The sequence below is a fragment of the Mus caroli genome, unplaced genomic scaffold (assembly GCF_978045245.1).
Source record: "Mus caroli unplaced genomic scaffold, Mus_caroli_1 scaffold_7, whole genome shotgun sequence".
NCBI classification, from domain to species: domain Eukaryota; kingdom Metazoa; phylum Chordata; class Mammalia; order Rodentia; family Muridae; genus Mus; species Mus caroli.
In genome coordinates, this window is record NW_028227262.1 from 25,638,539 (window position 1) to 25,707,975 (window position 69,437).

The following is a 69,437-nucleotide window of genomic DNA, read 5'->3' on the forward strand; positions in this document are numbered from 1 at the left end:
AGCCACCTTATGTAGGTAATGGGAACAAAACTCAGGTCCTCTGGAAGAGGAGCAAAGCAATTGCAACCACTGATCCATCTCCATAGCCCCCAATCTGGATAGATTTTCTCATGGTAAGTCACAATTCAACGACTAGTGGTACAAACATCATAATTGTAGGCTGTCAATTCAGTGACTTTCTTGCCAATAGTACAGCTCTTAAACATTAGAAAAAAATTATATAAATGAATTAAAATGTGATCTCACTGTCAATAAGACAAAAAGGCCACCAACAGATTGGGAAAGGATCTTTACCAATCCTAAATCTGATAGGGGACTAATATCCAATATATTCAAAGAACTCAAGAAGCTGGACTCTAGAAAAAAAACATTAAAAAATGGGGTACAGAGCTAAACAAAAAATCCTCAACTGAGGAATACGAAATGATTGAGAAGCACTTGAAAAAATGTTCAACATCCTTAATCATCAGGGAAATGCAAATCAAAAAACCCTGAGATTCCACCTCACATCAGTCAGAATGGCTAAGACCAAAAATTCAGGTGACAGCAGATGCTGGCGAGGAAGTGGTGAAAGAGGAACACTCCTCCATTGCTGGTGGGATTGCAAGCTTGTACAACCACTCTGGAAATCAGTCTGGTGGTTTCTCAGAAAATTGGACATAGTACTACCGGAGGATTCAGCAATACCTCTCCTGGGCATATATCCAGAAGATGTTCCAACTAGTAATAAAGACACATGCTCCACTATGTTCATAGCAGCCTTATTTATAATATCCAGAAGCTGGAAAGAGCCCAGATGTCCCTCAACATAGGAATGGATATAGAAAATGTGGTACATTTACACAATGGAGTACTACTCAGCTATTAAAAAGAATGAATTTATGAAATTCTTAGGCAAATGGACAGAGCTGGAGGATATCATCCTGAGTGAGATAATCCAAGCACAAAAGAACTCAAATGATATGCACTCTCTGATAAGTGGATATTAGCCCAGAAACTTAGAATACCCAAGATACAAGTTGCAAAACACATGAAACTCAAGAAGAACAAAGACCAAAGTGTGGATACTTGGTACCTCCTTATTATGGGGAACAAAGTACCCATGGAAGGAGTTATAGAGACAAAGTTTGGAGCTGAGACTAAAGGATGGACCATCCTGAGACTGCCCCACCCGGTAACCCATCCCATAAAGAGCCACCAACCTCAGACACTATTGCATATGCCAGCAAGATTTTGCTGACAAGACCCTGATATAGCTGTCTCTTATGAGGCTATGCCAGTGCCTGGAAAATATAGAAGTGGATGCTTACAATCATCTATTGGATGGTACACAGCGTCCCCAATGAAGAAGCTAGAGAAAGTACCCAAGGAGCTGAAGGGGTTTGCCACCCTATAGGTGGAACAACAATATGAACTAACCATTATCCCCAGAGCTCATGTCGCTAGCTGCATATGTAGCAGAAGATGACCTAGTTGGCCAGCATTGGGAGAAGAGGCCCTTGGTCTTATGAAGATTATATGCCCCATTACAGGAGAATACCAGGGCCAGGAAGTGGGAGTGGGTGGTTTGGGGAGCAGTGTGGGGCAAGGGTATAGGGGACTTTCAGAATAGCATTTGAATTGTAAATGAAGAAAATATCTAATAAAAAATGTTTCTGAAAAAAAATGTGGTCTCTTTATGATTCCAAATGAAAACACCAATAGAGTGGGACTAAGAAAATTGAGTCCTTAGCCAAGTAAAAAGGCCAGCTTATCTCTATTAACATTACTGTACATATAAAGGAAATAGGGTTCATCTCCAAAAAAAGGGTAGATGTGAGCCATGAACCAGCAATGAGAATAGGAGCTCTTTAGCTTCCTGAGACTTTGTTTTTCTCAGTTAAAGGGCGATTGAAATTTGCCCATTACAATTAAGTTAGGTCATCATGAGACCACTTGCTTTAACTCAACAGCTAGAATGGAGAAAGAAGAAAATTGTTAAAAGGTCTATAGTCTTCTTTTCTACTTGTACAATACCATCACTGAAGCCTATTTTACACTGTTTTCCTGGGAGATCTTTAGTAACTATTTAAAGGTAAAAATAAAATCTCAATTGATAGAATTGTTAAAATTTTAAACTGAGATTTAGGTTTAAATGGAACCCGATTTCTCCTACTGGGTTGCTTTGTCCAGTCTTGATATGAGGATTTGTGCCTAGCTTATTGTGACTTGTTATTCTGTATTCAGTAGACATCCCTGGGGGGCCTGGCCTATTCTGAAGGGAAATGGAGGAGGAGTCGATCTGAAACAGTGCTGGTAGAGAAGATTGGGGAAAGAAAAGAGAATCTGTGCTCACAATGTAATGTACCAGAGAAGAATAAAATATGATTTATTACTACCATTTTGTCTGCTCTAAGTTTTAATTTTAAGAGGCAAGAGAAAAATGACAAAGAGATTATATTATCTAATCCATTCATTAAATATATAACAAAAACATACCAACTGAAAAGTAAATTCTTTAAATACTCTCAAGGAAACAATGATTAAAAACTGAATCTCATAGGATGATGATCATTCTCTCTACCAAAACAGGACACAAAACCTCACTATCTTAAACATATGTGTGCATTAGCATGTGTGTGCATGCCAGTGTGTACCCACACACACACAGAGACAGAGAGAGTGAGAGAGCACAAACTATGCTATGTATATTGAATTAAATTTAAACAAAAATAATGAAAACCATCCTCATGGTTAACAGTGGTCTATGACCCAGTGTGTTCTTTATTTCTATGATGTGTGGACACTTCCCCTGGGTCTGATAGGTTCATCTTCTTCATCCTCATCATAAGGATCACTTCAAGGGCTTCCAATTGAATGTTATTCCAGGTAATTTGCAAATCCTTCTCACCTCAAAGTGACAAGGAAAGTCATTCCAGACCCATTTTTCATGGACATAAACAAGGACAACACAGTCTTCTTCCATAAAGTCACTGGGTTCCCCCTTTTGCCAGAATCTGAAAGAGAAGCAGAACTGTGAGATAGTATTTTATTCCAGAGCAATCCAGAGAAACAGAACAAATGGAGCACATGGACAAAACAGAGTTACAATCTGCACTGAAAAGAGTCACCATTCATGAGTGGCTATCGAATGTTTGAAGTGTGACTTCCTTAACACATAAAAATTAGAAGTCTTCCTATATACAATGACAGAACACACAAAGAAATCAGGAAGGCAATACTATACATAATAGCCCTCATTTCTTTAACCAAGAAACTGGAATAAGTCTAATGAAGCAAGTAAAAGACTCATACAATGAAAACTTAAAAACCCTAACAAGGAAATAAAGAAAATGCCAGAAGATGAAAAGGTCTCCCTTTCATATTGTGTAAGTGGTCATCCTTACAAAAGTGATCACCGACTCAACTCAAGCTCCATCAAAGTTCTAAGGCCATTCTTATAGAAATTGAAAAAAATCAAAGTTAAATAAACTTTAATTAAATTTAAAATTAAATTAAACATGGATGTCCCAGGGAAACCAAACAACCCTGAAGAGTTTTTAAAAACAATCTGGAGGTATCACCACCTCAGATTTCAAACTATACTACAGAGCTATTCTTTAAAACAAAACAAAAACAAAAATAAATCATCACAGTAATGGCATAAAAACAGACCTGCTGCCCATTGGAACAGAATCAAAGATGCATGTATACATCTACCTGATCTTCCACAGTGAGACCAACAGTGAATTTGGGTGAAAACACAGTATCTCCATCAAATGGTGCTAGCCAAACTAGATAGCCATGTACAAAAATAATGAAACAGAGTTCTCACCTCTCACTTGGCACAAGACACAACTCCAAATGAATCAAGTGCCTCAGATAAAACCTGATACCCTAAATTTGACAGAGGAAAAAGTAGGGAATATTCTTGAACTCATTGACACAGGGAAGAACATCCTGAACAATGGGAAAGGCACTAAGACCAATAACTAATAAATGGGACTTCATGGAAGTAGAAAAACTTCTATACACCATCATTCAAGGGAAGAGACGGCCTGCAGGTGGGGAGAGGACATTTTTCAGCTTATATGGCAGAGGATTAGTATCTAGAACATACAAAGAACTGAAGGGAAAAAAAGGTAAATATAGGGAAAACAAATGGGGATTGGAACTAAGCAGAGAGCTCTCAAAAGATGAAATACTGGAAGGAGTTACAGAGACAGTTTGGAGCTGAGATGAAAGGATGGACCATCCAGAGACTGCCACACCCGGGGATCCATCCCATAATCAGCCTCCAAATGCTTACACCATTGCATACACCAGCAAGATTTTGCTGAAGGGACCCTTATATAGCTGTCTCTTGTGAGGCTATGCCGGTGCCTGGCAAACACAGAAGTGGATACTCACAGTCAGCTATTGGATGGATCACAGGACCCCCAATGGAGGAGCTAGAGAAAGTACCCAAGGAGCTAAAGGGGTCTGCAACCCTATAGGTGGAACAACAATATGAACTAACCAGTACCCCTGGAGCTCGTGTCTCTAGCTACATATGTATCAGAAGATGGCCTAGTTGGCCATAATTGGGAAGAGAGGCCCCTTGGTCTTGCAAACTTTATATGCCTCAGTACAGGGGAACGCCAGGGCCAAGAAGTGGGAGTGAGTGAGTAGGGGAGTGGGGGAGGGAGGGTATGGGGGACTTTTGTGATAGCATTTGAAATGTAAATGAAGAAAATACCTAATATTTTAAAAAAGAGATGAAATACAAGTGGCAGAGAAAAATCTTTAAAATGCTCAATATTCTTTGCCATCAGGGCAATGCAGAATAAAACTACATTTAGATTATTTTTTATCTTGCCCCAGTAGAATGCCTAAGCTCTAAACAAACAAATGTTGCCAAGTGCTGGCATACATGTGGAGAAAAGAGAATACTTGTTTACTGCTGGTGGGAGTGCAAGCTGGTACAGCCACTATGGAAATCCATATGAAGCTTCCTCAAAAAGCTAGAACTATATACTACTATGATCCAGCTATACAGTTCTTTGGCATATATCTGAGAGACTACATTCTCCTGTAGATTGAGACTCTTCCTAATCCATGTTCATTGCTGCTCTACTCATAATAGTCAAGAAATAGAAATAGCCTAGATGTCCAACAGTTGAGGAACAGATACTGAAAAAGTGGTATATCTACAAAATGAAATATTATTCAGCTGTTAACAGAAATCAAATTATGAAACTTACAGGATGAAGCTGAGAAGAATTATTCTGAGTGAAAGAATCCATAAGGACAGACAGACAGATATAGATAGATGGATGGATGGATAGATAGATAGATAGATAGATAGATAGATAGATAGATAGATAGATAGATAGATGATAGATTTAAAATTAAGTCACCCTATAAGTTACTCCTTTTAAATACCCAAAGCTAACAAATTAAAATACTAGTGCCAAGAATGAGTTACCTCCTTTGGATGATTTGTCCAGCGAGGTTCAATAGACTCCTAAATATTACAACCTATTACCAACATTAGTGGTTACACTCCAGAGCTTGACAGTATGGCCAACAACATGCTTGAGTCACAGAAATAAAATTGGTACTGCTTGGAAGCTTTGTCCCTACTGACTAGATTTCATAGTGCTGGAAAGTGCTGTGAATGCTATCAGGGTAAGCCTTACTCAGCTGTAAGCCTGGCAAGCTATAATAACAACTGTCTGGCAAGACATCACAACTGGTACGGTAGTGACATGAACATTATAGGGGTAATGACTTATTGGATTTAAGTCCTGTACCACAAGATGAACCCATTACCTGACACCATTAACAGCTCAAGAATTTGTGGTATAGATCCCAAGTCCTAGGGGAGAACCTACATTATTAGTTTGTTAACTGTACACAGTACTAATCCAACTCCTAATGACTTAATATTATATACATAGATTGGCCCATCTCTTAATCTTCATCATGGAAGCTTCTGTTTGCAGCAAATAAAAATTAGCACAGAGATCCACAACTGACTAAGGTACAAAGGATAGACTAAAAAATGTTCAGCTTTACATGAGATATTTGTATCACATCCCTTACCCCAGAAATTCAGAATCTTAATGAAAAAAAGTGTTAGATCCAGAAGAGATGGATGACTAAAAGGAAAGAATGTCCTCCAGACACAGCATAGCAGCTGCACACACAAATTCAGTGACTGTAGCAGCATGCACTAATGTTGTGCAATCTCAAGGCAAATCAGATCCCAACACAGTGGAAGTGGGCACCAAGTCCCATCCCTAGCCATGGGAATTGACATCTTCTGGGAGGAAGAGAGTCAATGTTTAGAGTGTGGCTCAGATAGACCTTCTACCAAGGTCTTATACCCAAGAACATACAAATAACACAAACTGTTATCTGGGAAAATGAAGATGACACAATACTGGGTGGGAGAGGGGAAAAACACATTGTATGGAATTCTCAGAAGGGAAAAAAATTACTGATTTTAAAAGAGAAAGGAAGAAATGTGTTTTCTCCATACTGAGATATCCTTTGAGTGTTAAGTGCACATGGATTTACTGTGTTAAAACACTATTAATAATTGATAGTTAATGTATTATTACCATAAGTTTTGCCAGTTGTTCCTTTTTTTTTGTCTTTCTGGTGTGTGTGTGTGTGTGTGTGTGTGTGTGTGTGTGTGTGTGTGTGTGTGTTTTGCTGTTTTTCATTTAAAGCATTGTCTTGCTATGTACTGAAGTCCTCCCTAGAACTCACCATGTAGTCCAGGGTTGCCTCAAATTATCAACTCTCTCAATCCCAACTCATAAATACAAAGATTATGTATGTGAGCCTCCATATCTAACTTTTTTTTTTTTACTTTCTTCACATGACTTCTAGGAAATTCAACCTATATGTGTGGTATTATATTATTATATTACCATGGTTCAAAAAAGAAAATTAACAGGTTAAAACTCTTTCAAAATAATTTTAGCTCTTATACTATTGTTTATCTAAATAATAATCTTAAGAAGCCCTTGTTATATTACTCTCACCATGTCTGTTCTTTCATAAACACTGTGCTGAAGTCATAGGGTTATTCTGCAGTGGGATCACAGCATACAGAGACTGCTCAACGGCTGGTGATCCGCTGAGTAAGCACTTACATTGGTGTACCCTACTCTAAAACAAGTTCTCTTTGCCACCCTTCTCATGTTTGCTTATAACTGCCCCTTATCCCCAACCAATATACTCACACCGTGTGTGGGTTAAATGGCGTCTTGTCCACCCACTGCCATTGGCCTTCCACATTCTCATCAGCAAGTCCCAGGAAATAAGAAAACCGTTTATCCAAAAGCTGGGTCACAAAATTCTGCATACAAAATATACATCTTTTTAATTTTTTTATTTATTTATTTTTTTAGTAAATGCACTTTCAAGATGTCCATTAGGCTGATAAGGAGGAACGAGGGCAATGAGATCACAAGCTAAGCATCAACATCACAATATCAGACAAGCCTGTCTTCAAATCTGCTTAGTATGATCGGGGGAGCTTTAACCTCATCGAACCCTGAGTCTCCTGACAATTTCACTGCTACATAGGATCACGGTAAAAATGAGGTGCGATTGTATTTGCAAAGTTGTGTATGAGCACAGGTCCTACATGAGCTTACACTGAAGCACAAGGTCAGCATGGGCTTATGCCACTACTGCTGTGTATACATTATAACTATTAACTTAGTATTTTTATGAGACTCCTAGCTTTTGAGAATGAGCGGATTCTGACTCTTTTGCCTGCTCTTTTCTACCTCTTGGGTTGCCATGTCCAACTTCAATGGGATATGTTTTGCTTCATCTTATATTTTATTTTGTTGTAGTGGGTTGTCATCTCTTAGAAGCCTGTTCTATTCTAATAAAAGACCTAAATTGGATTTATCTGGAGGGGATGGGGGGCATAAAGGAGCTGATAGGAGTAGAGAAAGGGAAAATTGCAATCCGGATATATTATATGAAAAAAAATCTATTTTTGGTAAAAGAAAAACCCCTTTGATTGCATATTTTATTCGATTCTATATCATTTGAAGAGTTGGAAAACTTATTGATGGCAGTCAAGGAGACAGGATCCCTAAAGAAATTCCATTGACAACCAGTGGAAATCAGAAGCTTGGGAAGGGCACATGTAGAAAATATATCACACAAAGAGAACAATTTCAGCTCTTAAAAAGCTGAAGTTACTTTCAAATGCATTTATTTAGAATTAATATCACATGTTAAAAACTATTTTCCATATACAAGAAGCCATTTCAGCCCTAATTAATTACTCATGTAAGTATATAACCAGGAGTCCCACTCTGTGCCTGACTTTTCACAGACAATTGGAAATATAAGAGTAAGGAGAGTGTGGTCTGAGCCTTCCATCAAGTGGGAGTCATTGAAAGACCTGTAACTTACTAGAGTAAGTGTGGACACCCACTGTGCTCAAAGAGCCTTAGCAGAACCAATATAATACACTAGGGAGCACAGAGTAGGAATGATGGGTTTCTGGGAGAATTGGCATATCCTTAAAGTCTGGAAAGACCAAAAATTAGCCATATAGGGAGAAAACTGACCAATTTTCTATCATATAAAGTAACTTATATTTCTACTCATGTGCAGGGACTGCATGGGTCTGCACCAGGTCCTTCTTGTATATGTTATGGCTATTAGCTTGGTGTTCTTGTAAGAAAGGAGCTAGAGGTTTGGGAGGGAGGGAAAGCTGTAGTTATAATATATTGTATAAGAGAAGAACTTATTTTCAGTTTAAAAAGAAGAAAATGTGCATTTTACTATACAAAATCTCTCGGGTATGCAATATTACTAAAGAGAGGGTAAAGAACACTATAATATATACTGGACTTTGTATTAGGAAATGTGTAGTTGAAAAAAATCAATGAGTTGATTTGAAGGAAGAGGGGAAAGGAAAAGGAAAAGGAAAAGGAAAAGGAAAAGGAAAAGGAAAAGGAAAAGGAAAAAGTGGGAGAGGAAGAAAAGGCTTCCCAGGCTGATCAGAAAGATGAAGAAACAACATTAGAGAGCCAAGAAATTTCTTCTCTGTAAAGGGAATTAAAGCAACAGAATAACTGGTGGTCTTGACACAGCCTAGAATTATCTGAGAAGGTAATCTCAGTTGAGGGATATCTAAATCAGATTGGCTTTTGGGTGTCTGTGTGGGACTGTGTGTATTGTTAATAGATGTAGGAGGACCCAGCCTACTGTGGGCAGCATCATTCCTTAGGCAGGTGTCCTGGGCTGAAAAGAAACTAAGCTAAGTGTGAGTCTTTGAGTGGGTCCGAAAGTATTTTCCTCCTTGGTTTCTGTCTCAAGTTCCTGCATGAATCTCTGCCCTAAATTCCCTCAATGATGAACTCTTAAGTTGTGAGCTGAAATAAACTCTTCCCTCACCGAAGTTACTTTCGGTTGTAGTGTTTGTCACAGCAATAGAATAAAACGAGAACATCAGGATGGACTAAGCTAACGCATACCTGTTCTGCTTCGGTGTTGATGGTCACCAGATGACTGCTCATCCCTGAGCAGTTCCTCTCGCTCTCATGCCAGGTCTGGTTGTCATTAAGAGGAAAATAACAGTTAGACTGGAAGGCTCTCCAGCTAACAGGACAGCAGGTCCAAGTACCTCCTCAGGTGAGAATTGATATAGATGTTAGTTACCAAGGAACACTTAATTTGTGACAGGTTCACAGTCATATTATTTCAAGTATTACTTCAAATGATATTCAGTGTCTCTACATCTATTTTGCTTTTGTATTTAAAATATTTCCCAAGCTAGCAGTGTGACTCAATGGTAAGCACATTCCTAGAATGTGAAAAGTCCTGAGTTTGATATTCATCAAATAAAGAAAAGAATTGAGAGATGGGGTGGGGGTAAATTAAATTAAGCAAAAGGTTCCTACAGCAAAGACTTTTACAGGATATTCTATTTGTAAGAAAAGGAAAGACTGTGTAAAACGCAAGCGTTTAATTCTTTCGAACCTTATAAATTCCAGAATATAAATAAAGAAATAGGTATCTCAGGGAGAAGAAACTGTTCTCACAACATAGCTGAGTCAAGGAAAAATTAAATGAAGTTCTTTTTATATTTCAGATGTCAAAAATGCCCACAGTCTAGAAATAATAGCACTGACCTGATATCTAAGCTCTTAGGAGACAGAAGCAAGAATGTCCCTAGTTTCAGGCCAACCTGGACTACATAGTGAGACTGTGTCTCAAAAAACAAGTTCTGTTGATGTGCAGTAATTGCCTAGCATGTGCAAGTCCTGTTTGATCCCCAGCATAACCCCCCCCTCACACACACACACACACACACACACACACACACACACACACACACACACATTAATAATGTGTTACAGCAATTTATTACAGTCATGAGAAACTTCTCTGTCCTAGTTGACTGATATTCATTCTTGCAGCCAGTTCTCATTCTGACAGATGCTATCTAAAGGCTGGATGGAAGTAGATAAAGAGGTTTACTCTGCTACCTATAGCTCCGGGCTGTGGCTCCTCTCGGATGCACGTTAGTCTTGTGTGGTAGTCTGACAGTTTCACCACACTTCCTCTCGTCCAGCGTAAAAAGTAATGATGAGTCACTGTTATCAGGAAAAGCAGTTGATTTTCTTTTGCTGTGTAGCCATTAATTTAGAAAAGTGGGCTGGTCTCCCCACCTTTCTCCTTCACTCACAGTTAAAGTCCCCACACCCTCTTTCTTTCCTATGCCATTTCATGATCCCAGATAAATTCAATGAAAGCTAATATTTTATAATCATATTATCTATGATTTACATTGGAAATTTTGGAACCTTTTAAGTGCACAATGTTTTCAGTTTATTTCACCAAAATTTTCATAAGAGTGGGGATTGTGGTAAGCCCTGGGCTAATTCCACAAAGTTTTGTGAACTTCACAAGTTTAGTAATATTTTTACTTTGGAAAATAATCAAATATTGAAAAGTAAAAAAAGAAAACCATAAATGTACAGGTTAGTAAATTAGTGTAATGTGAATACTTCTAGCAAAGACTGCCAAGTTCAAAAAATAAGATACAGTCAACATTTCAGGTAGCCATAATATCCCAGCACAACCCATTCTTCCATTTTGTACCTTGTGTCTTACATCAATCATAGGTTCAGCTTAGACCACACAAATCAGAATGTCTTCTGTTAGACTTTGCTATGAATGGATTCAAATGTCCTGCTTCCACTGGTGCTGTCTTATGCCCAGCACTGTTTCTGAAGCAATATTGCTGCCTAAATAAAATTATATTCGTCCATTTTCATAACTGGACAGTAACCTATTGTCTCCGTGGAGTAAAACACCCTGATCTCTTTGGTTTCTAGCACTCTCATGACTTCCAGTATTAGGCTGTTGTGCACTATGTTACTCTGAGCATCTTTGACCTTGAATCTTAAGAAGAGTAGGTACACATTTCTGTACGGCATGTGTGCCTCAGAGTGGGGTGGCCAGTGCATGATAGATGGGATACATGGGAAAGCTTTCCAAACATGTCTCCTACTTTAAGCTCTCTCTCACCGTCAAGCATCAAAGATCCAAGTTTCCTGCCCCTTCGTCATCAGACACTGTGTCTTTTGAGTCACCACCATCCTGGTGTTTCTGCAATAGTGACTCACGGTGAATTGCAGTTTTACTTCCCTAACAACCAATTAGGTTGACACTGTGTGTGTACATGATAAGATGTCATTTATTAAATTGGTTTTATTTATTAAATATAATCAATGAAGCCTACAACGTTAATTCAACAAAACACACCTTTCCTGATAACTCTGCAATATTCCCCTCAATATTAGATTAGGAGTTACATATTCAGACTCTATGCTGCCACTGTTTATTCTTTCCTCCAGCCTGTTTGTTTAGGCCTACAACATACTAATTCAGTCATAACCTCATCTTATAGCTTGATATCAGAAAATACAAGATTTTCTATGACATTAAGGGTGGCAATGGCTTCATGGATGCATATTTGTTCCCAATCTTGATATGGACATATTTAATAGAGTTTTTAATATGTCCGTTATACCTCAGCAAAGTGATTATTTTGGAAGCAAGCAGAGCAGTCTCATACAAATTTTAAAAAAAATCAAATGTACAGCTCTGATAGTAAGCCTAAGATGGGGAATGTGTTGTGTGTGGATAAGCTGAGGAAAAGCGAGGCTTTGGGAGCACATGTTGGAAATTCTTTGGGAAGATAATTCAAAATGAGCTTCACTCTGGCTAGTAGCTTACCCAAACAAGTTGAAATAAAGCAAGCACTAAGGAATGAGATGGAAACAACAGCGAAGACCCAAGGGATCAGCTGGGGATGTCGGGCACCTTTTGCTGAAACAAAAGGGGATATAGGTTAGTCTCCTCTCTGCCATCAGATGAGGGAAGTCAAGATTATCAAGGAGCAGGCTAACTGTGATAGCATGTAAAGTATGTTAGGAGTTCAGGAGACTTAAATATTTCCTGTGACTAAACCAAATAATAACAAAGAAAAATGCAAACTTGTTTTTATAAAGAAACGTTTTTATGAGCAGAACATAAAAGTCATAAAAATCAAAGCTTCTATATAACATAGTGTGATACAGGTACACACACACAATCATGTGCATGAAGAAAGCTCTTGTAATATCATTATTGAAGACATGTAGTTTCTAAAATCAATTAAAATACTGTGTAAATTATGAGCAATAAGTTTTTTCAGTTTATTGCATAATTTATTTTTAGATTTCTTGTGATTTTTTTAAAAAGATTAATCATTCCTGTCATTTACATCTCAAATGATACCCCCCTTCATGGTTACTCCTCCACAGCCCTCCCATCCCATCTGCCCTCTCCCCCTTCCATTTTGCCTCCATGAGGGTGCTCCCTCACCTACCTACCCACTCCCACCTCACTACTACAGCATATTCCTACGCTGGGGCATCAAACCTCCACAGCACCAAGAGCCTCCCCTCTCATTGATGTCAGACAAGGCCATGGTATGCTACATATGTATCTGGATCTGGAGCCCTGGATCCCCACCCCCCACCCCCACCCCTTCCCCTGTACGCTCCTTGGTTGGTGCTCTATCCCCTGGGAGCACTGGGTGGTCCAACCAATAAGCAGCAAATTTAATCTATTGAAATTATAAGTGATCACCAAACAAAATGAAAGTATGCCCCATCCAGGAACTATGAACTAAAATAGTGTGGCAAGATTTTCATATCTATTCAAAAAGCATAATGAAAGAAAGCATGCAGTGTTGGCATGGCTGAGAGAAAGTACTCAAGGAGAGAGATTGCTGTATAGCTGAGAGTAGGAAGGAAAAGTAAACCTGGAGAAGCATCAATGAGCAGCATTTATTCGCTCTTAGCTATGTATGTTCCTCTGTGTGTGTGTGTGCATGTGTGTGTGTGTCTGTCTGTTTGTGTGTGTGTGTGTCTGTATGTCTGTCTGTGTGTGTGTCTGTGTCTGTGTGTGTGTGTCTGTATGTGTGTGTAAGTGTCTGTGTGTGTGTGTGTCTGTCTGTCTGTGTGTCTGTGTCTGTGTGTCTGTCTGTGTGTCTGTGTGTGTCTGTCTGTGTGTGTGTCTGTGTGTGTGTGTGTCTGTGTGTGTCTGTCTGTGTGTCTGTCTATGTGTGTGTGTCTGTGTGTCTGTGTTTGTGTGTGTGTCTGTGTATGTGTGCACGTGCGTGTGCACGTGTGTCCTGGTGCATGTGTGGAAGTCAGAAGACAACCTGTGGGAGTTTGTTCTGTCCCTGCACTGTGTGGGTCCTCAGGCTTGAGGCAGGTGCCTTCACCTACTGAGCCACCTTGCTGGCCCGGCATTTATACGTTTGTAAATGCACTACATTTGCTGTAACAACTTCAGTCTAGAACTCCATGACCCAGAAATAACTGAATTTATTTGTATAAAAAATTACTTCTTGCACTGTTTTTTCTGCCAGGTCTGGTGCAACAGGAATATAATGCCAACTACTCCGGAGGTGAGGTGAGAATTACTAATTCAAGAGCTACCTGGGTTATGAAAGGAGTTCAAATCTAGCCTAGGATACACAGTGATAGTCTGTGAAGAAATTAAAAATAAAGAAAGGGCTGGGTGTGTATAGCTCAGGGTGGAGCACTTACTTCTTTAGCACGTGGTAGACACTGCTTCCAGTCTCCAGCACAAAATAGTAACCAAAAACAAGCAAGCAGAACACACACACACAAACAAACAAACAAGAAACCAAAACAACCAGGTTTTTTGATAGAGAATGGTCCTGATGAAGTTAGCTCTAGTAGACTGATGAGATTAAGCAAGATTTAAATTGTAAGCATAATTTAACATTTTCCAATATATTTATTACTAGAACATCTTTTATTTATTACTTGGTAATTTCAAACATCTAGGCACTGTATCTTGATCTTATCCATCCTCAAGCCCCACCCCCATCTCACCCTCCTCCTCCCATCCACAGGAATCCCCTACATGTTCCCACTTCCCTTTTCACGTTCTCTCCTTTGCTGCCTTGTCTCTGTAATCCACTGAGTCCACTAAGTGCTGTCTAGTGGAATGTTGACTGATCTTGTTAGTTTAATCTTATGCCAAGTCTTATGCAGGTGACCATAGCTGCTAGGAGTTCATGGCTGTGATGGCCATGTCTTATCCAAAAGATGTATCAATAGCTTGCTTATAAGTAATATAATATAATTACTATAATAAAGCATTATTTCACAGTCTCACAGTGCAGATCCAGTAGCATCCTTTAAATCAATCAGGAAACCAGGGAGAGTCTCTGGCATACTATGAGCCTACATCTATGTGTTCTATGTGCTATTTTTCTTTCTTCTTGTCAAAGGAATCTTCCAAAGTATTTAATTCTCCTTTTCATTTTATCTCATTTCTTTTTAAAATATACTTTATCTCCCCTCTTGCTTCTATCTGATTTTAGGATCTCCTTTCCTTGGTCTTAGCATCTGTTACACAGTTTACCAGGAATCAGCCATGTCCTTTGTCTCCATCAAGGCCATCCTCATTGTGTTCTAATACCCCTCATCTTAAATCTTTACACTGCCATCAATTCACATTTTAAAATTATAGTCATGAATACTTACTCTAGTTAAATGTGAAAAGGGCTGAGCATGATCACACATCAACTAAAGATTCAGCCCTCAAAAGTTGGAAGAAAGGAGATCAAGTCTGAGGCAATCCCAGGCTACACATAAAATTCAAGACCAGCCTGTGCTACGTAACAAAACTTTATCTTGAAGAAGGAAGAGTTAAGGGAAAGAAGAAGAGAAAGACAAGGAGGAAGAGGAGGATCATGGGAAGAAAGGAAGGGGAGAAGAGAAAGAAAGTAGGAGGGGGAAGTGGATGGATGGATAAATGATAGATAGATAGATAGATAGATAGATAGATAGATAGATAGATAGATAGATAGATAGACAGACAGACAGACAGATAAAGAGAGAGACTCACATTTCATTTGGGATTCTTCCAGCCACATTATGTGTGTCAAGAGATTCCAGTCTGCTTTTTACTTCTTGCCCAGAGTGTATATTTCCATCACAAGTATCTCTTCAGAAACATTTAAGATTGGACATCAATACATCTGTCTTATTCTGGTAAGATCAGTAAGTGTTCAGTACAAGAGAGCCAAGTGAAAAACAATAAATCTTAAAAACAGAGTTTCCTCTAATGTACTAGAACAAAGGGAGCAAAGAGGAAAAGGAAATTGAGAAAGCAACCCCAAAATAGCCAGTAGAAACTTCCAGAAGTGTGTCACGTAAGATTTCTCAATGTGTTTTTGCTACTCATATGTCATGTTTTCAAAGGTAGTTTAAGGTAAAATGAGTCTTAGAAAGTTCTCTAGCTCAATGAGATATGTCCAAAATGACAACGAACAAAGCTTTTAACATAGATTTTGTGCACATGGTGCATGTAAAGACATGAAATCCTTTGCTTAGCCAGGCGTGGTGGCGCACGCCTTTAATCCCAGCACTCGGGAGGCAGAGGCAGAGGCAGGCGGATTTCTGAGTTCGAGGCCAGCCTGGTCTACAAAGTGAGTTCCAGGACAGCCAGGGCTACACAGAGAAACCCTGTCTCGAAAAACCAAAAAAAAAAAAAAAAAGAAATCCTTTGCTTTTGAACAGAGGGAGAAGTTGGTGAAGCCACTGATTAGATTTCCACATTTTCTCAGGTAAGTGAAAGTAGGCAAAGGAAGAAAAGGTTGTATGATAGACACCATTGTGATCTCTGGTTCCACCTACAGGATTATTAAAGAATGGAAATTTGTGTTCCTCCAAACTTTATTCGTTGAAGCCATAAACACTTCTGTTGATGTTTAAAGGTGGAACCCAGGGAGGTCACTAGAGGTAGCTAAGTTCATAAGGGAAGAGTTCTTATGATAAAACTACCATGCTTAGAACTCTGTCTCCTCTCACCCTCTTCTCATCTCTCTCCTCTTTCTTCTCTCTTCTCTCCTCTCTCCTCTCCCCTCTCCCTAGTCCCTTCTCTCCTCTTCCCTCTCCTTACTCCTTCTCCTTTCCCCAACCCCTTCTAGAATACTGGGACACAGCAAGAGAGCAGCCTCCTCCAAGCTTAGAAAAGGGATCCCACCGCAAAGGGACCTTGCACATATAGCCTCCATATATTCATGAGAATAAATATATACCATGCATCTATAGCACTGTTGTTGTGTCTGAACTCCATTATCATAAATCCCAGCAGCTTAGAAATGTTTCTTAAAGTCTATTGTACAGCATATAACACCTTTCCTGATTTTTTTTCTTTAGTGTCATGGGAGGCTTGGAGAAAGTAAGATCTTAGTTCTTATTGTGTATTATTCTTGTGTCAAAATTAGCAAAGTGATGGGCCTGTTGGCTAAATTCCTTACTTTTCCTAGATAACAGACAGCAAGTTTGTCAAGGGGGAAGCAGCAACAAAATCAGAGATAAAACTGAAAATCTGAGATTCTAAGCTAAGAAATCTTTACAAATGGTAAAAGGCAAAATGGACATCTTGATAGGGCTCCAGAAACAAATTTAACTTCAGTTAACAAAAATAAGTTATTTCATTATGACAATGAAATATTTGATTATTATATGAATGTATAAGGCTCTCTATGGGTTCACAATTATCCAGAGAGGAAATAATTTATATGTCATAAAACATAAATAAATGTTATAGATGTCATCCTTTTTCAATGGATCTCAGTCATCAAATAATTATGATTATGCACGTTAAAATATGTATTATTTTATTAAATGAAGACTACATACATATTTCCAGTATAGCTATATAGTGTTTTGTTTTTGTAAAATTAAATAACAGATACAAGAAATTATAAGGCAAGCGATTGTGGGCAGATGAGTCCATTCTGTACTCAGAACAGAAAAGGCCAACATGTGTAAGCCATTACACCTAATAACAGGAAGAGGAAAAAGCCAGGCACCCACACATAGTGAAGGTTCATAATGTAAAACAAAAGGGAGTCAAATACATTCATCAGAAGAGTCAACAATGCTGGCTTTCCTCCAGAAGATAAATCCCTAGTGTGGCCCTCTGGGTTGTGGCCTTGTGGTCTGGGAATTTGGCAATCAGTGACGCACATAACACTAGCCGATCATGCTATCATAAGCACATCGTTGTGGAAGAGACAAAAACTGCTAAGTCATCTAAGAAATATTTGGTTGTGTCATCACTACATTATTTGGTAAGCTATTGAGTAAATAGTGGTCCCAGGATCCAGGTAAGGTAGGTTTCTAGAGAGAGCTGGGAAAGGATACAGAGGGTGCTAGAGGTGGGACAGGTATAGCTGCTGACAGATTGGCACAGGTCGGCCTAGGTGAGAAGAGCATATTCAAGCAAGCTCTTTTTGTGGGTTTCATGGAGAGGAGCTTGATGGCAGTGGGAAGGTGGTGGTTTGTGTGTTAAACATTGTGGTGTAGAAGTTTCTCAACCATTGGCAGGCATAGCAAGCAAGCCAGTATGAGATATGCTGGTTGCTTCTCTGTCAAGTAAATAGAAGAAGTAAGTACATATGTTTGAAGTTAATTCAAAATTGTTTCACTCATGAGTTAAAATTGATCACGTGATGCTGGTACTTTATAACACGTTTATATGTAGTGTCCACTTGTGTAATTATTGAACTTGTGTCAGCTATTTATGTTAGTGTTTGGGGAGCTGCTGTTTCAGTCTGGTTTGATTGTTTGCTTTGGAAGTTTTGGGGGGTTTTTTGGTTTTGGGTTTTTTTTTTTTGTTTTGTTTTTTTGGTGTTTTTTTTTTTTTTTTTTTTGACACAGGGTCTCTTTGTGCCAGAGATAAAGCCCAAGCTGGTTTAATTGGTAATATGCCTGTCCCTACCTCCTGAGTGACTCTGGGATTATAGGTATGTCCCATCACACTCAGATCTTAAGTATATACAATTTTTAGTAAACTAAAGAGAACACTAGCAATAACTATAAACTACATACACACAATTTTACAGTTGAAATGTTATGTGGGAAGATTAACTTTATGAGAGAATGCACATGCACAATCCTCAACTCTTAGGCACTATTCAAGATACCAAGACCAGGCCACCAATTCCAGCCTACCTGGGAATCCAGTGATAAATTTAAAAGGATTTCTCGAAAGGCTGAAAGAGACGGCTCATAAGGATTTAGCTCAGATCCTCAGCACCACACATGAAATGTCACGCAGAGGGCCCCTGAACCTGGAGGAGTGCTGGAAAAGCACAGTGTTGGGGACAGGAGGATTGTGCTAGGACCTGCTGGCCACCAGCATAGCTACAAATGCCAAATTCAGAGCTCAACATTGTCTTAAGAGATACGTTGTCTTAAGAGACCAGAGGAGGGAGCCAGAGAGGAGGACTCTATGCACATGTGCATGGGTATACCATAAACACAATAAATAAGTAAGTGCATTTATTGGCTAATAAAACAATGTTTTAGTGAAAGTCAGGTGGAATGGTTTGCAAGAAGTGAGGCAGACAGCCTGTTTCAGTGCTCCTTTGAGAACATGCTGTGTTAAATGCACCAAATACGATCCCAAGAATCAGAGACAATATAATTGACCTGCAGCTCTTTCCTTCCAACAGAATGTCCTCATCTGCGGATTGTCACCTGCCTGTTTCACAGTAGCTGTGAGAGAGGATATTTGACACAAACAAGACAGTGCTAAGAAAGCTACTTTGACTTCCTTCTTGTACTGCTTTTTCAATAGCTGCAATAAGGCTGGATACCAAGCCCCTACAGTCAGACCTTCTAGCTTAAATATTACTCCCTACTACAGCTTTACTTGCTTTTTCTCCAGTGTGTTCTTTTCTTCCCTACAAAGGCACTAATGCCACTTCTTCATTTGCGAAAAAAGCCTCAATCCTATCTTGAAATCAGCAGGTGACATCCACTTGCTACAGTGATTCTAAAACTCCAGGGAGCTATGCCTCTTCTAAAAGGTACTATATTCATTGTTCTTAGACCAAAAACATATGATGATATTTGTAATTTTTATGCATTCCATAAAACCTTGAAGAACTCCATGACACTACAAAGTCTTTCTCCGTACTAACTTAACTAGAAAACGGTCTTTTTTTTTTCATTTATTTTTGTTTGTTTGTTTATTTATATTGATTCAGAATGACTCTAAGTGTGATGGCAAAATACATAAAGTGCAGGGACTGGAAAGATGGATCAACAGTTAAGAGCACTGGGCAGTGGTGGTATATGCCTTTGATCCCAGCACTTGGGAAGCAGAGGCAGGCAGATTTCTGGGTTCAAGGCCAGCCTGGATGACAAAGTGAGTTCCAGGACAGCCAAGGCTACACATAGAAACCCTGTCTCAAAAAAAAAAAAAAAAAAAAAAAAACAGGAAAAAATAGCAGTTAAGAGCATGGACTGCTTTTCTAGAGGACACTGGTTCATTCCTAGCTCTGACATGGCAGCTAAAAACCATGTGTAACTCCAGTTTCAGGAGGTCTGATGCCCTCTTCTGACTACAGTAGATACTGTACCATGTGCACAGACATGTGCAAGCAAAACACACACACACACATAAAGAAATGACAATAACTGAATTTCAAGAAAAAAACATAACTTTTAATTTTACCTAAAGTATTGAAAGAAGAAAATTACTGGACACCTGAACTCTTCAACTCAGAGTCCTCTTACCCCTCCCATCTAGAGACTGTTCCCGGAACACTCCTGAACTTTTTACCCCAGAGTACATTCCTGAACTCTTTACCCCAGAGTCCGACCCCCTCCCAATTAAAAACTGCTCCAAGAACATTTTTGAGATAAGGGCCTCCTGGTACTACCCCAGAATGTTCCAATAGATCGGGTACACTGCCAAAATATAGGACACGACCCCTTGGTTACGTAAAACACCTTGGCAAAACCCCTCAGTCACGCAAACTTGTACTCTTCCTACCCTGCTCCCCCCTTGGTTTTTTTTCTATATAAGCCTGAGAAAAGTTTGGGTCATCGCTGAATCTCCTCTGCACCATGCCTAGTGTATGAGTTTCGACCCCAGAGCTCTGGTTTATGTGCTTTTTATGTGCTTTCTTGTTGTTGCTTTATTAAATCTTACTCTCTACATCTTAAGTTCAGTCTCAGTGTCTTCTTGGGTACGCGGCTGTCCCGAGGCTTGAGTGAGGGTCTGCCCTCCGGGGGTCTTTCAATAGCAGAATCCACAACTTGAAGATTTTTTCATACCTGGGGCTGTGTCCTATAACGAGGTCCACAGTTCCTGATAAGAGGTTGCCCCTTATCTAGTTTTTTATCTTACCCACATCTTTGGTGAGCAGAGTCCCATCTTTATGGGACTTTGATTTACATTCATTCCTCCAAGGTTCTCTTCACCACAGCGTGGGCAGAGACCTGGAAGAAGGCCCTTCTTGTTTCCCGAGGGATTTTTACAATCCTTCCTCAGGTGTTTTGGTTTTTTACAACTGAAACATGCAGCTTAATTCCCCTGAGAATGATTTTCATTCTCACAGATGTTCTTAAAATTGTTTTAAGTTTCTGTTCTTGCATTATAACAGTGTAAGCCTTTTCTACGACTGGTGAGACATCTAAACATGTTTTCATGTCAGACTGCCCCATGGTAAAGCTTACTTGTCATCCTCAAACTGATGAGCCTTTATAAGTCAGCCTGCAGCACTAAGACAAGATCCTATCCTTGCCTGAGAAGTAAAGAATAAAAAGAGAAAAAAAAAAGTCTTACCTGTCCAGGAGTCCCTGTTCGGGCGCCATTCTGCCATGGACTGGCCTCAGTCAGACTTTCATCACTAATTGAAAAATGCTGTACAGCTGGATCTCATGGAGGCATTTCCTCACCTGAAGCTCCTTTCTCTGTGATAACTGTGCCAAGTTGACACAAAACTAGCCAGTACAGGATGTATTTACTAAGATAACTTAAAAAAAACAAAAAAAACAAAAACAAAAAAAAAAAAACAATACGAGCTGACATGGTGTCCATAAGACTGAGGTTGAAGGATATTAAGTTTAAGTTCCTCCAGACTAAATAATGTAACACAACCTCAAAAACAAGGAAAACAAAAACATTATACAAAAGAATAACAGAATTGCAAACCGTGACTCACAGGCTCAGAATATTTTAACAAATTAAGCATCAAGAAGAGACTCTGTTCTAGAAGGGAAAAAATGCAGATGTTGCCACACACACACAAAAAAAGACAGAAATGTGATGTTTGATTTGTCAACATAACTAGATATTAAAAGTTCATAAACTACAGCTTCATAGATTAGCATAGATAAATTATGTTCCTTCAAGAAAGATTTGTTTTGTAGAGACAAAAGTGTTTCTAAGAAATATCTCTATCTCTCCTTCACTTTCCATGAAATTAGGGTGCTTGAATAGAACAGAAGGGAAATACTTATCCTTAGCTCTCACCCCTCAAGTCACAAAGCAGCTTTAAGCTATATACTGGTGTAGACAGAGACAATTACAAAACACCACAACTGGTAAAAATGCAAAGGACTGATGTGATGTACCCATACCCAATAAATATATCTACAAGATGACTCCTGCACTTAAGGCTCAGGGAAACATCACAGTACTGGAAAACCTATAAGAGCTGGTAGACCAGACAACCTGCTGTGAGATCATCCTAGAATTACAGAGAAGTTGCTCCCACGGACCTCAATAATATAGCTTCCTAAACATGATCGAACAGTGGCAACACCAATGGACATCCTATCAAGTAGGTGCTAGTCTCCCACTCCTAGACAAAGAGCTAATGGCAACTAAACAACTGCTGTGAGAATTAGTTTCTCCCAGGGATGAGCCCTCAAATTGATTATCCAATTCCAAGTGATCATTTCTGAAATCACATACCTACAAGCAACACCATACAGACTCCACAAGCTGTACTTATATGTATATTTATATACATAATGTATTATGTATATATTCAAAGATATGTAATATATGTGTATATATATGTGCATGTATATATATGTAACATGGCTATATGTATATGATGTATACATATATATTAGCTGATAATGGCAAAAAAAAGAAGCCATGAACTTGTGAGAGGGAGAATACACGGAATGGGTAGAAGGAAGAGAAATGGAGGAGAGAAAATAAGTAGTTATATTTTAATTTTAAAATTAAATACATGCATTTAAATAAAACCATGAAAAACTTCTAATGATTCTTAGATTCACACTGTGAGTTTCTTACTTGCCCAGGGACCACTATAAGAGGCAGTTTTGTTGGTAAATTCCAGAGTGCTGTCTGAAGACATTCAGTGTGAAACAGTTTAGAACTCCAAGTGGAGCCGTAAGATTACATATGAGGGCTTCAGAACAGAGCTCAAGATGAACAGGAAGTCAGAAACAACAGGAAGCTTGACTGCTCATGGCAAGATGGTACTTTTTCAGCAAGATTGCACTTTAGGGCAGATTATGAAACACATTGTTAATTTTCCAGTATGACTTTGATGAGTCACCAGCAAAGAGGAAGGTGTCTAGAGAGATAGTGAGACATAAAGAACATAGGGCAGAAAGGTCAATGGTTCTCAAATCCTTGGACAAAATCCTCTCAGAGCTCAGCTCAGCTCTGTTATCCCACACTCCTTATGTGTTTGAAGGCAAAAGTCTACCATCATGGTGCTGACCAATTCAATGCCAACTTTCCCCAATGCCTCTCTCTATGTCTGTTCTCTGTACGTAAACACTGGAAAGAGAACTTTGCTATATCAGAGTTTGCTTGTGTTTGTTTATGGTATTTTTGTTTACATATGTTTTAATATCCATCACATTAAAATGTGAGCCACAGTCAAAGATCTATAAGTTGGATCTGTTTTTGACAGTACCAGAAAAATTAACAATTTCATTATATAATCTACACAGACACTGCTCTCTCTATTCCCCCCTATTGCCTTCTCTTCTAACCAACCCACTGTTCACTCCCCTTCCCCCCCCCCCAAGTATTCCATTTGTGTTTTCACCCCTTTTGAAAAGTCCAGCTTCTGATTATGAGAAAAATCATGGAATATTTATCTATCTGCAAATACCCTAAATTTATTCTTAGTAACTGATGAAATCTCAGAGTCATTTTGATTTGCATTTCCTTGGTGGATAAAGGATATATAAGTTCTTCTCAGACTTTAAAGATGTCTCTGTTGAGAATTCTCTGTTTAGCTCTGTACTCTATGTTTTTTATTGAATTATTTGGTTTGTTGGTGTCTAGTTTTTCTTTTTAATTATTTTATTAATTTACATTCCAAATGTTGCTCCCCTTCTTGGTCCCCCCTCAACAAGATCTTCACCCCATTCCCTCTCCCCTTTGCTTCTTAGAGGGTGCTCACCCACCCACCCATCCATTCCTACTTCATCCCACTAGCATTCCCCTTCCTTGACGCATTAAGTTGCTACAGGATTAAGCACATCCTTTCCTGCTGAGGCCAGACAAGACAGTCTTCTGCTATGTATGTAGTGGGGGCCATGGACCAGCCCATATATGCTTGTTGGTTGGTAGCTTAGTCTCTGAGAGCTCTGAGGGATCTGGTTGGTTGATATTGTTGTTCTTCCTATGGGGTTGCAATCCCCTTTAGCTCCTTAAGTCCTTCTCCTAACTCTTTCATAGGGGTCCCCAATCTCAGTCCAATGGGTGGCTATAAGTATCTGCTTCTGTCTTAGTCAGCTGCTGGTAGCGCCTCTCAGAGGACAGCCATACTAGGCTCCTGTCTATACGCACATCTTGGCATCAACAATAGTCACAGTCATCCATTGGACTGAGCATAGGGTCCCCAATGATGGAGCTAGAGAAAGGACCTAAGGAGCTGAATGGGTTAGCAGCCACATAGAAAGAACAAGAATATGAGCTATCTAGTACCCCCCAGAACTCCCAGGGACTAAACCACCAAACAAAGAGCACATATGGTGGTACTCAAGACTCCAGTTGCATATGCAGCAGGGGATGGCCTAGTCGGACATCAATGAGAGGAGAGGCCCTTTGTCCTATGAAGGCTCTAGGCCCCAATGTCGGGGAATGCTAGGGCCAAGAAGCAGATGTGGGTGGGTTGGTGAGCAAGGGGAGGGGGTAGGGGAAACCAGGAAAGGGGATAACATTTGAAATGTAAATAAAGAAAATATCCAATAAAAAAAGACCTTTTTTCAAAATCCAACTTCTCTTCATGATAAAATTCTTAAGAAAATAAACACAACAAAGAAAATCTCGACCTGGGTAGCTAGAGCGCAGGGTCGGCTGACACCCGCCAGCTACCCACGAACACAGGATTTTGAGACTGCTGGTGAGTGGAACACAGCTTCTGCTCCAATCTTTAAACAGTGACAACGACAACAACTAACCCCAGAGATTACCAGATGGTGAAAGGTAAACGTAATAATCTTACTAACAGAAACCAAGACCACTCACCATCATCAGAACCCAGCACTCCCACTTCGCCCAGTCCAGGGCACCCCAACACACCGGAAGAACTAGACACAGATCTAAAAGCATATCTCATGATGATGGTAGAGGACTTCAAGAAGGACTTTAATAACACACTTAAAGAAATACAAAGGAACACTGGTAAACAGGTAGAAGACAGTAAAGAGAAAGCACAAAAATCCCTTAAAGAATTGCAGGAGAACACTGCTAAAGAGTTACAAATCCTTAAAGAAAAACAGGATAACATAATCAAACAGGTAGAAGTCCTTAAAGAAAAACAGGAAAACACATCCAAACAGATGATGGAAATGAACAAAACCATACTAGACCTAAAAAGGGAAGTAGACACAATAAAGAAAACCCAAAATGAGGCAACACTGGAGATAGAAACCCTAGGAAAGAAATCTGGAACCATAGATACGAGCATCAGCAACAGAATACAAGAGATGGAAGAGAGAATCTCAGGTGCAGAAGATTCCATAGAGAACATCGGCACAACAATCAAGGAAAATGTAAAATGCAAAAAGATCCTAACTCAAAACATACAAGAAATACAGGACACAATGAGAAGACCAAACCTATGGATAATAGGAGTGGATGAGAATGAAGATTTTCAACTCAAAGGACCAGCAAACATCTTCAACAAAATTATAGAAGAAAACTTCCCAAATCTAAAGAAAGAGATGCCCATGAACATACAAGAAGCCTACAGAACTCCAAATAGACTGGACCAGAAAAGAAATACTTCCCGACACATAATAATCAAAACAACAAATGCTCTAAATAAAGACAGAATACTAAAAGCAGTAAGAGAAAAAGGCCAAGTAACATATAAAGGCAAGCCTATCAGAATTACACCAGATTTTTCACCAGAGACTATGAAAGCCAGAAGATCCTGGACGGATGTTATACAGACACTAAAAGAACACAAATTCCAGCCCAGGCTACTATACCCAGCCAAACTCTCAATTAACATAGATGGAGAAACCAAAGTATTCCACGACAAAACCAATTCAAACATTATCTCTCCAGGAATCCAGCCCTTCAAAGGATAATAACAGAAAAAAACCAATACAAGGACAGGAACCACGCCCTAGAAACAACAAGAAGGTAATCCCTCAACAAACCTAAAAGAAGACAGCCACAAGAACAGAATGCCAACTTTAACAACAAAAATAACAGGAAACAACAATTACTTTTCCTTAATATCTCTTAATATCAATGGACTCAACTCCCCGATAAAAAGATATAGACTAACAAACTGGCTACACAAACAAGACCCAACATTTTGCTGCTTACAGGAAACTCATCTCAGAGAAAAAGATAGACACTACCTCAGAATGAAAGGCTGGAAAAACAATTTTCCAAGCAAATGGTATGAAGAAACAAGCTGGAGTAGCCATTCTAATATCTGATAAGATTGACTTCCAACCCAAAGTCATTAAAAAAGACAGGGAGGGACACTTCATACTCATCAAAGGTAAAATCCTCCAAGAGGAACTATCAATCCTGAATATCTATGCTCCAAATACAAAGGCAGCCACATTCATTAAAGAAACTTTAGTAAATCTCAAAGCACATTGCACCTCATACAATAATAGTGGGAGACTTCAACACACCACTTTCACCAATGGACAGATCATGGAAACAGAAACTAAACAGGGACAGAGTGAAACTAAGAGAAATTATGAATCAAATGGATCTGGCAGATATCTACAGAACATTCTATCCTAAAACAAAAGGATATACCTTCTTCTCAGCACCTCATGGTACCTTCTCCAAAATTGACCACATAATTGGTCACAAAACAGGCCTCAACAGATACAAAAATATTGAAATTGTCCCATGCATCCTATCAGATCACCATGGACTAAGGCTGATCTTCAATAACAAAATAAATAATAGAAAGCCAACCTTCACGTGGAAACTGAACAACACTCTTCTCAATGATACCTTGGTCAAGGAAGGAATAAAGAAAGAAATTAAGGACTTTTTAGAGTTCAATGAAAATGAAGCCACAACATACCCAAACTTATGGGACGCAATGAAAGCATTTCTAAGAGGAAAACTCATAGCTCTGAGTGCCTCCAAAAGGAAACTAGAGAGAGCACACATTAGCAGCTTGACAACATACCTAAAAGCACTAGAACAAAAGGAAGCAAATTCACCCAAGAGGAGTAGACGGCAGGAAATAATCAAACTCAGGGGTGAAATCAAACAAGTGGAAACAAGAAGAACTATTCAAAGAATCAACCAATCAAGGAGCTGGTTCTTTGAGAAAATCAACAAGATAGATAAACCCTTAGCCAGACTCACTAGAGGGCACAGGGAAAGCATCCTAATTAACAAAATCAGAAATGAAAAAGGAGACATAACAACAGATCCTGAAGACATCCAAAACATAACATCAGATCCTTCTACCAAAGGCTATACTCAACAAAACTGGAGAACCTGGATGAAATGGAGAAGTTCCTAGACAGATACCAGGTACCAAAGTTGAATCAAGATCAGGTTAATGATCTAAACAGCCCTATATCCCCCAAAGAAATAGAAGCAGTCATTAATAGTCTCCCAACTAAAAAAAGCCCAGGACCAGATGGGTTTAGTGCAGAGTTCTATCAGACCTTCAAAGAAGATCTAATCCCAGTTCTTCACAAACTATTCCACAAAATAGAAACAGAAGGTACTCTACCCAACTCATTCTATGAAGCCACAATTACTCTGATACCTAAACCACAAAAAGACCCAACAAAGATAAAAAACTTCAGACCAATATCCCTTATGAATATTGATGCAAAAATCCTCAATAAAGTTCTTGCTAACCGAATCCAAGAACACATCAAAACAATCATCCATCCTGACCAAGTAGGTTTCATCCCAGGGATGCAGGGATGGTTCAACGTAATCAAGTATATAAACAAACTCAAAGACAAAAACCACATGGTCATCTCATTAGATGCAGAAAAAGCATTTGACAAGATCCAACACCCATTCATGATAAAAGTCTTGGAAAGATCAGGAATTCAAGGCCCATACCTAAACATGATAAAAGCAATCTACAGCAAACCAGTAGCCAACATCAAAGTAAATGGTGAGAAGCTTGAAGCAATCCCTCTAAAATCAGGGACTAGACAAGGCTGTCCACTTTCTCCATACCTATTCAACATTGTACTTGAAGTCCTAGCCAGAGCAATTCAACAACAAAAGGAGATCAAAGGGATACAAATTGGAAAAGATGAAGTCAAAATATCACTCTTTGCAGATGATATGATAGTATATATAAGTGACCCTAAAAATTCCACCACAGAACTCCTAAGCCTGATAAACAGCTTCGGTAAAGTAGCTGGATATAAAATTAACTCAAACAAATCAATGGCCTTTCTCTACACAAAGAATAAACAGGCTGAGAAAGAAATTAGGGAAACAACACCCTTCTCAATAGTCACAAATAATATAAAATATCTTGGCGTGACTCTAACTAAGGAAGTGAAAGATCTGTATAATAAAAACTTCAAGTCTCTGAAGAAAGAAATTATAGAAGATCTCAGAAGATGGAAAGATCTCCCATGCTCATGGATTGGCAGGATCAACATTGTAAAAATGGCTATCTTGCCAAAAGCAATCTACAGATTCAATGCAATCCCCATCAAAATTCCAAATCAATTCTTCAACGAATTAGAAAGTGCAATCTGCAAATTCATCTGGAATAACAAAAAAACCTAGGATAGCAAAAACTCTTCTCAAGGATAAAAGAACCTCTGGTGGAATCACCATGCCGGACCTAAAGCTTTACTACAGAGCAATTGTGATAAAAACTGCATGGTACTGGTATAGTGACAGACAAATAGACCAATGGAATAGAATTGAAGACCCAGAAATGAACCCACACACCTATGGTCACTTGATCTTCGACAACGGAGCTAAAAACATCCAGTGGAAGAAAGACAGCATTTTCAACAAATGGTGCTGGCACAACTGGTTGTTAACATGTAGAAGAATGCGAATCGATCCATTCCTATCTCCTTGTACTAAGGTCAAGTCTAAGTGGATCAAGGAACTTCACATAAAACCAGAGACACTGAAACTTATAGAGGAGAAAGTGGGGAAAAGCCTTGAAGATATGGGCACAGGGGAAAAATTCCTGAATAGAACAGTAATGGCTTGTGCTGTAAGATCGAGAATTGACAAGTGGGACCTCATGAAACTGCAAAGCTTCTGCAAGGCTAAAGACACCATCAATAAGACAAAAAAACCACCAACAGATTGGGAAAGGATCTTCACCTATCCTAAATCAGATAAGGGACTAATATCCAATATATATAAAGAACTCAAGAAGGTGGACTCCAGAAAGTCAAATAACCCCATTAAAAATGGGGCTCAGAACTGAACAAAGAATTCTCACCTGAGGAATACCGAATGGCAGAGAAGCACCTGAAAAAATGTTCAACATCCTTAATCATCAGGGAAATGCAAATCAAAACAACCCTGAGATTCCACCTCACACCAGTCAGAATGGCTAAGATCAAAAATTCAGGTGACAGGAGATGCTGGCAAGGATGTGGAGAAAGAGGAACACTCCTCCATTGTTGGTGGGATTGCAAGCTTGTGCAACCACTCTGGAAATCAGTCTGGTGGTTCCTCAGAAAATTGGACATAGTACTACCGGAGGATCCAGCAATACCTCTCCTGGGCATGTATCCAGAAGATGTCCCAACCGGTAAAAAGGACACATGCTCCACTATGTTCATAGCAGCCCTATTTATAATAGCCAGAAGCTGGAAAGAACCCAGATGTCCCTCAACAGAGGAATGGATACAGAAATTATGGTACATTTACACAATGGAGTACTACTCAGCTATTAAAAAGAATGAATTTATGAAATTCATAACCAAATGGATGGACCTGGAGGGCATCATCTTGAGTGAGGTAACACAATCACAAAAGAACTCACACAATATGTATTCACTGATAAGTGGATATTAGCCCAAAACTTAGGATACCCAAGATATAAGATACAATTTGCTAAACGCATGAAACTCAAGAAGAATGAAGACCAAAGTGTGGACACTGTGCCCCTTCTTAGAATTGGGAGCAAAACACCCAGGGAAGGAGTTACAGAGACAAAGTTCGTAGCTGTGATGAAAGGATGGACCATTTAGAGACTGCCGTATCCAGGGATCCATCCCATAATCAGCTTCTAAACGCTTACACCATTGCATACACTAGCAAGATTTTGCTGAAAGGACCCAAATATAGCTGTCTCTTGTGAGACGATGCCGGGGCCTAGCAAACACAGGAGTGGATGTTCACAGTCAGCTATTGGATGTATCACAGGGCTCCCAATGGAGAAGCTAGAGAAAGTACGAAGGAGCTAAAGGGATCTGCAACCCTATTGTTGGAACAACAGGATGTACTAACCAGAACCCCGGAGCTCTTGTCTCTAGCTGCATATGTATCGAAAGATGGCCTAGTCGGCCATCACTGGAAAGAGAGGCCCATTGGACTTGCAAACTTTATATGCCCCAATATAGGGGAATGCCAGGGCCAAAAGAATGGGAATGGGTGGGTAGGGAAGTGAGGGGCGCTATGGGGGACTTTTGGGATAGCATTGGAAATGTAATTGAGGAAAATATGTAATAAAAATATTAAAAATTAAAAAAAAATCTCAACATAATAAAGAGACTATATAACAAGCTTACAGACACTCAACAGAGAGAAACCTCCAATATTTCCACTGAAGAGTGATACTGGGATGCCCACTATCTCCACTTCTGTTTAACATGGGCTTGATCATGAGGAGACAATAAAGGGAATACAAGGTGGAAGGGAAGAAATCAAAGTCTACTTAGGTAAATTTTATGCCTATATGTATATATGTATATATATATATATATATATATATATATATATATATATATATATACATATATGTATGTATATTTGGCCCAAAGATTCAATCAGAAAACTATTACAGCCCATAAACATCAAAACAGAATGATACAAAACTGACACACAAAAAGCAGAAGTTTTTATATATTCCAATAATAAATATACTAAGAAAGAAATCAGGGAAACAATACCATTCTCCATAACTTCAAAAAATTGTGGACTAAATCTAACCAACAAGAGATTGGCATATAAGCTTCTTTTTTGTTGTCGTTGTTGTTGTAAAAAAAAATAATGTACAGTGAAAGCTTTAAGACACTGAAGAAACTGAAGAAGGAAAGACCCCCATCTCCATGCTCATGGATTGGTTGGCTTAATATTGTGAAAAGGGTCGTTCTATCAAAAGCAACCCAGAGGTTCAATGCAATCACTAGCTAAATTCCAGTGCAGTTCTTCACAGAAATTGGGAAAATAATCTTAAAGTTAATATGGAAACATAAAACAGGGCAGATAAAACAATCCTGAGTGACAATTTGGGAGAATCATCGTCCCTGATTTCTAGTTATATGACAGAGCTATAGCAATAAAACAACATGGTACGTGCATAAAAATAGATTCTTTGATCCATGGAGTAAAACTGAGTTGCCAGATATAAGTCCACACTCCTGAGTTTTTTCAAAGAGGCCAAAAATATACATTGGCAAAAAGGCAGCCATTTCAATAAACAGTGCTAGTTAAACTGGGTAGCTACATGTACAAAAATTGAAGTAAGGAGACAGAGGCTGGAGGATTTCTGAGATTTTAAGGTTAACCTGGACTGCATAGCGAGTTCCAGGACAGCCATAGATACATAGTGGGATAGCATACATAGTGAGACCTTCTCTTAAAAATAAAAAGAAGAGGAGAAGAAGAAGAAGAAGAAGAAGAAGAAGAAGAAGAAGAAGAAGAAGAAGAAGAAGAAGAAGAAGAAGAAGAAGAAGAAGAAGAAGAGGAAAAAGACAGACACAAACAAACAAACACACACACACAGAGCACTGAGGAAGGGAAGGAGGGGGAGAGGTAGGAAGGAGGGATAAGATGAGAAAGACAGAGAGACAGAGAGAGACAGAGAGAGACACTGCAGAATACTCAGTCCTAATTTAGATGCCTATACCACACTTCTTAAGCCCAAACTCAGAGATCATTATGAAAAATGGAATAGAAGGTTGTGAAAACCAGTAGTGGATGACTGCAGGGAACAAGCCATTGCACATATTAACTCACAGCAGTTGTTACTGCATACTCAAGACCTCTACAAGATCAAGCTTGGATTGGAAAGAGTTCACAAGGTATCAGTCCTTGCCTACAAGCTGCTGGCAGTGATAGCTGCTGGAAGAGAATAGCCCATTATTTTCAGAGATGTGGCTCCTGTGAGGCTACCCATGCTCCAGTAGATGGCTCCACACCCACGCACATACAGGTAGCAGTGTGGACTTGGAGGGGTAAGGAGGAAGTTGGGAAAGAAAAGTCATGCAAGTGATATGGGAGGAATTAGAAAAAAATAATTTCTATGGCCTCCCTTGAAGAAAGTTTATCATTGAATGGCTGTACAAACCTTTGTATTCTATATATATTACATACACATCATGAAATCTCACATGCAAATGATTTCCAATTCCTCATATACTATTCTTTTGACACTGTTTTATTTTATTTCATTTGACAATTGTTGCAAGAGTATCATGACCGTACAAAGAAATTGGATTTTTTTGTCATAGTCTTATGTGCTTCGACACCTTGCATATCCACTCTTCAATCCTAACATGACCATTACACAGAACTGCTCACCATGCTTTAATTTTTTTCTCTCTACCACATATATGACTAGTATTTGCCTCCTAAAAGGCCTCCCAAAACTTTAACAAGGAGCACCTTTAACTTTTGGTATACACACATTATAAACTTAGAGTTGACTGATGTTTACATAAGAAAAGGTCCATTCATAGATTTTCCTAAGCAGGTGAGCATGTTCTGATTTTGATGTGTAGTTCTCAATTTACAAGTGAAAGTGAACATTTCTATAAATTAATATTTGTTGAATGTATGTATTTATCCTTCTATGGCATGTCTGTCCAAATATTTTATTCATTTTTGTCTTTGTCTAATTCATTGTGACAGTTTATACATTCTTTGTAATAGTACTGTGTTATTAATTAGTGATTGGAACATTTTCCAGCAAAGAACTTTTAATTCTCTTCCCTCTTGTTATACCTATTTTGTTTCTTAAAAGGGGAGCTGGGATAACCAAGTTCCAAGAAGGTCCCCACACAGACTCTCGCTCTCTGTTATTGACACTTTGGGGATTTGTCTTCTTCAGTTGTGTGAAATAGAAGTTGGGTATGGATTCTGAAGCTGCCTCATGAAAACGATTTTTTAAATTTTTCTGTGTTTTTTGGGTTTTGGGGGGGTGGGGATAGTTTCTTTATTTACATTTCAAATACATTTCCCCGTATCCATGCCCCATCCAAACCCACGATCCCATCCCCTCTCCCCTTGCTTCTATGAGGGTGATCCCCCACTCATCCACTCACTCCTGCTTCCCCGTCCTTGCATTCACCTACTCTGGGGCATCAAGCATTCATAGGACCAAGGGCCTTTCCTCCCATTGATGCCTGACAAGGCCACCCTCTACTACATATGTAGCTGGAGCCATGGGTTGCTCCATGTATACTCTCTGCTTAGTGGTTTAGTCCCTGGGAGCTCTGGGGGTGGAGGCTGGTTGGTTGATTGATATTGTTGTTCTTCCTTTGGAGTTACAAACTCCTTCAGCTTCTCCAGTCCTTTCTCTTAACTCCTCCACTGGGGACCCAGTGCTCAGTCCAATAGCTGGCTGTGAGCATCTGCTTTAGATTTTTGGATCATTTTCTCAGATGGAAGGTGGCTCCTGTGTTTGGAGCACACATAAATCACCTTGTAGAGATTTCTACATGTGAGAGGCTAACTGATAATAATGAATGCCAAGGTGTCAGCCATGGGAGTAAGTCACCAAGAAAGCAGATTTGAGTTTTTGTCAGGTCCCTGGATGATCATGTTTCTAGCCATAGGCACAACCTTCACCAAGGGATTTTGCATTTTGAGAATGTAGTGGTTTTCAAAAAGTACTGTATTGTAAATCTTCTAAGAGCCCAACCTTACAATCTGGAAAAAGGAATGTTTGTAGAAGTATGAAACAAACCAGGCAGTGGTAGCGCACGCCTTTAATCCCAGCACTTGGGAGGCAGAGGCAGGCGGATTTCTGAGTTCGAGGCCAGCCTGGTCTACAGAGTGAGTTCCAGGAAAGCCAGGATTATACAGAGAAACCCTGTCTCAAAAAACAAAAAATTAGAAGAAGAAGAAGAAGTATGAAACAAAAAGAGAAAAAAGAAAAAGAATGATAAGTCAACAGAGCAAAGAGGTGGTCCTCGTTTGCTTCTTTGTTTTGAAAAAAAAAAAAAAAAAGACTGACCAGAAGAGCAACTTGGATGAAACTGTTTATTCATCTTATACTTTTAAGTAACAGCAGTTCATAGAAAGAAACCAGGGCAAGACCCTGGGGAAGAAACCTGAAGGCAGAGATGGATGGATGATGCTCCCTGGCTTGCTCTTCATGGGTTTTACAGCTTTGCTTACCACCTGGACCCTCTTACAACAATCATTAATCAAGAAAATGTCCCCAGACATGCTGACTGGTCAAGCTGACAGAGGCAATTCCTTAGCTGAAGATCCTACTCCCCAGGTGACTCTAGTTTGTGTCAAATTGACAAAACTCTAACCATCAGAAGGAGAAAGGGCTCATTCTGTTTTGAGTAAAGAGGAGTGGCTAGGAAAAGAACGGCCTCTGTCAGATGTACACGCCAAGAAGTTATGGCTTCTTGGTGGGTCTGAACTTTAAAGATATTAATGAATAATAGGCAGTCATAGGTAAATCTTCTTCATTTCACATATTGAATTGTGTTTACTATCACAGAAAACATCATTCCAGCCCCATTTCGAAGGATTCCAGTAAACTATTGAAACACACCGCTCTTCCGGAAGATTGGGTTCATGGGGGTGCCAGAACCTACAGGAGACAAAAGGCAAAAATAACTGCTGTCATGAGTTCATGGCCTTCACATGAAAGGTGGAATGTAATGTTGAATAGAACAAAGCTGAAGATGAGAGAACATTCCAGCATTTTCTCCCCTTTCTCCCACAAACAACTTCTATAATGCCAAATATGGGCAGTTTTGCATATTGTTTTCTGGTGTGGTGTATTTTGGCCTTTCCCCTTCAATCCAATATTTACTATCTCTTCTTCACAGATCCTTCATCATGATGTAAGTTGGTAAAAGTTTCTTTTCTTCTGTCATTTATAGAAGTTGCTTCTTTACATCAGCTTCCTAAGCCTGATTTTGACATATCTATCACCTCTGAAGAGACTAGTGGTCTAAAAAATAAATGTGTAACAATAAAATGATTCCTAATGCCATTCTGCCATCACCAGAGAGATGCAGATGGGAAGAGACCCACAACAAGACATTACACAGAAAGAAAGACCACACAGCTCTAAAGAAGATGTCTCTACCAAATTCCTCCTGTCAGCGCTCAGGGAACCCCATTGGAAAGAGAAGGCAAGAGGAGTAAAGGAGACAGAGGGACAAAGGACATCGTGAGAAAAAAACCCTCTAAATTAACGTGAGCAAAATTCATATGAGCTCACAGAGACTTAAGCAGCATGCACCAGGCATACACTGGTCTGCACTAAGTCCTCTGCCCATAACTATAGCTTTGAATTATACTCAGAATTATAGCTTTGAGTTATAGTAGTAGTTTATAGGATTTATTTATAAATGTATAACAAGTATGTCTCTTATTCTTGTGTCTTCTCTTGGGCTATTTTATTTTTCTGTTGGTTTGGATTGCCCAACTGCAAAGTGAGTTTTCTTTTTATCTTATTGTACTTTATTTTGTTGTTATCTGTTCTTTTCTAGTGAGAGTAAATAGATATATATATGGGGAAGGAAATATGGAAGAACTGAGGAAAGTAGAGGGAGGGGAAATTGTATTCAAATTATACTGTATGAGGAAAAAACTATGTTTAATGTAAGGAAAAAAGAAAAAAGAAAATTTAATAAAATACCTGTTTAACTTCTAATTAACTTTGACCCTGATTAAGAAATTTAATGTATTATTATTTTACATTTTTCATGTATAAAAAATGGAAATGATAATAAACTAGAAACAAATTTAGTAAAGGTTTCAATGTAACGCACTAGATTACATGAGGATAAAATAAGATAATAAATGTGCTTAAATAGCATAACATATTATTATGTAATTATTCTGATATATTTATCATAATTCTGATCCAGTTACTTTAAATGGTATTTATTAGAGATTAATAAATTAAATTAAGTCTCTACTTGTGTTTAAAGTCAGAAAAAATAATCTAATGGCTGAGAACACCATCTTTTTTGTTTGCTTTGTTTTGTATTGTTTTGTTTTGTTTTCGAGACAGGGTTTCTCTTTGTAGCCCTGGCTGTCCTGGAACTCACTCTGTAGACCAGGCTGGCCTCAAACTCAGAACTCTGCCTGCCTCTGCCTCCAAAGTTCTGGAATTAAAGGCATGTGCCACCACTACTCAGCTGAGAACACCATCTTTAGAGTCAGGTAGACACTGAGTAAATGAGCTTTCTCATCTTATTTGACCTATGAATCTTTTTTTTTTTTTTTTTTTAGATTTATTTATTATATGTAAGTACACTGTAGCTGTCTTCAGACATTCCAGAAGAGGGCGCCAGATCTCATTGCGGATGGTTGTGAGCCACCATGTGGTTGCTGGGATTTGAACTCTGGACCTTTGGAAGAGCAGTCGGGTGCTCTTACCCACTGAGCCATCTCACCAGCCCATGACCTATGAATCTTGAGGACGTTATTATTCAATATTTTATGTGTAAATTGAGTTTCTAAACAAGAAATTTTATAAAACTTTAGATTATGCATACATTTAGTGAGAACTTAATTAATTGCAGTCATTAATTATAATAGTTACAGCTGGCAAATTTGTCCTACAATTTCAATGTAAATAATCCCAGTGTTTCATTAATCTAGGACTGCACTCACCTGACATTTTGACTGAAAGGAGTATCATCGACCCATTGCCATTTGCCATTACCTTGTGGATCAGAAAGACCCAGGAAGTAAGAAAGTGACTCATTCAGCTGTTGGGTGATGAAATTCTGTATGGAGAAAAGGGAGTTAACAACTTGCAGTTTTCATATTGAACAGAATGAGCATTCGTCACAGCCTTCACGGCCATTGGAAAGCAGAAGTGAAAGGATAGGTCATTGGAACCCATAGCACAGGAATGAAAAATAACAATGTTGTCACAAAGGCAAAAGGCCCTAGCTCATACCTTCATCATTCATTCTCCACCAATTAAAAGTATCTCCAATTCCATGAAGTTATTCTTATACTTTTAACCTCTTTTAAAATGTGATGTGTTTAAATGTTAAGATATTATATTCTATGTCTCTTCTTGACCAAGAAATGCCCAGATTAAAAGAACATTTCTGAGTCTATCTGTAATGTGTTACCAGATATAAATGGCTAGAGTATCTGTGATCTCAGTAAGCCAGCTTGTCCTAACCAATGTGGGTAGACATTATCTAAACATTTAAGGTCCTAAACAGAACAAGGCAAAGGAAAGAGCGGTTCATCTTATCTTGCTTCCTGCCTTTGGTAGAGAGAGCCGTCTGATGTCCCTGCATTTCAGGCCTTTGACTGGAGATATACCAATGATTCTCAACAAGGTCACAGGATACAAAATCAACATACAAAAGATCAACACCATTTCTTCACACTAACAACAACAAAACAATCTGAAAAGCAAGTAAGAGGTTAACTCTTTACATAGCATCAAAAAGAATAAAATACCTAAGAGTAAGTTTAACCTGGAAGACAGGCAACACACTTAGGAAGCAAAACAATAAATTCCGAAAGCTCTAGGACAATAGTTAAGGAAATCAAAGAGCACATAGTAAGTGGAGAGACATTCTATTTTCCTGAAGATGTGTAAGTCAACCCATATATATAGCCAAATGATCTCTGATCAAGTACCAACAACCTGTGATAGAAAAAAGACAAACTCTTTAACAAATAAGCTGGGAATAAATGCTGTGGAAAAAGAATGAAGTTAGTCCCTTCCCTTATATTTCACACAAAAGTTAATTCAAAGTGCTTCAACGACCTAAATAAATGGGGCAAAATTATAAGCTCTTGGCAGAAAACACAAGATAAGAACTTTATTGCACTGGAATTAGCAATTTATTCTTGGACATGATACCAAAAAACAGACAACAAATAAAAATAGACAAAGGAATATATCAAACAAAAAAGCTTTTTCTCAGCTAAGGAAAATATCAACAACTAAAAAACAATATATAATGCATATATTGATAAAGGAGTAATATACAAAATTAATAAAGAATACCTATAAGCCAACAAGAGCAAAAGAAGTAGCACAATTAAAAGTGGGTGAGAAATGTTGAGCTGACATTTTTCCAGAGCAAATATACAAGTGCCCAACAAGAAAATTAAAAGATGTTCAACAGAAGATATAGGGGACAGGAAAGGATACAAACATTGCAAATATAATACACTCATATATTAGATAGCTTAAAGTGTTCATTATCATTATTCATTTGGGAAATGCATATTAAAACTAGTTTGTGATTCAGAATCAGCCCAATTAGAGTACCTTTCCCAAGAAGACAAATGACAACAAATACTGACAAGGATAGGGAAGAAAAATATTTATTCCTTTCTGTGGGAGAATAAACTGATGTGGCCACTATGGGAATGAATATGAAGGTTTCTCAGATCACTAAAACTAGAAATGCCACATGACTCAACTATGTCATTCCTGGGGGAATACCCAAAGCATTCTATTTCAGAGGTGTTTACTTATCCACCTTCATTGCTGCTCTATGCACAGTAGCTAAGAAATGGAATCATTCTAGATGTCCACCAATTAAAACTGGACAGTGAAAATGTGACCCATGTATACTATGGAATTGTAAAGAAAATGAAATTGTGAAATTTGAAGGTAAATTAATGCAGTGGGGGAAAGTTACTAGTTAACCCAGGCCCAGGAAGGCAAATGCCACATATTCTATCTCTATGTGAAACCTCTCTTGGAACTCCAGCTAAAAACCAAAAATACCTAAGTCTCTGCCTCCCCTCCCCAAAACATACCAAGAGCCACAGATGTGGGTTTTTATAATGCCCACGGGAGGAATCGGGTCAATGTCCACCCAAGTCAAGGTTAAAGGCCCACTCATCTACGGATGAGAAAATCATTTCATCACCTCAATTAAGCGTTGCCTATTTAAACTTAATTAATAGGGGAGAGAGAGGTTGGAGACCGTACTGTCGAAAGGGCAAGCCCTTCACTGCCTCCCACCCAAATAAAAAAGCCAACTGGCCTTGTACTAAAGAGCTGGTCTTACCCCTTCTCCCAGTCTCCCTGCCTGTCATCCAAAATTGCGGAGGAATATCAACTCAGTGTTATTCTAAATTTTTTCTGTCAAACTTAGCCAGGGTTCCAACGCCCTACTTAAAATGCAACCAGGTAGTTACCTATTCAGCACTAATTAGCATTATAAAGTCAGAGCCTACAGCCCAGCACTATTCTGTTGTTAGTGGTTTACTATGATAAGGACAGTCTTAGCCAGATACAGTTTACCATTAGAAAAGTTAGGGAATCCCACGGAAACAGGTTTTTTCTTTAGCCCTAAGAACTCAGGCAGAACTATTAAACATAGATAATTTTTCTGCCTCAGGCCAGCCTTTCTTTTTTTTTATTTTTTGTTAACTAATGGGAGGAGATGTGGTCTCCCTTCCCCCACCTGCTTGAACCTGCTTGCTCAAGGGTGGAGCTTCCTGCTCATTCGTCCTGCCACGCCTACTGCTGGACCCTGCCGCTTTGTTGCTTGGAGGCACACACGTGTTCGTCCTGCTACTGGACCCCAAGATTGTTTGGCGGGAAATCGGGTTCCCTCCCCCTTCCTTTATAACTGAGTGTCTGAAAATAGTAAAATTGAGCTTTGATCAGAATGTTGTCTTAGCTACATTCCTTTCTCTCGCCGCCTAGCCCCTCTTCTCTTCCAGGTTTCCAAAATGCCTTTCCAGGCTAGAACCCAGGCTGTGATCTGCTGGCCGGACACAACATTTAATGTAGAGTATCTGTAGAGTCCAGGAAACCAAAAAGGAGACATTGATGGAGAAGGGTGGGAATGCCTTAAAGGAGGAGGGATAGGAGAACCAAGGTGCTAGGAAAGTGGGTGGAGTGAATGTAAATGTGAATTTGTAAATGTTTAAGTGAAAGTGTAGTGGGTGATGAGGGAGATGAATGGATGGGGGAGGTTGAACCAAAACTAAGGATGGGTGAGAAAGTCATACTGAAGCCTACAGCTTTGTACACCAGTTTAAAATAAAAATTTAAAGATAGAGTTTGAAGGGAGTTAACCTCTATGAATATAGCTGCTCCAGCAGTTATTAAATAAAAAGAAGGGCTAGAGAAATTTCTCAGTGGTTAAGAGTACTAGCTGCTTTTCCAGAAGACCAGATTTCAATTCCCAGCACCCACATGGCAACTCACAACTGTCTGTATCTCCAGTTCCATGGAATCCGACAACCTCACACAGACATACATACAGGTAAAACACTAATATGCATAAAATAAATAGATAGATAGATAGATAGATAGATAGATAGATAGATAGATAGATAGATAGATAGATAAATCGTTAGAAAAAAATCCCAGTATTTTTTCTGAGATACTTCCTTATAAGATGTTGGTCAGGAAGGTCACAGAGGCTTCGGAAAAGCTTCTATTTACAGTAGCTGATGCTTTTGCAGAGACTCATAACAGGTTAATGTCCTTCAATGAAACAACTATGCCACTCTACCCCAAGCTCAGTGAGTATCACAGAGGAGAAAGGATGCAAGAGTTGAAACTCACAACAGCAATGGCTACCTGTAAAAGACATGCACAAGACTGGGAGCCTCAACAGCCCATCATGGATATGGGAGGGGATAGTAAGACCCCATCCTTCTCTGAGGGGCTATGGACAGTTAACAATTCCTGGTAGAGTTATATTTGTCAGAGGTTTGGCCACTGGGCATTGCCCTCACTCAAGTAAATAGCTGCACACCTATGCTCATAGGGTTATTGAAATATGAATCTCATTCACAAAAAGAAAGGATAGAGAGGGAAATTTGGAAAGAATAGAGGTTTAGCGGGAAAGGAAGGGGATAAGAGAAAATGATGAGGGAAACTGATCAAAGAGCATTATATATGAATAAAATTGTGAAATAATTTTATTAACAGTAAGACGCAAAGAAGAAATTTACACAACCACATTCACTGCACTAATCACAATGGCCACGGAATGGAAGCAATCTGGATGGAAGCCAGCCCTGAATGGAGAGAAGGTGGTAATTTAAGTGTTCTCATCATACACATACATGCACATTGTAATGGGTTTGAGCATTAATTTCACTGTGGTACTCAGTTCAAAATGTATTACAAATAATTACATTGTACACTGGAAATATGTACATCTTTTCTGTCAGTCACACCTTAAGATAACTAAAAAAAATCACATTAAACAAAGATAAAATATGAAATATGTATATAATGGAATATTCAGACTTTAAAAAGTCACATGGTACAACATGAATGAGTCTTGAGAACATCATGCTGAATAAAATCAGCTAGACAAACACACACATGTACAAGCATACACACACACATACACACAAAATAATAATACATGATTCCATTTATATTAAGAATCTAAAGTAATCAAACTCATTTTTTAAAAAGTAGAAAAGTAATTGCCAGAACCTTATGGGTTTGGAAGTGGGTAATCTGAGGAGCACAGAACCCCAATCTTGCTAGGTATAAAAATTCTAAGGGGCTTTTCTACAATGGGATGAACATACTCAAGCTACATTTTCCTACAATTAAAAGGCTAATGAAAAACAAGAAAGCACTACCTGCTCCGCTTCAGTATTGATCACCACCAGATGAGCCCCCATCTGAACACAGTTCTGCTCACTGGTGCTCCAGAAGTTCTCCTTGGTAGAAATGAGGTAGCAGCTGGAGCCAAATGACTTCCAGTGATTTGGGCAGCATCCCCACATTTTTTCTGTAACATGAACAAGAAGTTTGACTATGAGATGAGACAAATAAGATTAAGGAGATATGTTCTAGGAAACTCCAAGGATCTGAGGCTCCTTGCCAGAGATGCTTTCTCATTGTAATTACACATTTACCATTTTCAGAATAAATAATTTGGGGCAAGGGAACTTATGTTGAGAGCAGTGCTGGTCTCATGGGTTATTTAATCACATAATATCTCTGAAACATTTGAAACAGTACTTAACTCATAATAATTGCTCTATAAATGTTACTTCCTTACTAATTTTTATGGATTATCCAACATTCAAAAATCATATCCATAATTTATTGATTATTAAGAATGTATAATATAGTTTACGCTCTGACTCAAGTATCCAAATTTCTTAACACTATCCCTGAGTAGGAATGTACTGTAAAAAGGAAAGTGTCCTTTCTAATCATTATTTAACTGTGTTCAAAATGGACATCTTTCTGGCCTTTATGAACTAATTTTATTCTTTGCTTTTATTTTTTAATTGAAAATAATTTTTACACAATATATCCTGATCATGATTTCTTCTTCACCATCCCTTCCATGATCCTTCCCACCTCTCTTCATATCCAATTCCATACCTTCTCTCTCTCTTTCTCTCTCTCTCTCTCTCTCTCTCTCTCTCTCTCTCTCTCTCTCTCTCTGTAGGAAATAAACGGACAAATTTTTTAAAGGACACAATTTAAAATAGAAAAAAAGCACAAGAAACACCCAGAGACTCAACTGACACAGAGAGAAACAAAGGTCATAAAAAAAAAAAGGAACCATAATTTACAAACAAAGACCAGTATTGTTTTTCAATGTTCCAATAAAGCAATATGAGATCAAAACAACAACAACAACAACAAAAAAAAAACAATGGCAAAAATATCATTGAATTAGAAGTCTATAAAAACACACATGGTAGAATAAAATAATGAAAACAAGTTATGACATGAAAGTAAAAATATAATCACTAAGTAAAACCTAGATATGAAACTGGAAATGTATAATTTTGGAAGTCAAACAAGATCTGAGAGGTATGCCTCACCAACAACTTTCCAACCAGTAAGAAGGACACATGCTCCACTATGTTCATAGCAGCCTTATTTATAATAGCCAGAAGCTGGAAAGAACCCAGATGCCCTTCAACAGAGAAATGGATACAGAAAATATGGTACATTTACACAATGAAGTACTACTCAGCTATTAAAAAGAATGAATTTATGAAATTCCTAGGCAAATGGATGGACCTGGAGGGCATCATCTTGAGTGAGGTAACCCAATGACAAAAGAACTCACATGATATGTACTCACTGATAAGTGGATATTAGCCCAGAAACTTAGGATACCCAAGGTACAAGATACAATTTGCTAAACACATGAAACTCAAGAAGAACGAAAATCAAAGTGTGGACACTTTGCCCTTTCTTAGAATTGAGAACAAAACACCCATGGAAGGAGTTACAGAGACAAAGTTTGGAGCTGAGACAAAAGGATGAACCATCTAGAAACTCCCATACCCAAGGATGCATCCCATAATCAGCCTCCAAACGCTGACACCATTGCATACACTAGCAAGATTTTGCTGAAAGGACCCTGATATAGCTGTCTCTTGTGAGGCTATACTGGGGCCTAACAAACACAGAAATGGAGGCTCACAGTCAGCTATTGGATGGATCACAGGGCTCCCCCAATGGAGGAGCTAGAGAAAGTACCCAAGGAGCTAAAGGGATCTGCAACCCTATAGGTGGAACAACAATATGAACTAACCAGTACCCCCCCCCCCGAGTTCGTGTCTCTAGCTGCATATGTATCAGAAGGTGGCCTAGTCGGCCATCAGTGGAAAGAGGCCCATTGGTCTTGCAAACTTTATATGCCTCAGTACAGGGGAACGCCAGGGCCAAGAAGTGGGAGTGGGTGGGTAGGGGAGTGGTGGGGGAGGTTATGGGGGACTTTTGGGATAGCATTGGAAATGTAAATGAAGAAAATACCTAATTAAAAAAATGAAAAATCAAAAAAAAAGGTGAAAAAAAAGAAATGAAAGAGAGAAACTCAGGCACTGAAGACAGGATAGAAGAAAGAGATACCTCACTCAAAGAAAATATTAAATCAAAAAAAAAAAAAAAAACTCCAGGCACAAAACATCCAGAAATTCTCAGATTAAAAACAAAACTAAGTCTATAGGAATAGACGAAGAAAAAGAAAGCCAAGTTAAATGCACAGGAAATATTTTCAACAAAATCATAGAAGAAAATGTCTCCAAAAAAAAAAAAAAAAAAAAAAAAAACAAGAAGAAGAAAATGTCTCCAACCTAAAGAAGGAGATGACTATCAAGGTATAAAAAACATGCAGAACACCAAATGGACTAGATCAGAAAAGATATTCTTCACAACACACAATGATCAAAATGCTAAACATACAAAACAAAGAATGTAAAAAGCTGCAAGAGGAATATACTGAGTAACATATAAATATAAACCTATTAGAATAATGCCTGACCTCTCACTGAAGACTGTAAAAGCCAGAAGGGCCTGAACAGATGTTCTACAAACTCTAAGAGACCACAGATGTGAGCCCAGACTGCTACAGCCAGATAATTGTTTTTCCTTTTACACCCAGATAATTTTTCCCTTTGATACAGAATCGCTCTCTATTTAGCCCTAGAACTCTCTAGGTAGACCAGACTAAATTCATATCTGTACAAATTCCCCTGCCACTACCTCCAAAGTGTAGGAATTACAGAATTTAATGAATCAGCATGAATAACAAAGTATAAATATTTTTGCTGGAAGTTTCCCTCTTCTTTTTATTGTATTAATTCTAAAGAGTATTGTTAAATGTCTGTTATTTGATTTTCTGACATGGTATTAGATAAATAATTTCATCACATAAACTTATCTAAGAACAAAATTAATTATGCCAAATAGCCTGCCTGGCCATAATTTTAAGGCAGATACACTTAGGAAATGTGTTTATAGATCGATACAAAATTAATTTAATTAAAATCCACTTCTATCTCATTTCAGAGCCTCCTAAAGGCCAAGTGCCAATTTTTCTTTAAAACTGCATTTGTAGCCTTGTGAAGTCCTCTATATCAGTTGTAATCCCAGAACACAGGAGGCTGAAGCAGGAGGGTTGTGAATACAAGCTAGTTTAGGCTTTCTAAGGAGTTCAACCCTTCCTGGGTGAAACTGTGCCTCAAAATAGATATATGAACAGTTATTGTATAAATGTCTCCAGAAAATAGAAGAAAGACTATCCTTGTGGAATTATGTTTTCCTCGGGAAAGAATCAGCCCCACAGTTGTTTGACACAATGAACTCAATGTGCTAAGAAAAGCTGGTCAGGGCAACCTTTGTGTTGCCGCACAATGTATTCTAAACAATGACTGAAAGAGAAAATCCCAACAACACCTAGATGTATGAGGGGCTTTGTTCTGTCTTCACATATACTTCTCTTTCCACAAGGATGTAAATTAATAATAATAATAGTAGTTGTAGTAGTAGTAGTAATTAATAGATATGGCATGGTGAGTAAGCCAGTTCTTGGATCAGGACTCTGATAGATGTCTAGATGCCATTGTTATATGTTAAAAAATAATCCCATAAAGAAAATTAAAGACAAGTGCCTATCATCACACAGAGGTGAGGCAGATATGATGCTCAAGTTTACTCTCATACACAAATTTGCCATTTATGCACTTATGACACGGGCAGGCTCAGTCTGAGTCAGTTTTCCCAGTAATAAACCTGGTACTTGGAATGGAGATGTATAGTATTAATTGAGGAACTTAAATGCCAAAGAGAATTTTATGTATTGAATTTAAAACTCATGAGAATCTTTAATAATAACTTCCAGAGTTTACCTGACATACTGTGTGTGTGTGTGTGTGTGTGTGTTTTGACAGTGTTGCCCAAAATCAAGATGCCTAGGAATTAAATTGAATTGTTTCATAGAAATATCCAGAACATTAACTGAACATGTAAGTGTAAAGAATGCTTGATAGTTTCCAAGTTAAAACATCTCTCTCTCTCTCTCTCTCTCTCTCTCTCTCTCTCTCTCTCTGTGTGTGTGTGTGTGTGTGTATGTGTGTGTGTGTGTGTGTGTGTCCCCTCTATTTTTTCTCTCTCTTTCTCACACCTACACTATAATAAATATATCTTAAATTTAACCCTAAAAATGACCCCCCCAAGTCTAGCAAAATATTGAAAATCTTCACCTGACACCATAGTCCCTTCACTGAAGCAGGTGAGACTGGAATGGTATGTGTGAAGTTCATATAGTCTTCTACTGGGCTGGTCCATAATAAATTGGTAAGTCACTGTGAAGAAAGAAGGGAATGAGCATGACCTAGCCATCCCTGGAGCCTCATGTCCTCTACCTGGGCCAGGCTTCTCCCTCCACTATACCTCCCCCACATCTCCAGGCAAACCCACTAACGACAAGACTAAATAATTGCTCTCCTATATTCATTTAAATTACTTGTTTATACATCTCCTCATTTGTGTTTTCTTTTCCCCACTATAATATCAGCTGCATTTTTCTGGAATAAACATCTAATCTTCTTCATGAATTAATAACAAGCCCCTGCATCAGGGAACTGCCACAAGTCCTGGATAGTTATCTGTTGCCTCACCAATGTCTAGCCTCCTTTGTTTAAACAACTTTGAGGCGAGAATAATGGGTATGTTTACATATCCTTACCATTCCTGATTGTAGGTAGGATGACTTTAAACATCTAGAGACTTTTAAGTGGGGAATGTATGGTCAAGGTATGTTGTATATGAGTAGGAAAGTTTCAAAAAATAAATAAAAATTATTTTTAATTAGCAGTTTTCATGAGTGTGCACATTAATTAATTAAACAATGTTAACAAAAACAGATCTTCTTTACTATTCTAAGCAAATGTTTCTACTCCATGTTTTGGGTTCTGACCATCTGTTTCTTCTTGATCAGTGAAATAACTATTCTTAATGGCCACAATCTGTTCTCTTAAGTTTGACTGTGCCAATTAGAGCAGATGCTGCTTCAAGGAGAAGATGAGTTTGTCTTATCACAGAGCATACTGCCAACATGAAGTCACTCCCACTATTTCCTGGACTGTACAGCAATTACTGTGATCAACCTGATAGCAAATAGAAAAGCAGACTGTTGATTGCAAAGAATATCATCAAAACTTCTCACATAATAGACTTCACACATGGATTCTGAGCAGATGAAACAGGACAGAGATATTTTATTTCCTCAGTCATCACTATCTCATTTGGTGGCTTTTTACTCTTCTATTGAGAAAGAAAAATCCCATATAAATCAGACTCTAAGCTGTTGACATTATGAAATCAATTGGACTTGCACTCCCAATATAGAGATGTGAGCAGAGACTGTGATTGCTGGTGAATCCAGTGCTGTAAGGCACTGTCACAGACAATGGTTATAAATAGTATGAGCTAACAAAGCTGGTGAAGAAACCTTACATATCTCATTAGTCAAAAGATGAGGGGAAAAAAGAAAAGGGACAAAGAAGAGAAGTCAAGAAAAACATGGCATTACCTCTGTAGTCAGACCAGATAATGGGATTAAAATAACAACTCCAGGCTGGTGGTATCATATGCCTTTAATCCCAGCACTTAAGATGCAGAGGTAGGAGGATCTCTTTGAGTTTAGGGCCATTCTGATCTATGGAGAGAATTCCAGGACAGCCAGGGCTTGTTACACAGAAAAACTCTGTCTTGAAAAGCCAAAACAAAAGTGTCCATTGCAGTCTCTGTGGAACAGAGACTAGACAGTGCCCCAAAAGAGACACCAGTCAATGAAGAACTTACCCACACAGCTCGCAATGAAACAGGTACTCAAGAGTAACATGGAAATCACAGCAGCTGACCAGAGTCTCAGGGTCCAGCAGACTCCCTTCCCTGTCAGATAGCAAGCAGATGTACTCACCACAGGACCAAAAAACTTAGAACAGTTAACAACCAGACAAAATGCTCAGAATAATTATGAACTTAAAGTAGGAAAAAGCTGTCACAGCCCTAGAATATGACCAAGTCAGCTCTTAAGCATGCACACACACACACACACACACACACATTCACACACACTCACAACCTAGAAATATTTCACCCTCAGACACATGCAATTTCCATGAACTTATACTTTCTTCTTGTTGTCACATTCTTCCATTGATGTCCTCTCATTTCACACCCCTTTCAATAATTTGGCTTATTGTTGTTTTAAGGGCTTCTGGCTCTGAGATATTATACTTCTGACACATCCCTGGGACTCTGCTGTCTTGATCTACTTCATCACTTCAGCCTGCCACTTGTCCAGGGTAGATCCTCATCACACTATGTATTCCTATTGTCTCCTTTGACTGAGACAGGAATTCTCTCCTCACCTTGGGATTGTCTTTCCTGCACCATTGTTGAGGTGTATGTTCAGAAGGTCAGGGGCTTCTTGCATCTGTCTCCAAAATACGACTCAGGGACCTGGCTTCTGCCAAAGAGGCCAGAGTTCAGAATCAACTTCGACACACACTTGAGTTAAATGCCACAGAGAGGGCCAATGCTGCAAACCCAGAAGTCAGAGTCTGCACTGCTCTCCACTGATTTAAAGACATGGGAAAGAGGAAATTGAGAAACATACCTAAATTTGTTCCTAAAAACTCTGTCAAGAATGTTCTCATTACTTTCTCAGTTCCTAATGTGGAAGTATCTCCGACCTCAAAATAAATTTGTCTATAAACTATATTTACATTAAATGTTCTTTGCAATACATTATGTTGATTATTCAGTTGATATGAGGCTTAACTCATATATCAAACAGGATTCTAGGAAGCAATAAGTCTGAATGGCTGAATGATTAGCTGTTTGTCCTGGGTTGGATATCTAGAAGTCTTCACCCCTTTACACATGTGTACACATGTGCATGCATACATACATACATACATACATACATACATACATACATACATACATTAAAGCAAGACATGTGAGTATTATTCAGAAGTGGTATTGTGAGATATAAAGGGTGTTGTGGTGTACATTTTGCTATATTGTGACTTTTTGGAATGGAATCAAGCAGGTATTTTAATTATGATTATTGTGACTACACTTTGAAGGTACTAACTCCATTTTGATATTCCTCTTTTCACACAAGCTGTAACTAAGGTAAATAACTGCTCTATCATCTTGACAACACATAAGCAGTCACAATGATGACTGTAGGTCAATATGTAAATGAGACTCATGGTATCTAGACTTTTTAGGTGTGCCCTGTGTATTCAGATTTGACCTGTGTATTCAGATTGCCACGTGTGACACTTTTTTGCTTTTTGTTTTTGTTTTTTGTTTTGTTTTTTGTTTTTCAAGACAGAGTTTCTCTCTATAACCCTGGCTGTCCTGGAATGCACTCTGTAGACCAGGCTGTCGTCAAACTCAGAAATCCACCTGCCTCTGCCTCTCAAGTGCTGGGATTAAAGGAATGCACCGCCATTGCTGGGCGTGTGACACATCTTGACTCTACAGTTCCCTCTCAACTGTAGGTGTGGAGACTCTACTGAAACAAATGAGTCCTTCTCTTCAGCGCTGATGATTTGAGAGCACTCTGGACTTTTTCCATTGCTATCTTGGAAGGGACTGATCTCAGTAACCGTCCACAGGATTTCATCCATGAGTCTATATTTGGTTCACTTCTAATGCTGTGTGCTCAACTAATTTTTTTCTTGAACCTATTTTTGCCTATATATCCATATATTCCTTTCCCTTATTTTTGTATGATCTCTAATTGTGATACTTGAAACAAACTGATTGGTTTATGGACTGTTTTCATGTGGCGCTTCACTTGTCATTTGATTGGAGAGTAAAGAGGAGCCCGCTCCTCTGGCAGGAGTTATCATCCTTAGGCTTAAAATTGTTGTCATGGACCAGACTGACCTTCTTGGGCTAATATGACAAAATCTGACTTATATTGGGCAAAAGTTCATTGGTAACATTTTACAAGTTCTCTCACTAGATGAGGAGAATTGAAGAGTGGTACACAATCAGAGGCAAGCCCCCATAGAGTCTGTTATCTCTTCCTCCTCACACGCATTCTTAAGAACCTTTCCTCCACTATCCCCATCAACACCTCCTCATTCACAAGGAAGGAAGCAGTCTTCAATGGAACATTTATGACACTGGGATACAGAACATGTACAGCCCCTATCCTCAGTTCTTGGTGCAGAACTGTGAAGAGTCTTTTGATTATATTCTGTGAAAATTTTGTGAAGACTTTAAATTCCAGAAATAGTTCCAGGGTAATAAATATAAAAGGAACAGCCTTTCTCATTTATAACAATTCCATTTTAACTAGGCCTTACATTATATTAATGAGGTAACTCTCATCAGTCCCTAAGGTCGTTTCAAAATGGAACCAACCATGTGATCAGACAGTTGAAATACTTACTCACACTCCCGCTGAAAGGGAGAAGGGCTGAAGATTGAGTTTGCTCACCAGTAACCAATTTCTGACCTGTCGGGAACAACAAACATAAATTAGACTCATTGAAGGTTTTCCAGTAATAGCATAGTGGTGGGTATGGATAATAATGGAATAGATTTAGTAATTTAAAAAATACCCAAACATTTTTCCATCATTTTTGAGATATACTATGTCATAAGGGGAGAAGGAGGAAGTGGTTATTACCACCAAGGCATTACCAGCTGTTTCCAGTTCCCCTAGAGGATGAAGAAGCACAAACTATAGTGTGGAATTGACTGACTTTCCAGGAAGAGAAAACATTCCCCTAAGATGTCCAGAAGCAAACTGCTCTCTGCTTTCTTACCCATCTCCAGCATTCACCTCCCAAACTGATTTTCATGTGAAACATTAGACCCTGCACTCTAGTATCTGCTCCCTTCAGTCTCCAGGTTATCCTGGCATGCCTTGTAATAAACAATGCTGAAGCAACAGAACAAAGTTCAACTGAAGAATGCCCTGAGATAAACCATAAAATTAAACAGAAGAAAGAAAGTCGGGAGGGAAATAGAAAATCACAGCGTGAGCAGAGTTGTGGGTGAGCTTCAATCAGATGTGCAGACAAATGTGAAATATCTGAGTCTATTCAAGAAAAAAAGTGCAAAATCTCACTATCAGGATATAATAGCTACTAAGGATTAAACTAGAAGCCTGGGGTGTACGTGGAGACACAGACAAAGGGGATTTTTTATTTTGTTGTGGCTGAACCTCTTTTATTATTTTTTTAAAAGAATACTTCCTATTGAACTTAGCTAAGTAAAAATTCCTATAAATTATGCTTGGAACTCTGCTCAGTCCCTGGGATAATAACAAAATACAAGGAATTGCCAAAGGCAAGAGAATAAGGAGATAGAAACATCTGATAACTATTTATTAATTAAGTCACACTGTGTATGCATTGAATCTTCAATTCATGATAACTTCCCATGAGTTGTGATACCAAATTTGACCAGACAGCTGTTCTTTATATGAGTATTAGCTTAGAAAAAAAAATGGCTTGACATCACAGCCAGTTCATTTTTGACTTGTTGACTTTGATCAGTTATTCTTTTGTGTGTTAGTTGGCTTTGTTTTATATTTGGGTTTTTATTGGATATTTTATTTACATTTCAAATGCTATCCTTGTTCCTGGTTTCACCTCCAAAAAACTCCTTCCTAATACCCATTCCCCTTCCCTCTGCTCGACAACCCACCCACTGGGTTGTCTTCCTGGCCCTGGCATGCCCCCACACTGGAGCATAGACCCTTCACAGGAACAAGGGACTCTCCTCCCATTAATATCTGACTAGGCCATCCTCTGCTACATATGCAGCTGGAGCCATGAATCCCACCATATGTACTCTTTGGTTGGTGGTTTAGTCCCAGGGAGCTCTGGGAGTACTAGAGAGCTCGTATTGTTGTTCCTCCTATGCAGCTGCTAACCCATTCAGCTCCTTAGTTCCTTTCTCTACCTCCATCATTGCGGACTGTGTGCTCCATCTAATGGATGACTGTGAACATCCACTACTGTATTTGTCAGGCACTCTCAGAGTCTCTCAGGAGACAGCCATATCAGGCTTCTGTCAGCAAGCACTTCTTAGCATCCACAACACTGTCTAGGTTTGGTGATTGTATATGGGATGGATCCCCAGTTGGGTCAGTCCCTGGATAGTAATTTCTTTTGTTTCTACTACACACTTTGTAACTCCTTCCATGGGTGATTTGTTCCTTCTAAGAAGGTTTGAAATATCCACACTTTGGTCTTCCTCCTTCTTGAGTTTCATGTGGTTTGTGAATTGTATCTTGGTTATTCCAAACTTCTGGGTTAATAGCCACTTATCAGTGAGTGCATATCATGTGTGTTCTTTTGTGATTGGGTTACCGCACTCAGGATGATATCCTCCAGATCCATCCATTTGCCTAAGAATTTCATAAATTCATTGTTTTTAATAGCTGAGTACTCCAATTGTTTAAACATACCACATTTTCTGTATCCATTCATTTGTTGAGGGACATATGGGTTCTTTCCAGCTTCTGCCTATTATAAATAAGGCTATGAACATAGTGGAGCATGTGTCCTTATTACATGTTGGAATATCATCTGGGTATGTCCCCAGTAGAGGTATTGCTGGGTCCTCAAGTAATACTATGTCCAATTTTCTGAGGAACCGCCAAACTGATTTCCAGAGTGGTTGTACCAGCTTGCAATCCCACCAGCAATGGAGGAGTGTTCCTCTTTCTCCACATCCTCACAAGCATCTGCTGTCACCTGAGTTTTTTATTTTAGCCATTCTGACTACTGTGAGGTAGAGTCTCAGGGTTCTCTTGATTTGCATTTCCCTGATGATTAAGGATGTTGAAATTTTTTTCAGGTGCTTCTCAGCCCTTGGGTATTCCTCAGTTGAGAATTCTTTGTTTAGCTCTGTATGCCATTTTTAATAGGGTTATTTGTTTCTATGGAGTCTAACTTCTTAAGTTCTTCGTATATATTGAATATTAGCCCTCTATCAGATGTAGGATTGGTAAAGATCTTTTCCAATCAGTTGATTGCCTTTTTGTCTTATTGACAGTGTTTTTTGCTTTACAGAAGCTTTACAATTTTATGAGGTCACATTTATAGATTCTTGGACTTACAGCACAAGCAATTGGTGTTCTGTTAAGGAATTTTGACCCTGTGCCCATATCTTCGAGGCAAATTCTCCACTTTCCTCTCAATAACTTTCAGTGTATTTGGATTTATGTGGAGGTCCTTGATCCACTTGGACTTGAACTTTGTACAAGGAAATAAGAATGGATAGATTTGCATTCTTCTACAGGTCAACTTCCAGTTGAGCCAGCGCCATTTGTTGAAAATGTTGTCCTTTTTTTCCACTGAATGGTTTTAGCTCCTTTGTCAAAGATGAAGTGAACATAGGTGTGTGGATTCATTTCTGGGTCTTCAACTCTATTCCATTGATCTACCTGCATGTCGCTGTACCAATACCATGCAGTTTTTGTCACAAATGCTCTGTAGTACACCTTGAGAACAAGGATAGTGATTCCCCCAGAATTTCTTTTATTGTTGAGAATAGTTTGTCACTATCTTGGGGTTTTGTTTTGTTTTGTTTTTCAAGTGAATTTGAGAATTGCTCTTTCTTTTTTTTTTTTTTTTTTTTTTTTTAGGTTTTTCGAGACAGGGTTTCTCTGTATAGCCCTGGCTGTCCTGGCACTCACTTTGTAGACCAGGCTGGCCTCGAACTCAGAAATCCGCCTGCCTCTGCCTCCCGAGTGCTGCTCTTTCTAATTCTATGAAGAATTGAGTTAGAATTTTGATGGGGATTGCATTGAATCTATAGATTGCTTTTGGCAAGATAGTCATTTTTACTATATTAATCCAGACCATCCATGAGCAAGGAAGATCTTTCCATCTTCAGAGTTCTTCTTCGATTTCTTTCTTCAGAGACTTGAAGTTCTAATCATACAGATCTTTAACTTGCTTAATTATAGTCACACCAATGTATTTTATAATATTTGTGACTAATGTGAAGGGTATTGTTTCCCTAATTTCTTTCTCAGCTTGTTTATCTTTTGTGTGGAGGAAGGCCACTGATTTGTTTGAGTTAACTTTAAATCCAGCTACTTTGCTGAATTTGTTTATCAGGTTTAGGAGTTCTTTGGTGGAATTTTGGGGGTCACTTAAGTATACTATCATATCATATGAAAATAGTGATATTTTGACTTCTTCCTTTCCAATTTTTATCCCCTTGATCTCATTTTGTTGTCAAATTGCTCTGGCTAGGACTTCAAGTACTATATAGAATAGGTAGGGAGAGAGTGGGCAACCTTGCCTAGTCCCTGATTTTAGTGGGATTGCTTCAAGTGTGATGTTGGCTACTGGTTTGCTATATATTGCTTTTACTATGTTCAGGTATGGGCCTTGAGTTCCTGATCTTTCCAAGGCTTTTATTATGAATGGGTGTTGGATTTTGTCAAATGCTTTCTCAGCATCTAATGCGATGATCATATGTTTTTTTTTCCTTTGAGTTTGTTTATATAGTGGATTATGTTGGTGGGTTTCCATATGTTGAACCATCCCTGCATCCCTGATATGAAGCCTACTTGGTCATGATGGATGATCCTTTTAATGTGTCCTTGGATTTGGTTTGCAACAATTTTATTGAGTATTTTTGCATTGATATTCATAAAGGAAATTGGTCTAAAGTTCTCTTTCTCTGTTGTGTTTTTGTGTGGTTTAGGTCTCAAAGTAATTGTGGCTTCATAGAACAAATTGGGTAGAGTACCCTCTGTTTCTATTTTGTGGAACAGTTTTAAGAGTATTGATATTAAAGCTTCTGTGAAGGTCTGATAGAAGTCTGCACTAAACCCATCTGGTCCTGAGCTTCTTTTGGTTGGGAGAATAATAATGACTGTTTCTATTTCTTTACGGGATATGGTACTGATCATTAATCTGGTCTTGATTTAACATTGGTACCTGGTGTCTGTCTAGAATGTTGTCCATTTCATACAGTTTTCCAGTTTTGTTGAGTATAGGCTTTTGTAGTAGGATCTGATGATGTTTTGGATTTCCTCAGTTTCTGTTGTTATGTCTCCCTTTTCATTTCTGATTTTGTTAATCCTAATTAACTGTCTCTGTGCCCTCTAGTTGGTCTGGCTAAAGATTTATCTATTTTGCTGATTTTCTCAAAGTACCACCTCCTGGTTTGGTTGATTCTCTGTATAGTACTTTTCGTTTGCACTTGGTTGACTTTAGCCCCAAGATTGATAATTTCCTGACACCTACTCCTATTTGGTGAATTTGATGCTTTTGTTCTAGAGCTTTCAGGTGTGCTGTCAAGCTGTTCTTGTATGCTCTCTCTAGTTTCTTTTTGGAAGCACTCAGATCTATGAGTTTTTCTTTTAGGGATGCTTTCATTCTGTCCCATAAGTTTGGGTATGTTGTGGCTTCATTTTCATTAGACTCTAAAAAGTCTTTAATTTCTTTCTTTATTTCATCCTTGCCCAAGTTCTCATCGAGTAGAGAATTGTTTAGCATCCACGTGTATGTGATCTTTCTATTATTTATGTTGTTATTGAAGATCAGCCTTAATCTGTGGTGATCTGATAGGACACATGGGATTATTTCAATCTTCTAGTATCTGTTGAGGCCTGTTTTGTGACTAGTTATATGGTCAATTTTGGAGAAGATACCATGAGGTACTGAGAAGAAGGTATATCCTTTTGTTTTAGGATAAAATGTTCTATAGATATCTGTTAAATTCATTTGTTTCATAACCTCTGTTAGTTTCACTGTGTCCCTGTTCAGTTTCTGTTTCCATGATCTGTCCTTTGATGAGAGTGGGGTGTTAAAGTCTCCCCCTATTATTGTGTGCAGTGCAATGTGTGCTTTGAGCTTTAGTAAAGTTTCTTTTATGAATGTGGATGCCCTTGCATTTAGAGCATAAATGTTCAGAATTGAGGATTCATCTTGGTGGATTTTTTCCTTGATGAGTATGAAGTCTCCTTCCTTATCTTTTTTGATAACTTTAGGCTGAAAGTCAATTTTTCATTGATATTAAAATGGCTACTCCAGCTTGTTTCTTGGAACCATTTGCCTAGAAAATTGTTTTCCAGCCTTTTACTCTGAGGTAGTGTCTGTCTTTGTCACAGAGGTGCATTCCTGTATGCAGCAAAATGTTGGGTCCTGTTTATGTAGCCAGTCTATGCCTTTATATTGGAGAATCGAGTCCATTGATATTAAGAGCTATTAAGGAAAAGTAATTGTTGTTTCCTGTTATTTTTGTTGTTAGAGTTGAGATTCTGTTCATGTGGTTATCTTCTTTTACGTTTGTTGAAAGATTACTTTCTTTTTCGAGGGCGTAGTTTCCCTCCTCGTGTTGGAGTTTTCTGTCTATTATAATTTGTAGGGCTGGATTTGTAGGGTAGAGCAATTAGACAACAAAATTAGGTTAATGGGATACAAATTGGAAAGCAAGAAGTCAAAATATCACTATTTGCAGATGATATGATAGTGTACTTAAGTGACCCCAAAAATTCCACCAGAGAACTCCTAAACCTGATAAACAACTTTAGCAAAGTAGGTGAATGTAAAATTAACTCAAACAAATTAGTGGCCTTCATCTACACAAAAGATAAACAAACTGAGAACGCATTTAGGGGAAAAAACACCCTTTACATAACATTTGAGGTGTAAATAAAGAAAATATCCATTTAAAAAAGGAAAGAATAAAAGAGATATTAAGGAAAAGTAGTTGTTGCGTCCTGTTATTTTTGTTGTTAGAATTAGAGTTCTGTTCATGTGTCTATCTTCTTTTAGGTTTGTTGAAAGATTACTTTCGGCTTTGCAGATGCCACTGTCACATTTTGCCACTTGATGCAGCCATGGTCAACCCCACCGTGCTCTTCAACATCATGGCCGATGATGAGCCCTTCGGCTGCATCTCCTTCGAGCTGTTTTCAGACAAAGTTCCAAAGACAGCAGAAAACTTTCGAGCTCTGAGCACTGGAGGGAAAGGATTTGGCTATAAGGGTTCCTCCTTTCCCAAGATTATTCCAGGATTCATGTGCCAGGGTGGTGACTTTACACGCCATAATGGCACTGGCAGCAGGTCCATCTACGGAGAGAAATTTGAGGATAAGAACTTCATCCTGAAGCATACAGGTCCAGGTCCAGGCATCTTGTCCAGGCATCTTGTCCATGGCAAATGCTGGACCAAACACAAACAGTTCCCAGTTTTTTATCTGCACTGCCAAGACTGAATGGCTGGATGGCAAGCATGTGGTCTCTGGGAAGGAGAAAGAAGGCAGGAACATTGTGGAAGCCATGGAGCGTTTTGGGTCCAGGAATGGCAAGACCAGCAAGAAGATCACCATTTCCGACTGTGGACAACTCTAATTTCTTTTGACTTGCGGGCGTTTTACCCTCAAATCATTCCTTCTGTAGCTCAGGAGATCATCCCTACCCCATCTGCTCGCAATGTCCTGTCATCTCTGCTCTCACCGAAGTTCTTTGGGTTCCATATTTTCCTCATTCCCCTTCAAGTCTAGCTGGATTGCAAAGTTAAATTTATGATTATGAATAAAAACTAAATAAGAAAAGAAGAAAAAGGAAAGATTACTTTCTTTCTTTTTCTAGGGTATAGTTTCCCTCCTTGTGTTGGTGTTTTCCCTTTATTTTCCTTTGAAGGGCTGGATTTGTGGAAAGATATTGTGTGAATTTGGTTTGGTCATGGAATACCTTGGTTTCTCCATCTATGGTGATTGAGAGTTTTGCTGGGTATAGTAGCCTGGGCTAGAATTTGTAGTCTCTTAGGGTCTGTATGACATCTGCCCAGTATCGTCTGGCTTTCATAGTCTCTGGTGAGTAGTGTGCTGTAATTCTGATAGGTCTGTCATTATATGTTACTTGACCTTTTTTCTTACTGGTTTTACCATTATTTATTTTGTGCATTTAGTGTTTTGATTATTATGTGACAGGAGGAATTTCTTTTCTGGCCCAAACTATGTGGAATTCTGTAGGCTTCATGTATGTTCATGGGCATCTCTTTCTTTAGGTTAGGGAAGTTTTCTTCTATAATTTTGTTAAAGATATTTACTGGCCCTTTATGTTGGAAATCTTCACTCTCTTCTATACCTATTATCCTTAGGTTTGGTCTTCTCATTGTGTCCTGGATTTCCTGGATGTTTTGGATTAGGATCTTTTTGCATTTTGCATTTTCCTTGATTGTTGTGTCAATGTTTTCTATGATATCTTCCACACCTGAGATTCTGTCTTCTATCCCTTGTATTCTGTTGCTGATGCTTACATCTATAGCTCCTGACTTCTTTCCTAGGTTTTCTTTCTCCAGAGTTGTTCCCTTTGTGATTTTTTTTTTATTGTTTCTAGTCTCATTTTTAGATCCTAGATGATTTTGTTCAATTCCTTCACCTGTTTGGATGTGTTTTCCTGTAATTCTTTAAGGGACTTTTGTGTTTCCTCTTTAAGGACTTCTACCTTTTTTTTTAATCTTTTTTTTTATTACATATTTCTTTAAGGGAGCTATTTATGTCTGTCTTAAAGTCTTCCATTATCCTCTTGAGAAATTACTTTAGATCTATATCTTGCTTTTCTGGTGTGACGACGTGTCCACGACTTTCTATGGTGGGAGAATTGGGTTCTGATGATGCCAAGTAATCTTGATTTCTGTAGCTTATGTTCTTATTCTTGCCTCCCACCATCTGATTAGCTCTAGTGCTCCCTGCCCTTGCTATATCTGACTGGAGCCTGTCTTTCCTATAATCTTGGTTGAGTCAGAACTTCTCAGATCCAGCTTTCTCTGTGTTCCTTTGATTCCAGGATCCTGTGATCCTGAGATTCTGGGTGAGTCAGAGTTCCTGGGATTCAAGCTTCCTCTGAGACCCTGAGATCCTAATGTGAGCAGGCTCCTGGGATCCTAAGATCCTGGGCGTGTTAGAGCACCTGGGAGTGGTACCTTCTCTGGGGGGACGGTGGGGGGATGTGGGACTGTCCACTGAGGTCAAAACCCAGGTAGACCAGCTCTGACTAGAAGGAACCCGAGCCACTGGTTGGGTGGGGTTCCTGCATCCCTGGCTCCTGCTGGTCTCAGTCACTACAAGTTGTATTGAAACAGATGTTGTGTTCTGCTCACCGGTGATCCTAAGATCCTGGGTGTGCTAGAACACCTGGGGAGTGGAGAGTCCTCTGGGGACCATGGGACTGTCTGTGGAGTTTGCACCCAAGGTCTTGATCGATTATTCTTAATCTTTATCAGATGATTAAAGCAGTATAACTAAAGTGTTAGTAAGTTGAAAACAATGAAATAAGACACAATTATGTTCCTGTGGACCAGAAATTTATTTCAGATTTCATTGAAAGCTCTGACCTAACAGATTTTTTTTCTATAAATACATTATGAAATTTTACACATAATGCAAAAAAAAATAACAATGATGACTTTTAGGTAAGATGATAAATTGGAAGTCTCATCAATGAAATGAAAAAAAAAAATGGTCAAAATGATACCCAGCAATCTCTTTTCCTGAAAGAGACAAGAACTTTAAGTGAACTTAGTAAGCCAAGAAAGATCCCTGCAGGGAAGCAGACAGTAGTGGCTGGGAACTGCCCAGACACACCAAGCTTCTCCAGACAGAGCAGTAAAGACTATGGGGGAGCATTATGCTTCATTCACACCAGGCTATAAAGATAAGGCAACTGAACACCAAGGACTGAAAGTAGAATTTGCAGTGACCCAGGGAGCTGAAGTTACAGCAACTTGTAAGGATTGATGAATCTCTAGTTACCACTAGGCAATGACTTTCAGTCTCTCCTGCCATAATGTCTGTAGCCAATGACTCCCACAACACACACAGTACTGAGAGGAGCCAGAGACAGCCTAAGCATGTAACTCAGCAGCACACCTCTCAACTTATGAGGCTGCCCCACAATGTCACTCTAAAGAATATCTTCTAAACTACCAGGGCAGTAACCACCCAAAAAGCAGGCCCCATTAGTTTAAACTGTAATTATAAAATGTACTTCCCACATCAGTGCAGCTTGCTTCATATATCACCACAGAAATGGAAAGCTTCAAAGCCCATCCCATAAAGGAAGAAATAATAATTGATTGGTATGTTTTAACCCACTGTACTTTGATCATATTTTGCCTATTTGTTTGTTTGGTTTTGTTCATGTTTGTCATTTTTTGATATTGTTAATTATTTTTTCACTCTAAATCTTGCATATATAAATGTTCTTACTTTAGTCTCATATATTCATTTCATGGTTATGCTTAGGGTAGTTAGTATGTGTTTCTACAAAATCTACCAATGAAGACTCTCTGCTATACTTTCCATGCACAACTTATATTCTTTCCCTCAGCCTTACTTCTTTTCCTCTGTCCATAATTATTACACTACTTCTCAACTATGGTGTTCCCAGGCCTTATAAGTCTGTGGATCTTAACATTATTAATATTTCCCCCTTGTTCTGTGTAGTTTTATGTCAACTTGACACAAGCTAGAGTCATCTGAGAGGAGGGAACCTCAACTGAGAAAATGGCTGTATAAGAATAGGCTGTAGTCAAACTATACTGTTTTCTTAATTAGTAATTGATAGGAAGGCACCCAACCCAATATGGGTGGTGCCACCCTGGAGCTGGTAGTCCTGGGTGCTATAAGAAAGAAGCCTGAGTAACCCATGAGGAGCAAGCCAGTAAGGAGCAGCCCTCCATTGGCTCTGTACCAGCTCCTGCCTTTAGATTCCTTCCCTATTCCTGTCCTAGCTTTTTAAAAAAATGAACAGTGATGTGGGAATATAAACCAAATAAACCCTTTCTTCCCCAACTTGCTTTGGTCCAAGTATTTCATCACAGTTATAGTAACCATAACTAAAACATCCTCCAAGTAACTTTTCCAATTATGATTGTCTCTAAAATTGTCTAATCCTTATAGTTACCTATACAATATCCCTCCAAATCATATTCTTAGTAACTAAAATTTTAGTATATGCCATATTCTTCTTGACTATCTTCCCACATTTATTGAAGCTAATGAACCAATGTTATTCATTGCTACTATGTCATTTACATAATGGCCCTATCCAACAGCTGTGGTTGCTGCTGATATTTCTACACTGAGCAAAAACTCAGACAATGCACCAGTTACTCTGGGCTACTGAACTGAGGCTCTAAGCTCTGACTCTCAACTCTACTACAACCTAGCCCCACTGGAACATTGTAAGTACTTCAACTAAGATAATAAATTTGGTTGAAAAATAAAAGCAATAAAGTAGTTTTGATGCTTCCAGATGTACTTTTAAATGGTTAGTGTGAGAATCCTCCAATTTCTTTATGAAAGAAATTATTATGCTTGCAGACAAGGTGCTGGCATAACTGTCTTCTGAAATGCTTCACTCTGCAGCTGACTGAAACAGATGCAGAGACACAAAGTCAATGATTGGGCTGAGATCAGAGAATCTTATAGAAGAATTGGAGGAAGGACTGAAGGCTCCAAAAGGGATAGGAACTCCACAGGAAGACCAACAGAGTCAACTAACTTGGACCCTTAGGGGTTCTCAGAGCCTGAACCTCCAACTAAAAAACATGCATGGGCTAGACCTACTTCCCCTGTAGATATGGAGCAAATGTGCAGCTCGGTCTCCATGCAGATCCCACAACAATTTGAGTGGGGGCTGTCCCTAAAGCTGTTGTCTGTCTGTGAATTCTGTTCTCCTAACTGGGCTGGGCCACCTTGTTTGGCCTCAGTGGGAGGGAAGGTACCTAGCCCTCCAAAGACTTGATGTGCCAGAGTCTGGGGTTGCCTAAGGGGAAGGGGGCATAGGAGACCTCCACTCTCTCAGAGGAAAAGGGGAGAGAGAATGGGGGAGGGACTTGTGAAGGAGGGACTAGGAGGAAGTGGGGCATTGATTGGAATGTAAGGCAAATAAATAAATAAATAAATAAATAAATAAATGGAAAACAAAAAAATAGTTCAGATACATAAAACTCAATGCAGTAATATAATATACAAACTATAAAAGATGAAGGCAACATAATTCTCCTCAAGGTTACTATATTAGTTACCTTTGTTGCTAGGATAAAATACCATAACTGAAGCAACATAGAAAAGCTAAATATTATTTGGGCTTAAAGTTCTAGAGAAAGAGTCCATAATGGTAGGGAAGTTCTGGCAGCAAGCAGAGTGGGAACCTTATGATTATATTTAAATTTCCATTAAGGAAGCAGAGGGAAAAAAGGGGAAAGCTGGAATAAGGCTGCAATCTCTCAAAGTGTGTGTACACACTCACACTCGTACACACACACAAACAAACACACACACATAATGTACTTCCTCTTGCAAGGGTGCACCTTCTCAAGTTCCACAACCACTGCCAAATAGCAATATAATCTGGAGACCAAGTGTTCAAATACATAAGTCTGTGGGGACATTACTCATTCAAATCACCAAAACTATTATCTCACAGTAATGACCTCCATGGAGAGTAAATTAGAAGAAATCCCAGTAAAAGAGCTGGAGAAAGTAGCTATGAGCATATTCAAGGACAGAAGTGAGTTCCTATGTGAATTCCAAGAGAATAAAAACAGCTGAATAAGTTGAGAGACCATATGAGACATTAATTCAGATGAAAAACAAAACTGAAATACTAGAAATTGAAAATACAATAAGTCAAACAAAAAGGATCCCTCAATAGGTAGAAAGCCTCAGCAGTACACTGGACTAGAGAGGAAACAGAATTTCTGAGCTTAGGTAAAGAAATTGGAACATTTTCAAAGGGACAAATATAAGCTAATAAGATCTTAGTAAGCTTTAAGGTATTCAGGACACAACAAAAGACAAAAATCTAAGAATCATGGACATGAAAGAAAGAAAATTTCATTCTAAAAGCACAGAAAATATTTTCAGCAAGAATTAGAGCAGAATTGTAGAAAGTCTTTAATTTCTTTCCTTATTTCTTCCCTGACCCCAAGATCATTGGATAGAGAGTTGTTCAAGTTTTATGAGTGTGTGGGTTTTCTGGTGGTTCTGTTGTTGTTGAAGTCCAGCTTTAATCCATAATGATAAGACACATGGCATTATTTCAATTTTCTTGTATTTGTTGAGGCTTGTTTATTCTGCAACTATGTGATCAATTTTGAAGAAGGATCCACGAGGTGCTGAGAAGAAGGTATATTCCTTTGTGTTTGGGTGAAATATTCTGTATGGGTCTGGTAGGTCCATTTGGTTCATAACCTCTGTTAGTTTCATTATTACTCAACTTAGTTTTTTCTGGATGACCTGTCAATTGGTGAGAATGAAGTATAGAATTCCCCCACTATGAATGTGTAGGGTTCAATGTATACATTATGATCAGATGGTATTTATTAATAACAGGCTCAAATGAGTTATACAGGAAAACCAGGCAATACAATTAACCACATTGACAGGATGAAAGAGGAAAAAATATTGATAAATTATTAAATATATCTGAGGAACAGCACATATTCATAATTTTTAAAACTCTCAACAAAATAGGTACCATGTCAATGTAAACCAACTCCAATGAACTATAGAGAGAGTCAACTGGTAATATTCCAAATGTTAATATCCACATTAAAAATGGATATAGCCAAGCATGGTGGTACACACCTTTAATCCTAATACCTGGGAGGCAGAAGTAGGCAGATCTCTGTGAGTTTGAGGACAGCCTGGACTATATGGTGAGTCTGATGCTTGCCATGGCTACATACATAGTAAGACTGTATTTCAAAGAACAAACAACAAAATAACAATAATAATAATAAAAATAACAATAATAATAAATAAGTATTTTACTAAGAAAGACAAGATTTTTATTTAAAAGTATGCTGTCTTAGGGTTTTACTGCTGTGAACAGATACCAGGATCAAGGCAAGTCTTATAAAGACAACATTTAATTGGGGCTGGCTTACAGGTTCAGAGGCTCAGTCCATTATTATCAAGGTGAGAGCATTGCAGGGTCCAGGCAGACATGCTGCAGGAAGAGTAGAGCATTCTACCTATTCATCTGAAGGCCACTAGGAGAAGACTGGCTTTGAAGCAGCTAGGATGAGGGTTTTAAAGACCACACCCACAATGACACACTTCCTCCAACAAGGCAACACCTATTCCAACAAGGTCACATCTACAAATAGTGTCACTCCCTAGGCTAAGCAAATTCAAATCACCACATATGCCTAGACCCCCTATGGGAAAGAAGAGCAGCATAGCACTCTTCTGACTTGCCTTACACAAAGGTCACCAAGCACAGGATATCTTCTGGGGAAGGGTACACTGATGGAGGATGTGGTCATCACTAGAACAGCAGTGACCTTTACTAGTATTAAGAGGTAGACTTAGTGGCTTGACTTAAAGACATTGCAAATGACTAGTAGCCACTGCCTACTTTCTAAACACTGATTTTCTTATGCCTTTTAACCTATTCCATGATTTGTTCAAAGATCAGAATTCAGATCATGTAGGACTAGAAGAATATTTTGTTGGGTTTGAGTAAAATTGGCTCTTGGTAAAAAGAAAATGATCTTTTTAAAAAAATAACAGTCCCAGCTTAGTGAATACCATTCCTGCTTTCCATTTCTCGTTTTTTCTTTATATTCATCATCGTCATCATCATCATCATTATCATCATCATTATTTTACTAAAAATCCAGGCCTCAGCACCTGCGGTAGCCATCTTGGATTCAGGACTCCAAAGAAAGTAGTATGCACAGGTGAGAGTGTAGACTACAGAAGCTAACAGCTTATGGGACAGGAAGGAGCCACAGAGCTTCTGAGGCAGCCCCCTTTTCAGGCTCCTGTAGGCAGCCAGCGCCTAAAAGATGGTGCCAGTCTCCAGTGCCAGTCTCTGCCAACACCACTGTGCAAGCACTAGCCTGAATCTGGCGCCAACCCCTCCCGAGCAGGTGCATGCAAATTAAGATGCCAGCAGACTGACCAATCCCAGGAGGACATATAACCCTCCCCAGTGCTGGGGTGTATATAAGAAGTCCTCCCTGGGTTCCTGGGGCTCCCGTAGCATCGAGGTTCCTGCAATAAAGATGTTGAGAAGAATCTGACCATGTTGCGTTTTTCCTTGCCGAATGAGGTGGGCACAACAGGCTCCAGACATTCAGGCACCTTCTGGCCAGAGGATAGGTGTCCTCCCAGCCCTAGAAGGCTTTGCCTCAGCATCAGCAGGAGATATCTTGGTTCCAAGACTCCACCGAAAGTAATCTGCACAGGTGAGAGTGTGGACAAAAGAAGCTAACAGCTTCTGTGACAGGACAAAGCAACACAGCTTCTGGGACAGGTCATGTTTTGGGCCTTCATCTTCGGCCAGGAGGAAGGTCCAAACGTCAGATATCTGTGCACCTTCCCTATAAGAGGAGAGCTTGCCTGCAGAGAGTGCTCTAACCACTGAAACTCAGAGGAGAGAGCTAGTCTCCCAGGTCTGCTGATAGATGGTAACAGAATCACCAGAAGAACAATCTCTAAACAGAGACAACTCTAACAACTAACTCCAGAGATTACCAGATGGAGAAAGGTAAATGTAACAATATTACTAACAGAAACCAAGACCACTCACAATCATTAGAACCCAGCACTCCCACTTTGCCCAGTCCAGGGCACCCCAACACACCCGAAAAGCTAGACCTAGATTTAAAAGCATATCTCATGATGATGGTAGAGGACATCAAGAAGGGCTTTAATAACTCACTTAAAGAAATACAGGAGAACACTGCTAAACAGGAAGAAGACCTTAAAGAGGACGCACAAAAATCCATTAAAGAATTGCAGGGAAACACAACCAAACAGGTGATGGAATCGAATAAAACCAACCAAGACCTAAAAAGGGAAGTAGACACAATAAGGAAAACCCAAAGTTAGGCAACACTGGAGATAGAAACCCTAGGAAAGGAATCTGGAACCAGAGATGTGAGCATCAGCAACAGAATACAAGAGATGGAAGAGAGAATCTCAGATGCAGAAGATTCCATAGAGAACATCGGCACAACAATCAAAGAAAATGGAAAATGCAAAAATATCCTAACTCAAAACAACAAGGAAATCCAGGACACAAAGAGAAGACAAAACCTATGGATAATAGGAGTAGATGAGAATGAAGATTTTCCACTCAAAGGACCAGCAAATATATTCAACAAAATTATAGAAGAAAACTTCCCAAACCTAAAGAAAGAGATGCCCATGAACATACAAGAAGCCTACAGAATTCCAAATAGACTGAACCAGAAAAGAAATTCCTCTTGACACATAATAATCAGATAGAATATTAAATAAAAATAGAATATTAAAGGCAGTAAGAGAAAAAGGTCAAGTAACATATAAAGGCAAGCCTATTAGAATTACATCAGATTTTTCACCAGAGACTATAAAAGCCAGAAGAGCCTTGCCAGATGTTATACAGGCATTAAGAGAACACAAATGCCAGACCAGGCTACTATACCCAGCCAAACTTTCAATTGCCTTAGATGGAGAAAAGAAAGTATTCCACAACAGAACCAAGTTCACACATTATCTTTTCACGAATCCTGCCCTTCAAAGGATAATAACAGAAAAAAATACAAGAGCAGAAACCACATCCTAGAAAAAGCAAGAAGGTAATCCCTCAACAAACCTAAAAGAAGACATCCACAAGAACAGAATGCCAACTTTAACAACAAAAATAATAGAACGCAACAATTACTTTTCCTTAATATCTCTTAATATCAATGGACCCAATCCCCTAATAAAAAGACATAGACTAACAGACTGGCTACTCAAACAGGAACCAACATTTTGCTGCTTACAGGAAACCGATCTCAGAGAAAAGGATAGACGCTACCTCAGAATGAAAGGCTGGAAAACAATTTTCCAAGCAAATGGTACGAAGAAACAAGCTGGACTAGCCATTCTAATATCGAATAAATTCGACTTCCAACCCAAAGTCATCAAAAAAGACAAGGAGGGGCACTTCATAATCTTCAAAGGTAAAATCTTCCAAGAGGAAATCTCAATTCTGAATATCTATGCTCCAAATACAAGAGCAGCCACATTCATTAAAGAAACTTTAGAAAAGCTCAAAGCACACATTGCACCTCACACAATAATAGTGGGAGACTTCAACACACCACTTTCACCAATGGACAGATCATGGAAAAAGAAACTAAACAGGGACACAGTGAAACTAACAGAAGTTATGAAACAAACGGACCTAACAGATACCTACAGAACATTTTATCCTAAAACAAAAGGATATACCTTCTTCTCAGCACCTCATGGTACCTTCTCCAAAATTGGCCACATAATAGGCCACAAAACAGGCCTCAACAGATACAAAAATATTGAAATAGTCCCATGTATCCTATCAGATCACCATGGACTAAGGCTAATCTTCAATAACAAAATAAATAATAGAATTCCGACATTTATGTGGAAACTGAACAACACACTTCTCAATGATGACTTGGACAAGGAAGAAATAAAGAAATAAATTAAGGACTTTCTGGTGTTTAATGAAAATGAAGCCATAGCATACCCAAACTTATGGGACACAATGAAAGCATTTCTAAGAGGAAAACTCATAGCTCTGAGTGCCTCCAAAAAGAAATTGGAGAGAGCACCCATTAGAAGATTGACAACACACCTAAAAGCTCTAGAACAAAAGGAAGCAAATTCACCCAAGAGGAATAGACATCAGGAAATAATCCAACTCAGGGGTGAAATCAACCAGGTGGAAAAAAGAACTATTCAAAGAATCAACCAAAATAGGAGATGGTTCTTTGAGAAAATCAACAAGATAGATAAACCCTTAGCCAAACTCACTAGAGTGCACAGGGAAAGCATCCTAATTAACAAAATCAGAAATGAAAAGGGAGACATAACAAAAGATCCTGAAGAAAACCAGAACACCATCAGATCCTTCTACAAAAGGCTATACTCAACAAAACTGGAGAACCTGGATGAAATAGACAAGTTTCTAGACAGATACCAGACAACAAAGTTAAATCGAGATCAGGTTAATGATCTAAACAGTCCTATATCCCCTAAAGAAATAGAAGCAGTCATTAGTTTTCTCTCAACCAAAAAAAAGCCCAGGACCAGATGGGCTTAGTACAGAGTTCTATCAGACCTTCAAAGAAGATCTAATCCCAGTTCTTCACAAACTATTCCACAAAATAGAAACAGAAGGTACTCTACATAACTCATTCTATAAAGCCACAATTACTCTGATACCTAAACCACAAAGAGACCCAACAAAGATAGAGAACTTCAGACCAATTTCCCTTATGAATATCGATGCAAAATTCCTCAATAAAGTTCTCGGTAACCGAATTCAAGAACACATCAAACCAATCATCCATCCTGACCAAGTAGGTTTCATCCCAGGGATGTAGGTATGGTTCAATATATGGAAATCCATCAACGTAATCCAGTATATAAACAAACTCAAAGACAAAAACCACATGATCATCTCATTAGATGCTGAGAAAGCGTTTGACAAAAATTCAACACCCATTCATGATTAAAGTCTTGGAAAGGCTCTGCTGGGGCACAAGTCCCTTCCGGTCCAAGCAAGTATGGGGTGCCTTTCCAGAGGAATGTCCGGACACCCGCAAGGATCTGCACAGGACTCCTCAGGGGATCCTAAGACCTCTGGTGAGTGGAACACAGCTTCTGCTCCAATCCAATCGTGCGGAACCTGAGACTGCATTAACTAGGGAATCAGGCAATTCGGCCTCTGCTGGGGCATAAGTCCTTTCTGGTCCACTCGAGTATCAGGGTGCCTTGCCAGAGGAGTCTCCGGACACCCGCAAGGACCCGCACAGGATTCCCCACGGGATCCTAAGACCTCTGGTAAGTGGAACACAGCTTCTGCTCCAAACCAATCGTGCGGAACCTGAGACTGCATTAACTAGGGAAGCAGGCAACCCGGCCTCTGCTGGGGCACAAGTCCCTTCCGCTCCACTCGAGTATCCAGGTGCCTTGCCAGAGGAGTCTCCGGACACCCTCTAGGACCTGCACAAAATTCCCCATGGGATCCTAAGACTTCTGGTGATTGGAACACAACTTCTGCCAGGAGGCAGGTTCGAACACCAGATATCTGGGCACCTTCCCTGCAAGAATAGAGTTTGCCTGCAGAGAATACTCTGACCACTGAAACTAAGGAGAGAGCCAGCCTCCCAGGTCTGCTGATAGAGGCTAACAGAGTCTCCTGAGGAACAAGCTCTAATCAGAGACAACTATAACAGCTAGCTTCAGAGATTACTAGATGGTGAAAGGCAAACGTAAGAATCCTACTAACAGAAATCAAGACCACTCACCATCATCAAAATGAAGCACTCCCACCTGACATAGTCATGGGCACCCTAACATAGCCGATGATCTAGACCCAGATTTAAAAGCATATCTCATGATGATGGTAGAGGACATCAAGAA

At 38.9% G+C, this 69,437-nt stretch overlaps 2 protein-coding genes and 1 pseudogene across 2 annotated transcripts; 1 reads left to right on the top strand and 2 right to left on the bottom strand.

The window, feature by feature from the left end:
- Positions 1-2,733: 2,733 nt before the first annotated feature.
- Clec4d (C-type lectin domain family 4 member D) lies at positions 2,734-15,593 on the bottom strand. Its single transcript, XM_021165706.2, has 6 exons — positions 15,451-15,593; positions 12,253-12,345; positions 10,497-10,604; positions 9,483-9,634; positions 7,218-7,333; positions 2,734-2,996 (listed from the first exon to the last, which is right to left on the bottom strand). Exons 1-6 carry the CDS (start codon positions 15,476-15,478, stop codon positions 2,834-2,836), a joined length of 660 nt encoding a protein of 219 aa, XP_021021365.1. The 5' UTR covers positions 15,479-15,593; the 3' UTR covers positions 2,734-2,833.
- An 18,755-nt stretch (positions 15,594-34,348) lies between these two features.
- Positions 34,349-50,502, bottom strand: Clec6a (C-type lectin domain containing 6A). The gene is made up of 6 exons (XM_085839596.1): positions 50,442-50,502; positions 47,822-47,911; positions 46,219-46,320; positions 41,842-41,993; positions 36,901-37,016; positions 34,349-34,858 (listed from the first exon to the last, which is right to left on the bottom strand). Exons 2-6 carry the CDS (start codon positions 47,859-47,861, stop codon positions 34,714-34,716), a joined length of 555 nt encoding a protein of 184 aa, XP_085695722.1. The 5' UTR covers positions 47,862-47,911; positions 50,442-50,502; the 3' UTR covers positions 34,349-34,713.
- Positions 50,503-56,834: 6,332 nt separating this feature from the next.
- Positions 56,835-57,406, top strand: LOC147003825 (peptidyl-prolyl cis-trans isomerase A pseudogene; annotated as a pseudogene).
- Positions 57,407-69,437: the final 12,031 nt, after the last annotated feature.

Bases quoted from the DNA above. Each gene is read 5' to 3' on its own strand.
- Clec4d (XM_021165706.2), bottom strand. From the start codon at position 15,478: ATGTGGCTGGAAGAATCCCAAATGAAAT. The intron at 10,605-12,252 runs GTAAGCTACTAG...TCCTGATAACAG, and splicing joins CTTTATTTCAACTTGTTTGG to TGACTCATCATTACTTTTTA. The intron at 2,997-7,217 runs GTGAGTATATTG...CTTCTCTTTCAG, and splicing joins CCATTTAACCCACACACGGT to ATTCTGGCAAAAGGGGGAAC.
- Clec6a (XM_085839596.1), bottom strand. From the start codon at position 47,861: ATGTTACTCTTGAGTACCTGTTTCATTGCGAGCTGTGTGG. The intron at 41,994-46,218 runs GTGAAGATTTTC...TTCATGTTACAG, and splicing joins TGAAGGGACTATGGTGTCAG to AAAAAATGTGGGGATGCTGC. The intron at 34,859-36,900 runs GTGAGTGCAGTC...TGTCTCCTGTAG, and splicing joins CCTTTCAGTCAAAATGTCAG to GTTCTGGCACCCCCATGAAC.